Raw genomic sequence first — 72,089 nt, forward strand, 5'->3', positions numbered from 1 at the left:
CTGCTAGTAATCTCTATTAATCTCCAGTATTATTACATTGTTTTATTTGATATTATGTATATGTGTAAAATGTAATGTATTTTTTTATTTTTTATGTTGGTTTTATTATTACCATATGTTACTTGTATTTATATTGTTTAAAGATTTAAGTTAATATTGTGTCCAGTTTGGCCCTGTAAATAAAAGGGTATTATTTTTTGATAAAGTGTGTGTGGTTTCGTTTTCTTAAGTACCGTTTCAAGAACCGTTTAGGCACCGGAACCGTTTAAAAAATACAGAGTAGGTACTGGTATCGGATAAAACCCAACCGATACCCAACCCTACTTGGAGTACACATAGTCCCTTTGCTACTTGGTTTTCTGTCACACATACATTTTGTTCCAGAAAGCTTATCTTAACTGATGCATTTCTAACAGCTTGGTTATATCTTTAATAATGTCCTTTAGCTTATATGAACATCTTCCTTTAAATGCTTATGAGTACATAAATCTTTAACGTTAATAAAAGTTGCACACATCTAAAAGATAAAAGAACACATCTAAAAGTAGAAAACACATCTAAATGTAAAATTTCCATTACAGAGCCGATACCGATACTGAGTATCGGATCAGTGCATCCCTAGTTGAAACTGAACTCAGCAAGAATAAGACTCTCCAGGACCAGGAATAAGGAAACCTGCTTTACAGACTTGCTGATAAACCTGTTTTTTGCACACTTCACTCAAACACAGAACCAGGAAACAGGAATCACATGAGTTCAGGGAAAGAGAAACTGAAGTGCAGTTGAGCTGTCTGTTGTGTGTGTGTGTGTGTGTGTGTGTTTGTTTCATGCAGTAAAATGGCAGAAGCCAGAATTTCAGTGGATCAGAATGAGTTCATCTGTCCAGTGTGTCTGGATCTCCTGAATAATCCAGTGACCACTTCCTGTGGACACAGTTACTGTAAGATCTGTATTACATGCCACTGGGATCAGGAGGATGAGAAGAGAGTCTACAGCTGCCCCCAGTGCAGACAGACCTTCAGGCCAAGACCTGCTTTAGCTAAAAACACCATTCTGGCTGAAATGGTGGAGAAACTGAAGAAGACTAAACTTGCTGCTGACTGTTACGCTGGAGATGGAGATGTGCAGTGTGACGCCTGTACTGGAAGAAAACACAAAGCCGTCAAGTCCTGTCTGGTGTGTCTGAACTCTTACTGTCAGAATCACCTTGAACAACATGAGAGTTTCTTTAAAGAAAAGAGACACAATCTGACTGACGCCACTGGACGACTGCAGGAGATGATCTGCCAGAAACACGACAAACTCCTTGAGGTTTTCTGCCGCACTGATCAGAAGTTTATATGTGTGCTGTGTACGATGGATGAACATAAAAACCATGACACTGTATCAGCTGCAGCGCAGAGGACAGAGAAACAGGTATTAACTATAAACTAGACACTGATGAAATAATGTTGACACAAAATATATTGCCACCCATATGGATGGCTGCCAACTTTTGAGTTTGGGGGGGGGGGGGGGGGGTAGTAGTAGCAACTAGTAGGCTAGTAAAGAGAGATGATCGGTTAACATGCCGCTTGGACTGAGGGGCAACAGCGATCTGTCACATTTAAAACCTTAAAATTTAAAGTTGACAGAATCTGAGAGCTGAGAATTTGTTTCATTTCAAAAGTAACCTGCTCTTTGTCTGTCGGTGTCCTCTTTGGTTTGCAATTTTTATCTGCGTGAGAAAATGGACGTGTGGTGTGAGAGCGTGTGAAAAGGGCCAATTGCGTGAGAGTTGGCAGCTCTGCATATGATCAGGTAACATCATTCACACTGCAGACGTCAGCAGAAGTTAACAAGCTGCAAGTGGACTTTCACTGCTGAGTTAGCTTTGCACTGAACTTGGTGAATGCACCGTAAACATATTGATCAACACAAACTTTCATAAAACAGGATTTGATGAAGCAACAAAATAATGGAAAATATTCACCCATTTTTTAAAGAATATAACTCAAGAATAGCAAGTTAAATACAGCAACAGATGCAAACACTTTCTGTTCAGTAAATCTGACTAGTCCATATGAACTCAGTCGTTTAGAGCTTCACTTCAGGCTTTGACTCCTGTTCTGTGTAGACTAATCAGTTTTTAATGGAAATGCGATGCCTGTCTTTATGTAAATTAGAAATTCCGATTCTCAATATAGTTATCCGGTAATACATTTTTTTTTGTCATATAACTTTGTTACGCAGCAAAAACACTGTCAGTGTGAAGCTCTACATCTGTGTCAGTTTCACTTTTATGATACTTGTGCTTGCAGTGTGAAAGAGGCCTTATGCGTCATGTACATTTATACAGAAGATAAAACATAATCATCATGCTGTCCAGTCCATCCAATCATAGTTCTAAAGGATCAACCCCTACCATTTATGTCATATTAAGAAATATAATATCAACTAAGAGAGGTCTGATGTTAAAATGTATGTGTATTAAGTTCCCGTTTGCATGCGAGTGTATAAGTGTGTCCAAGTCCTAATTCCTGTTTTGTCCAGATGTGTCTATAATGTGCTTATAACATAACGGAAAGAAGTTTCACAAGGCAATCTTTCAAAAGTGAAGCCTAAGAAATAAGAAAATATTTAACAGGTGGGAACTGATCAAACAAACCTTCGGGAGTTTGAACCTAAAGCCATTGGTTATTCGTTTCACTTTTACTAGATTCAACTTTTCACATGATGATTTAGAGACAGCAGTATAATGTGTCATCTCTGTTACTGATTTGTGTTCCAGAAGCAGCTGAAGGAGACGCAGAGGTCGTTCCAGCAGAGGATCCAGCTGAGAGAGAAAGATCTTCAGCAGCTGAGAGAGGCTGTGGCGTCTCATAAGGTGAGTCTGCAGAAGAGAGGTTTGAGACGTCTCAGTCAGGACTCACTAAAGCCACTGTGTGATTGTGATGTGTGTCCTAACAGCGCTCTGCACAGACAGCAGTGGAGGACAGTGAGAAGATCTTCACTGCACTCATCCGCTCCATTAAGAGAAGCCGCTCTGAGGCGACACAGCAGATCAGAGATCAGGAAAAGACTGAAGTGAGTCGAGCTGAAGGACGACTGGAGCGACTGGAGCAGGAGATCAATGATCTGAGGAGGAGAGACGCTGAGCTGGAGCAGCTTTCACACACACAGGATCACATCCACTTCCTGCAGGTAACAGAGTTCTAGAAGAACATTTTGGGTTACTTGACTGTAACCCTGTTCCCTGAAAACGTGGGAACGAGATGCTGTACTTGATTTAAGCGCTATGGGAAGACATCTTTGTCTGACCGGTTGTGAAGCACGTGTGGCAAACACGCCAAGAATTTGGCTTATATAACCTCATCATCGGAATGCGCACGTGATAGGCGTTGAGCTTTGGATTTCGACTCAAGGACATGTAAGCGCGGAGTAAAATGAACATTCAAGCTATAAAATCAGCCTGCCACATCACATACTTGCTGCAAGGGGCGCCTCATGCCAAGGCCTAAGAGGATGCAAGGTAGAATGATCCCTAACACGTAGAGGTGAAGCTTGACCACACGCCTTGTAGGCTAGAGCGATGGCATCCCTCCGGTTGCAGCTCCCATTGCAGATGAAAAGTTGCTCTGATTTACGCCACTGGCTAATACGGTTGACGTAAGACTGAAGAGTACGAACTGGGCACAGTAAGTGAAGTTGCTTGGACAGAAGGCTTCCAGCATGATGGTGCAACCGAGAGCCTACAAATCCCCAATTCTCTTTAGTGACGAAATAGCAATGAGAAAAAACATCTTTAGAGACCGAAGCTTGACAGGCGCTGACTCTAGTGGCTCAAGATGGGGAAGCAGGGGTTGTGGGGGGTGACCTGCCCCTCAAGGACCAGGGCTAAGTCCCACAAGGGAACTTTCACTCTGACAGGAGGCCTCAGTCTCTTAGCTCCATTAATGAAGCAGGAGATCAGAGGGTGTTTCCCCATGGAAACCCTGTCAATCAGAGCGTGGCAAGCCGAAATGGCTGCCACAAAAACTGAGAGTAGCAGGACACGTACCTGCTGACAATTTCTCCTGCAGAAACTCCAGCACTGAAACAATCTGGCAGTAAACTGGGTCTGCATGACATGCAATACACCACCTTTCCCACTCGCAACTTAAATGCATAACTTTGTTAGGTGGAGGAAGCCCTGGCACTCGGAATGATCTCTACTACAAGTCAAGTCAAGTCACCTTCATTTATATAGTACAGTTTTAACAATGCAGAATGTTTCAAAGCAGCTTTACAGTGATAATAGGAAATGAATGGAACAGAGATTGTTTTGGCTTAACAGCAGCTCTTGAAATTTTGTTTAATTGTCCAGCTAAACTAAGTTTTTGATTGATTTACTTCCATAGTAAAGATCATTAGGTTAGTTATTAAATTAGGGGCCGCTTACACAACTGGTTTTCAACAGGAAACAGAAAATGTAACGCCTTCTGGCCGTTCATTTGCAATTGTGTTTGGTGGCTCGAGAACGCAAACTTTAAAATAGGTTCCAAGATGCGAGTTTTGAAAACGTTTGAAAACGTTATCATCTCTGTGTAAACTTCAAAAACGTGAATCTGTAAAAAACGCTGATGGTGTGCACATGCATATTACGCGTTTAGTCTATAGGTATGCGCTTTTAAATATATATTTATGTGCGCAGGGGCATAGTCTTTCTTTACAAAGGGACTTCGCCAAATTACTTGACAATGACAATGACGACGAAGACTTAACAGAACATCCATAAGAGGTTTTTGGTTCAATAATTACAATCTCTGTTTTTGCAGAATTAAGTTGTCAGAGTATGTAACGTAAGAAGGCAAATAGAATCCAATTCCGTATAAATGAGCAGTTTATTGACAACAGTAAAAAACAGAGTAGAAATGCTGGTCAGAAACGTCGGGACAAGGCTGGAGAGTCACTGGTAACTCAGGAATGCAATGGGGGATGCAATGGGCAGAAAGGAAATCCGGGCAGATCCAGTCGGTACACAGGAGATCCGGGAAACAAGAAACCACACGAGCAGGAACCAGTGAACCAGAAAAGCACAAAGCTTACAAGTAATCCCATGGAAGCCTCACAACGGCAGGAATAAATCAAAGACAATAAATAGGACGCAACATGAGAAACAGCTGGCGCTGATCAGCTCATCTGCCGCACTAACAAGCCATGCCCACTCACACTAACATACACTACACACAGGCCGAGGGCGAGTCAGTGAACCCATGAACCGTGACAGATTTAGCCGCAGTAAAGGAAAAGGTTGACGGTAACCCCCTTAGTAACGGGGTAATCTAACTAATTACTTTTCCCGTCGTTACAACGCCATTAACGTTACTGGACATTAAATGCGGTGCGTTACCACGGGCGTCAGTTTGGTTTGAAATGTGCTGGGGACAGAGACGCATTCGGAAGTGCATTGTCAGAAGTGCTGGGTACAAACTTATCAAACCGTGCAGCCTCTTTGCTTAACCCGTTAATAAATCCATCGATCCGCAAATGGTCTAGTGGTAGATCTTTTGCCAAGCGTGTCAGAGGTTACGGGTTCTAATCCGCACTAGAATAGTTATTTTTTTCTCTCATCAAAACTGAATATGTTCATCAGTGGTAACAGTCTATATCAAGCAGGGACACGTTTGTGTGCACTTTATTTTGTGATTTCACCGGAATGAATAGAGAGTCTCCACAACAGCGATAGATTGAAGCGCACGTCCGAGTGAAGAGCGCACGTCCGAGTGAAGACTGTGCGCGCCACAAGAGAACACTGTATCCATGACACTGATAGCAGTAGCAACGAGCGCTCAGCTTGATTTCAAAATCACATTTTAGCGCTAGATCTCTTATTTAATAGCGAACTAAATGAATTCTCTGCTAGTTAACTGGAGATGTTTTATTTATTTGTATTAAGAGCCGTGCCTCAATGTTTCAAAAAGTGGTGGGTACTAAATGACTCATGACAAAATATGGTGGGCACACGTACCCACCGAAATCGACGCGTAGGGCCTATGTGCGTTACTATCATAGACAGTAAAGGTTACTATGTATCGATTGAATAAACTGTGTAATCCGAACGCACCCCTGCCTCACACAGCTAGTGAGGAGGTGGGTTAATAACGAGGTAAGCGATTATGATTGGCTAAGGCAGAGTCATGTTTCACACCCACACACACACACACACACTTCGATGAAGCAGCAGAGATGGCGAGTCAGGAGCAATCCGATGAAAATTTGCCATTTTCAAGGTGGAGATATAAGCACTACTTCTGTTCTAGGCTACTCATTTCAACTGACTTGTGAAAACTGCAAAAAAAAAATCCAAATTCTTTGACAGGCCTATAGCTAATTTTTTTTTAACAGTAACGCAAATAGTTACTTTCCCTGGTAACGAGTTACTTTTATTATAGTGTAGGGAAACATTAGCTCAAATAAAGGGAATATAATTTTAATAACGAATCATGAAACATGATCGTGAATCACCTACAAATAATAAAATTACCCATAAGGGAATAAATTGCCAATGTTCTGCATGGACAACTGAACACAACGAATTATGATCAGTTCTCCATCCAGGTAGGCAAAAATAGATCAATTGTATTATCAATAATCAATCACAACGAATTATAATTAAATATTAATATGTCAATTGTCTAAAATAGATCGATTCTAAGGATAACCTCTAATGGGATCAATTTATCATCGACTGATCTGTTTTGTCCAGCAAAACTGATCATCCGATCTTTATCAAACCTCATCAAATTTATCCTTCTTTATAGACCAATTTCGAGCCGACGTCACAGTTACATCACAGCGCAAGCTGGAGGCAAAACAAACGGACAACTGGAGGCGGCCAATACAAACCAGCACAGATTCGGCTACATAATAAGGAGCTTAAATTATTATTATTATTATTAAATGTCATCTTGTTGTGTTATTGGGTGCAAGAATCAATGAAAAATTAATATGCTGTATCTAGGATTTTTATTTCTAGAAAATGTTCACATCATTAAAATTGCACCGTAATGTCACTCTTTACATTGTCGTCTTCTTGGCGCTGGCTAGGCAGAACTGCGGATCGTACCACACAAGTCTTGTACATGACCATTCAGCACATAGTTATAGGCATCTAAAGATATATATGCCCTCAGTTTCTTTTTCCGCTCTGTTCCTCTATCAGGTAACGTTAGCTGTAGAAGTCAGGCCACTCAACCGGAGGTAGCGTTAACGTTAATCCTGTCAGATCGACCATCCATTGACAGCGTGTACAGTACGGGTCAGCCAATCTGGTTCCGTCCGTTAAAATTAACTTTTGCAAATAACAATCACGGTCCTGGACAGTGAGTGACCTTGCACATTAAAATAAAATCGAATTTTCTCCAGTCATTGTAAAAAAACAAGCTGACAAAACTTGCAAACTAACGTTAGGGAAGCGGCCAGAGTGATCGTTCTGCCACCACCTAAGCCCCGCCCACAAAAAAACGTCACCATGTTTACCATCTGAAAATTGGTCTATAGACTTTCAAGAGAAGCTCCTCTGGCCACGAGGATCACTTTACTGTTCTATAAAAATCACTATTTAAGTATCAACAAATTATAAAGCTTGTAGCTTCGATCGAAACATTAAAGGGACTTTGAAATATGCGCACGAGACAGTCAATCAAATGAATATAATGTATTTAATAAATGACAGAACGTATAGAGGTGAACTAAAGTTACACGGAATAGATGCATATACAAACAATAAAACAACGAACAATGAAAGAGAATGAAAGTGAAAGGAAAAGGGAGAGAGTGAGAGAGAGATCACAAAAGATCCCAGATTTGGCAAACTACAGACAGAACCTTGAGAGAGAAACAACAAGGAATCAATCACCCCAAGTGGGCAAACAACCATAACAGCTTTCAGATCTCGATATGTGACCGATCACGGAAACTAGGGACACAAGTCGGTTCTGAGGCATTTTGAGTTATTCATAGATTCTGAAAGTGTAGTCTCCAAGCTTTCCAACGATGTGTAACACGTGGAAATATGATAATATTTGGAGAAGTTGTGGCCATTTGAAGGTAGGCACTTAAAAAAGCTAAAAGGTTAGATAACGGCCTCTAAAGATTGTGCAGTTCTCACCTCTCTCTGCCGCTAGGAGTGACAATAGGGCTCATTTACATCTCATTTAGATAAGCCATACCCCCTGTAAAGCTCCCCCTGTGCTTTACAGCTTTTTTTCTTTCCTGAGCTAGCTAATAACAATAGGTAGGTATGGGAAGGTCTAAACAGACTAAACATGAGATAACGTGTACGTGTTCTTAGAATTAAAACAAAACGACAAACTTTGATGTTTATGGAAACTCACCCCCAGGACCAGCGAATGCACTTCTGCCGCTCTAGGCGAAAAACAATTGTGCTGCCCCTCTATTTGCAACGTATACCAGCAACAACACACAAAGACCAATATGCCATACATATAACGCAAAACCAGCAACAACACACAAAGACCAATATGCCATATAGGCCTACACATAACGCAAAACCAGCAACAACACACAAAGACCAATATGCCATATACATATAACGCAAAACCAGCAACAGCACACAAAGACCAATAAGCCATAGGCCTACATATAACGCAAATAGTGCGCAACGCACGTGTGCCCAAAATGTCAACAATATTAAAGTTTATGCAGGAGGCAAATGCCTGCTGGCATTTTTCTTTAAGCAGTCATGACAGGAATTTTCCAAATAATCATATTTCACCTCCTCAGATTACTGTTGCAAATCTCTTTACACCACTTGTGCGTATACACACACAAATGAAATGTCCGCAAGCACATTATATCATCAGCAGGTTCAGCATCTTACATAACGACTAAAGAGCAAATGAAGCTTAACTTACGTTTCAGAAACGCGGACGGCAGGCTTTCATCGCAGCAAAGGTCTTAACTGCATCCTCTATTTCGATTCTCTGTGCCAGTTCATGTTCTATGGAGATTGTTGCCAGTCCATTAAGTCTGTTCCCTGTTCACAAAACGTTCCTCATTCAAAGCAATCGGGACGTCACATATGAAACAGCCAGCCACCGCTGTCAGCAAGCCGAGCCGCCGTATTCAAGCACCGAGGGCGCGTGCGCCGCGCCCATACCTCCGGTTCAGTTTCCCGAGCCCACAAAGTGCGGCGAAAACATTTTCGGTGTAACTGCCACGGTTCAGCTCGTCTGCGACAATCTTTGCGGCATCGATCTTCATTGAATTTTGATATCAGATAGAGCCGGCCAGAGCGCTGCATAATAAGTAGCCACGCTGTTGGGGGGCGGGGGCAAAAGCACCGGCTTATTCAGTATGGAAATACACACAGACAATGACACGCCCCTACTGCATGCTAGAATCTCCGAAAAACAAGCCGATTTCAACCTAAAAATGTACGCTTTTAAATATACCAATACTGTTATCTCAAACATGGAGAGGTTTCTTCATGATCTCAACTAACAGATTCTGCAAAAAAGCCGAAATCACCAATTTTGAAAAAACCCCGCTTCTTTCTCATTTTGCTCGCAAGTTGTGCTGCCGACTTGTGTCACTGGTTTCCGTGACGGGTCACATATTAAATACGATACTTGCACTTATAGCTCTTGTGTGTGGTTGCTTCAAGAATGTGTGTGTTCCGGGGAGGCATCACGTGGTCTGCCGATGTGTCCGTAGCGCGCGCTTCAAAAAAAGGCTTGAAGGTCCGTTTGACGTAAAGTTACCAAATAAATAATTCAGGCTCAGTTCATTTCACTCGCAAGTAGAAATGAACAAAGTAGAATACGAAACGAAAAAACAAAACTTAACAAAAGAAAACAAAAGACGAACACTGAAGAGAAAAGGAAAGCTGGAACTAGCACGAAGCTGAAGAGGCAAACTAGAACTAGAACCAAGATGAATCCCGGTCACCTTGTTTTAAGAAAGCTCAGCTCGCGCCTCTCCTGGGTGAACTGACCAATCAGCTTGGAGTTCTGTGAGCGGGAAAAATCTTTCCTTGTCCTGTCTGAGGACTCATTTGCATAGTTTATGACATTGTTAAAAAGAGTTTGTTTCTAACCAGAAAGCTTTTGTGCATAGAACAATACAGTTTACTGTAATTTACTGTATCTGGCTAACTCAGTGAGGCTAAGAGGATTACAACGGTACCAAATAAAACATGACAACGGGGTGCCCCCCCTCTCTAGAGCCTTGCCCCCCCAGCTGCCCCCCTAACTTTGATGATCCAAAAACTGTACTTGTAAAAACAACCTGCCACTATGTCCACAAGCTTCTCAAAACAGTGAACTAAACAATACATTTACCAAAAGTGAACAATTTAATTTTTAATTTTAAATATGTTATTAGCCCTTCCCCCCTGCGTCCCTGATTCAAACGTGCAGAGCGGCGTTAGCGGCGTTGGCGGCTCACACACACACACACAGCGAGTCTGCTGCGGTGAGGTGGCCCTGCAACCCGACTGGAGAGAGTGAGCTTCCCCAGAGCCTCTGAAGGTGAAGTGAGTTTCCCCAGGTGTAGTTTAAACACACACGTTTAACTTAAAGTTACATTTGTAATGAATGTATTGTATACTAAAGACGATTCAGCATCAGCAAAAACAGCGCGTCTATTACGTTAGCCAAAATCAGCGGTCAATTCGCTCCCTCGTGATTTGTAAGAGCACTCTTCCCTTTGATTAGCCTAATTTTGATTTTAGTAAAGACAAGAACAGCTTAAGGCGAGACACAAAAACATCGGGGTTTTTTTCACTGGTTAATTTTAAGATTTTGGGCTATTTGTCTTCAATAACATGTCTTCTTTCAAACTTGTGGTGAAATTTTTTTTCCAAAAAAACACATTTAGGACTTTATTTTACTACACTTTGTCTATTTGCGTCAGTATTCTCCTAAATTCAACAGAAGTTGTCGTTCTAAATCAACATGTTGCTCCGCGATCGCTGCATGTCAATGTCATCACATACATCTCTGTTGGAAAGCTCTCTCTCCTGTACATTGTTGTCGTATCCAAATATGGTCATTTCCTTTTAATCAGCAACCAATCGTGAAAGTACAATGGGCATTTAACTCTAACACCGAAATCTCATTGGCTGATGTCAATTTCTGACAACGTGATTCGTTCAGATGCATCACGTGACGTGCTCTGACATTTAGATATGCGTTTTTGACTGTTTTTCTGTTCAGTTGAAGGCCATAAATGCTGTGATTTAGGTGGTTTGTATTGTTGTTGCTAATGATTTGGTAAGATATTGTGTCTGTAAATAGTTGTTTCCACTAAAAAAAGTATGAATTTTTACATTACAAATCTTTAAATGCTGTTTTCTCAAAATTAGTTTTTTGTCATTCTCCAGTACAAACATCTCAGCCGGTGTAGCACCTATGTACACCAAACTTTCCAGTTATACACTTAGCAGTATTCTGAAGATATTTTCAGAGGGATTTGTTAATAAATCATTCCTAAAAACCTTTGTAGTGTGTAAGGGCATGATTAAACAATAACGTTAATCATTTAATAATGATTAAAAGTGTTTTTGTGTTTGTTTTGTTAAAGCAATTCACATATAGGGATTCCCATGTACCGTCTACCCCTGCCACCCTGCCAAGACCTCTTGCCACCCCTTTGCCCCCCCATATAAAATTTTCTAGATCCGCCACTGCATCCCAGACATTTTTGGTGCTGAGCTAGTGAATAACTGGACAAAAATCAAGGGTTAAAAGCATTTTCACATGGTTATGGTTATGGTTATGGTTATTTTATTTATAAAGCACTTTACAACTGCACCTGCAGACCAAAGTGCTGTACAATCAACCACATAAAACAAACAACACATAAAAACAACATGCAACTTACAAAAATAAATACTAGCCCAACCTCTCAAAGGCTAAAGACATGAAATAATTTTTAACACTGGTTTTAAATACATTTAAAGAAGTGATCTCTCTTAACTCAAGAGGCAGACTATTCCAAAGCCTCGGACCCGCAACAGCAAAGGCCTGATCTCCTTTTGACTTTAAATGAGATCGACGGACTGAGAGCAATGATTTATTATTTGATCTTAAAGACCTAGGTGCTTGTTGAAGAGCAATAAGCTCAGATATATAGGTAGGAGCTATGTATAATTGAGTGAGTTGTAAGGAACTTAGCTTTGGGAAATATTACTAATCAATAATAACTTGTTATGATTAATTATGAATATTTGGGTCAGTTAATTGGGTTAACTTGACATAGCTAAATTAATATTACAATCAATTAATCAGTTCGTCCAACAAACTCTTTTGATTATTCATTTATTCTAAGAAAAGGGTATCTTCGATGGCCACAGAAGAATAATTATTTCTTAGCATGTACAGCGCTTTGAGCATGTAGCAAGACCAAGATCGTAAAAGAGACTGTGTTTGCAAGCAGTGAATCAGAACCAAATACATAAAGTGCACAAGTTTTATTAACTAAATCATAAACATGAATAAACTAAACAAACATACATAAATACATGGGTAGAAAAAAGGAGTGAGAGATGGAATGATGTAACGATGGAGAAGATCCATCTAACTATGAGAAGAACCAACAGCATTTCATTTTCACATTTCATTGAATTGAATACTTGCATGTGTCGTGGGAACAATTCTTGAAGTTGTGGAAAATTGAAGTTGTTAAGGGTTCCGGCAGTGGCAAGTGGCAGTTGTTTGAAAGTTATCTTTCTCCATGAGCACATTTGGTCAAGGCCTGGGGCCCTGGGCCCTGTTGAGGCCACGCCGAGCACCCCGGAGAAGTGAGGAAGTCGGAAGAGTGGGTGATTGAAGTCGTTGTTGATTGGAGTCGTGGTTCCAAAACTCCTGAGATTGTCCTTGGTTCTTTGTGAGAGAGTCTTCTCTCTCCTGCATGTCTGCATATCTGGTTGGATCAGGGCCTGCTGAGCCCTGGGCCCCCATGGTGGGGGAGGGGGTTCCCCAGTATCACTAGAAACAGTGTTGTGGCTGGATGAAAAACTAAGAGAGGGAGGTCACATGTGGACTGTCCATAATAAAGCCTGAGAAAAGATCCAACCCCTAAGGGTTGACTGGACCAATAAGCAAGGTGAAATGTCCGAGTGAGAAGGTTACTCTAGTTAATTTACGAGTCTTTGTCCCAAGCATGGTTACCTTCATTAATGCTCAGATAGATATAACACATCCACACTGCATTCTAGAAGAAGGTGATGTACATCAAAGTGTGAGTCATTAAATGAGGATTAATTAGGTAGGAGGCATGATACATGTGAGGTTACATTGACCGTTAGTTGGTTGTATACCAGGGTACATACCATAATATATACATAATAGTACACAAGACAGTAAATCATTTACACAATGCTATGAAGCATGTTCATTAATAGATCAATTAGTCTATGATTAATGCAGCAAAGTCTGTTTTAAAGAGGGTTTCTCTCTCTTGTGCACGTGGCCACATTCCTTGGGGGTCGTAAAATCTTCTTATCAGCCCTGTAACATGACACTGTTTCTGCCCCTGTGTTCGTTTCATTTGGGATGTTAGTTTTGGAGTTTCATAAACCTTTGTATATAATGAATAATTAGTGTGTGTTAGGGGTTGAACAACTTCAGATTTTTTTAAGTCGACTGTTTTGACATCAAAGTCGAGTCGACGTCGACTAGTCGATGACGTCATTCATAAAAACACAAGAGATGGGACTGCTTTGCAACATGCCACAATTTGCAAGTAATTAACAGAAAATTATACAGATGCTGACAGACAGCTCATAATGGGGCCGTTTACTGGTCACTTCATGTTTTTTTACTGATCTGATTTATCAAAACGATTCCATTTAGCCTACACCTGGTCACATACATAAATATGTTTTCGCAAAACAGATATAAATCCGATCTTCAAACAACCGCGCTATGCAGATTTAACGGAGTTCACGTCACCGAAAGCAACAATAATGAGCTGCATTTTATTGATCATCAGCTAATTTCAAAATCAAAGACCGCAATAAGAGAGACAGCACTGGTAAGATCATTTTGTTTCTTTACTTTTAATGAAGATGATTGTGTGTTAAGCGTCTGCGACTTACTTTCACTTTGATTTGCGATAGTTTGCACGGCTTGATGAATAGATGCTCGAGCTGCTCATTTGCGGCGATGCGTGTTGCCATAGCTTCATCGCTATAATACGCTCTCACACGTTTATTTTTAGCATTGTTGGGAGAAGTCCAATTTACATATGTGGTTTCAACAACCAGATGCATTTACACTTGTCCAGTTCCGTCTGTTAAGCGGCCCAGATCTCCTCCTGAAGCGGTTTGAGCGATCGGATTTAAATCCGTCTCGAGTGCGTTTCGGAGGGCATTTACACCTGGTCTTTTCACGATCGGATAGCTATCAGATCACAGAAACACATGAAGTGGCCTGGTGTAAACAGCCCGCAGTTACATCATCATTTAGGATGAAAAGAAAAGGAAAAAAAGCTATAAATTCACATCTGCGCCTTAGTGATGCGCAGATCCAAGTAATACAAAATAATATTCCAATTAATTGCGGGTGAATTAGCTACATCATTAAAATGTTTTAATAAATAAATGAAAAAAAAAAATGTTTTAATGATTTTAATAAAGATACTGAACTCTCATCCCCGGTAAAACAGTGAGCGTGCGTCATGCTTTTACTTTCGTTTTCAACAATATCTAGTGTTAGGTTAGTAAAGTATTTACACACACTTGATGTACCAATGCTGCTTTCTTGCTGCAATGACCCTCTGGGCTCTTCATCTGTTGTCGTCTGCAACATGTTAGTATCAAAATTAGCGCAATCATAGTGTCACATGATCAACGCGACTAGTCGACGTCAAGCTTAAAGCGTCGCGGTATTTCATTAAGGTCGACTCGGTTCAACCCCTAGTGTGTGTCTGATGGGTCCAGACCTTACAGAGTCATCCTGACGCAGTCCAGATACCCTACAATAGAGTAATTCAATTACTAACTCAGTTACTTTTTGGAACAAGTAGTGAGTAACTATAACTAATTACTTTTTTTAAAGCTGCAGTCCGTAGCTTTTCCTCTTTGTCGCCATCTCTCTGTTCGAAATCTGTAACTGCAGTGATTCGCGGAATTATCATCTTTACGTGGGTTGTAAATCGGCATGAAACAGCGCGGATGAACACAGTGCTTTGAGGCGAGTGCTGCTGTCAGTCACCGCGCTGTGTGGATACTGTCATACAGAATCACAGATTTACTTTTTGAAAGTTCGACCAACATAAGAATTTTCATAAGAAAATGTCTTCTGAACAAGTAAGTAACATCCATTTTTGTTCCGACCAACTAGGGGAAAAAGCATTCGACATGATAAGCTTCGTTAGATTTAATCAACGCGATTTACAGCAACCGTGCAAATTATAGCCTACTTTGTTCTCAAATTGTTCATGTTAACAACATCACATCAGCATTGCGTGACTAATGTTAAATTTAATGTGTTTTATGGTTACCTGTGTAGTTCAGATTTCATATTCTCCATAATAGCAAAACGAGAAAGGCACAACAAAGGAAACTCCATAACTGTGTGAATTAAGAAAACGTACTGTTACACGATTGAACTATTGAAATGTCTTACTTGTTCAGCAGAAAAAAGCCGTCTCTTCTTCCGTTTTGAACCCCTTCAAAACACGGAGTTCACGCACTTTTCAAAAGCCCCGCCGATGTTTAAATCCTTGTGTTCGCATGAGACGGTTTCTTTCTCTTTCTCTAGCCACCTTAAATCCGAAGTACGAAGTCTTTTGGGTTTTATAACTGCTGAATCTCTAGTTGACACTGATGATTGTTGTTTGGACCTTTCTGGATGCCATAAGTTTAATCATGTAAAGTGCTGCGAGAAAAGCCTATACATCTAAACATCTCGTCACGCGCAGTATAGCCGGCTAGCCGAAACTCCTTCTTTATGTGTACGGGTGTGACGTAATGACGCAAAGACATGCTCGAATTTCCCGCGGAAACCCACCAGTACCACTGGAATTAAAATCATTATTACAAGCTAACTGTTTTGAATCTAGCTATGGCAAGCAGATAGTTTTGACCACTGGCAGAATAAGTTTTTTTTAATATAATTATTTTGGATTATTTTTAACTTAAAAAAGCTACGGACTGCAGCTTTAAAGTAACGTTCCCAACACTGGTTAAGTGGAACAAGGTCTGAGTTAAATGCATTTTGATATACAACATAACAATAGTCAATAATTATAAGTTGTAGAAGTATAAGTTGAGAGACAAGTTTTATACGAACACTGCGTGTAAAGCAATTCCGAGCACGATATAAAATGTTGATTCCAAAGTTCACTTTACGTAACACTTGCTCAATGTGTAATTTGAATGAGAGTTCAATCAGTATCAAGCCACATACCAAGATATTTAATCTTATCAACTTTATGCAGAAAAGAGCCATCATTACAGTTTATTACACAGGAACCAGATTTTGATTTGAGTTTTTGTCTAGTGTCAAAGATAATATAATAAGACTTTGTTTTGTTAGGGCGTAATTTATTATGTAAAAGCCAATCTTGAAAGATAATGAAGTCAGACTGAAAAGAAGCTTGAAGTTGTGGTAAATTATGTTTAGATATATATATGACAGTGTCATCGGCATAAAGTTGAACAGAACAGTTATAAAAAATTAATGGTAAATCATTTATATAAATAGAAAAAAGAAGTGGTCCCAATGTTGAGCCCTGAGGCTATCCTCTATCTTAAGTAAAAAAAATCTGATTTACTTCCCTGTAGGACTACACATTGTTTTCTATTATGTAAGTATGAATTAAACCACAAAACTGCATTATCAGAGAGGCCGATATCATTAAACTTATCTAAAAGGAGATAACGATCAACAAAATCAAAAGCTTTAGTTAAATCCATAAAGATGGCACCTGTGAGTTCACCATAATCTGCAGCACAAAACACATCATTGGTGAATTTAAGTAGGGCAGTAGTTGTGGAGTGATTAGACCTGAAGCCGGATTGAAATTGTGATAGGATATTATTGGTAGTGAGATAGTGCGAAAGTTGATTATAAATGAATTTTTCAAAGACTTTAGCAATAGAACATAAAATGGATATAGGTCTATAACTGTTTGGGTCAAGTACATTTCCAATTTTATGGAGTGTTGTGATATGTGCACATTTCCAGATAGCTGGTAACTCACATGTAGACAAAGACATGTTGAATAAATCAGCTAGTGGATACATAAGAAAATGGGAAGCTAGTTTGATAAACCTGTTTGTTATTCCATCAAGTCCAGCACCACTGTTAAAGGTGCCCTAGAATGTGTTGAAATAATATTTTAATTTTGTCTCTGATATCTACATAGAGGGTATTGGCTTATTTAAGGGCATTTAAAATGTCCAGAAATGTTTTTTACAGGTCCATTTTCAACTCTAGAAATTGACCCTAGAATGAAATGGTCTGTTTTTACCTTATTTGGAAGGATCATGAATACTAATTGTCATGAATCGGGCTCCTTCCTCTGTTTCTTTTCTTTCTCTCTTACTCCCTCTCCTGGTCTTTTTTCACCTTTCACCCTTTCCCATTTTCTCTCCTCTCGCTCAGCTGTTCCATATCTCATTATCTCGTTAACGCTCACACCTGTTCTCTCTTCCTTCTGATTTCTCGCCCTATTTCTTCTCTCTCTTTTCTTTTGTTCCCCGCCAGAGTATTATCTGATGTGTGTTACGTACCTGATGTTTCTCTATCGTTTTCCAGTCCTGTGTGGTATGTGCTGTCTCCTGATTATTATCATTGAACATCATCTGCTTGCGCTGTCTCTGGCTGTCGGGTCCGACTGTTGTCTGAAGCCGTTCATCTGCTACCCGGACGCTTCTAAGCATCCTCCGGTAGTGATGTCCAAATGAAGCGTTTCGAAGCATTATTGCTTTCCGATACAATTGTGTCGAAAATGGTTCATTACTCGAAGCTTCATTCAGATAGAAATTGCAGCACCATCTCCTGGTGAAGTAAATGTAATGCAACAAAGCTGACAACCATAAAATGCCAGTAGGCTTATGAACGCCCCGTTTATGACGTGTTTACCGAGGCGATCAAAGCTGAAACAGTGTAGTGCTGTGAAACTCATTTATGTAGGTGAAGTTTACAGACACTGATGAATTTCATGTGTTCACCTTGATAATAAAACATTAAGCATGATGTGTGTGTGTGTGTGTGTGTAATTATTTCTTTGCCACTCTCCTCAACAATAAACTCAATCCACTCTCCTCAACAATAAACTCTCCTCAACAATAAACAATCCACTCTCCTCAACAATAACACCAATCCAAACACCGACTACTACAACCCACGGTGTTGCCATGGTTTGGCTTCACTTTTATAAGAAATACAGCCGCCAGGTTTCAAACCTGTCAACACTGGATTGGGCTGTCAAAGCAGTCAGGTGGTTCACTACAGGAGTGAAGCAGTGTGTTTGCTTCAGACGTCATTTTCACGTGACTAATGACGTAATGATACAAGCTCCGAAGCAGTGGTTCATTGCAAGGACCGTTCGAGTTTGAAGCAAGCTTCGGAGCGTCGGTGTCAGACGTAACATCACTATCCTCCGGGATATTCCTGAGCCATACGTGCCGACACTCTTCAGTTGTGATTTTTCTAAGAAACTTTCTGTTTGTACTGTTTTGCCAGTCGGCACCTGTTGCCTGATTTTTTGCCAAGCGGCCCTTCTGAGTTATTAAAGAGACATTTAATCTGCCTTTGCGTTTGGGTTCTCTCTCTCCTCATTCGTCATGACAACTAATGAGGAGTTCTGCTCTGATTGGCTGTTTCACTGCGAAATACCTTACTGTCTACGTGCAAAATAATCATACGTCAGTTTTCAAAAATTAAAACATTTTAACAAATGGACTAACGTTAGACGCCTTGTCAAATAAATATAGCTTCAACTTATGTGGTGGAGAATGTGATGTTAGTTAGAAGGATCGAGTGAGCTAACATTATCTGTGAGCAACTAAATTAACGTAGTTAGCCCCTGACGTGTTGTTGAGGAAATAGACGAAAGTAAAATTATTTGACAAAAGGGAATTTACAAATGTATCTACAGTATTATTTTGTAGATTTATATGACAACACAGGCAAGAAATATTAACCTCAGCGTAAATACTTTTGTCATACTATTTAGTTATGTATGCTCTTGGAGTTTGCTATTTGATACTGTACTAGGATCCTGCGCTGGATCTAGATAACACAGTGTAAATTATCGTTAATAATTATCGGTTGCGGGAATATAGTTGGAATTGCCCCCTTCTTCATTATGAGACGCTGAGAGAAGCTTGATATTGTGCCAGGTTAGAAAATAAGTCTGTGGTGAAATGGGCAGAGCAAACTAACAACTTCGAATTAAACTGTTGCGGTATCCGATTATAGATAAACATCAACCACGCCTGTTGACATTTCTTTTTTGTGGAAAGGGTATGAAAAGTCCTCACATCCCCTGCACAGCCTGGAACATAACATTTATTTACATGATCTGCTATTTTCCCTACGATTCTCGCTTGTTTCGATGATTCGGCTGCGCAATTCCGCCTGTCATTGAACATGGGCTGGCATATGCAAATTTTTGGAGGCGTACATATTAATGATCCCGACTGTTGCGTCACAGTCGGTGTTATGTTGAGATTCGCCTATTTTTCAGGGGTGTTTTTCAAAAACGAGATTTAAATAAGGAGGAGAAAACAATGGTGTTTGAGACTTACTGTATGTCATGTCCATGTACTGAACTCTTCTTATTTAACTATGCCAAGATAAATTCAATTTCAAATTCTAGGGCACCTTTAACATTTAAATCATTAATGGCATTCTGAACAATTGGTTAAAATTTTCCTAAAAGAAAAATAACTGCAGCGGGGTGATGTAATACCCAAGGAACTTTGTAGTCAAATGAGAGTTAGGTAATAAGTTAGAACAGACAGAGGAGAAATGCTAATTGAATCCTTGGGCAATAGATGAAGATTCATGAAGTATTGTATCAGCCACTCTTATTCGATTAATACAGTGTTTATCAGATCTATTAATAATGTTTTTGATTTTCTTCCAAAATTGCTTGGGATTCTTAAAATCACTAGTGAGGGATTCTCTATAGTAGTTTGATTTAGCATTACGAGTTATTGTCTTGCACAAATTTCTCAACTGCCTATATATTTTCCAATCAGCACCATCCCTTGTCTGAAGGAATATTGACCACGCTTTGTCCCTCTGCCTAAAAAATGATTTCCATTACACGAGAGTAGATGTTAAAACTTCATGCTGATTTGTACTCGGCTTTCGCCAAGATAAGCAAAACTAAGACGTAGCTTTACAGTAAACTATGCTTCTCCATCCATTTACGCTTCTTTCCATAAGGTGGTGTGACTCCCCTTCTGTCCGGCGTTAACGGCAGCAGTGTACTTGGCGCGTCAGCGCACGCGACGGCTGCAACTACAGTGTGGTCTCCCTAGTGGACCAGCACGACAACCGTCTGGATTGAGCCGAGTAGGGGACATCTCTAGGGTCTTCAAGTGGGCCCCTTCCGTCCTCAGTGTTTCGTCGACTAGCCCACGACACCTCAAGAGGGCTCGACAGTGACTCTGGCGTCCCAGAGTCACCCCCCTCCGTCCCCCACTCAACTCAGACTAATTAGTTCACATACTATTGTGGTTGTCAAAATATTTAGTAGCCTAACTACACATAATTTTTTTACGTTTAGTGACAGCATGGTGCAATAATTGGTATAGGCGTACTGCTTTTATTATTGCTTGATACAAATGTTACAATTTCAACTGTATTTATTGTTTGAATTTTGTAATAAAATTAACAGAATCTGAGAGCTGAGAATTTGCTCCATATCAAAAGTAACCTTCTCTGTCTAGTCGGTCGGTGTCAGTGTCCTCTTTGCTTTGCAATTTTTGTTTTCCAGCTACGCTCCATTTTGTGCCCGAATGTGCTCATTGTACCACAGCAGTAGACTATTTTCTTTAATCTTCTTTAAGCGCAAAAGGATCAAGTACTAAAGTATTGGGAAAAGAGAGTCAATCACTTCTGTTGCAACATTGAGTTCTTCTAAACTATCTGGGATTCTGACGTGATGAAAATAATCAGGAAGATTAACTATAAAGCAATATTTAGTGGCAGAGGTGATAGTTCTACCATATTTGTAACACAGAGTCGGCTTTGCAACCTTGGTTAAGTATATACGAGACTAGATGGTGATCTGAGATGTCATCACTCTGCTGCAGAATTTCAATGGCATCAATTATTTGATTCCATGTGACAATATTAGATCTAAAGTATGATTACGACAATGAGTGGGTCCTGACATGTGTTGTCTAACTCTAAGAGTTTAGAATGTCTGTAAATGCTAACCCCAAAGTGTCTTTTTCATTATCTACATGGATATTAAAATCTTTATTAGGACTATTAGGATATTAGGACTTTATCTGCAGCCAGTACTAACTCTGACAGAAAATCAGCAAACTCTTTGATAAAGTCTGTATAGTGCCCTGGTGGCCTGTATACAGTAGCCAGCACTAATGTCAAACGGGATTTTTCACTTACGCTAGGTAATGTTACAGAAATCACTTCAAAATAATTATATTTGAAACTAGACTTCTGAGCAGTGTTGTGCTAGTTACAGGGTTCCCGCGGGGTCTTAAAAAGCCTTAAAAGCATTGAATTTATGAATTTGGAAATAATACCTTAAAAAGTCTTTAAAAAGTCAAAAATTTTGATGTCTGGGTCTTAAAAATTGTGCTGTATGTCAGTGCATTTCATTGACGAATATAATGACGAAAACTTTTCTTCAACGACATTCTTCACTGAAGAAAACGAGACGCTACCTAAATAAAACCTAGTTTTGAATGACAAAAACTATGACGAACATCATTGACATTTTCAATTGTTGACATTTTCGTCAACGAATAAAAACTAGATGAAAATGTTAGATAGTGTCGATCTGGGAAGCGATCCAGTCAGAACTGATGTCCTGCGTGTGTGCTATATGCACACATTTGTACTGTAACGTGCTGATCTACCCCGCGGTCTCATAAAATGTTAAAAATGTAAACCAACCACGCACCAACCCGAAGCGTGGGGCCGTGCAGACACCATACAGCGCGCGAGTACTGAACTGATGAGCTCTCTTTCGTGTCTGAATGGACAAATACACACAACAACATTATGTCTAAATGTCCGGTTTGGACAGTATTCATGTAAACTATGTCGGTTATGTTAAATAGTTGTATCGGGTGTGCATCAGTGCAATCGTATCCGCATGTCATTGGACATGTCTTAAAGTCCAAAGTCCCATTGGCCGATGTCTTAAAGTGACAGTGGCAATAAACATAATGCGGTCTGTGTCATTAATTTTGGTCAAGCAACAAAATAAAAAGAGAAAAGCATTCACTGTTTGTTAATAGCTTTAATAAGGATTGATTATATTTAATTCATACAAATAATTGTCTACTTGAAAGAATAAATGATGTATGTAAGTTGTTATAAAGAATGCATATATCATTAATTGAAAAGAAGACTGTGTTTTATTTTAGGAAAAGTGGTTTTATTCAAACTTAAAAATCATTCATATTAATAGGTTAATAATATATGTTTTCTCCGGGAGTGTATGGGTTTGGAAATTTTAGAGAAATTCTAAATTAACTCATTACAATTTACCTAAAACCATTATATTTTAGTCGACTAAATCTACTGTAGATTTAGTTTACAATAGATTTAGAAAATCTAAAAAAACTAAAATCAAAAATCACTAAAATCTCATTGTATTTCGTCAACTAAAACTAGACTAAAACTAAACAATTCAGATGACTAAAATATGACTAAAATTAGTTTTAGTCATATTTTTAGTCAAAAGACTGAGACTAAAACTAAATCAAAATTTGCTGTCAAAATTAACACTGCTGTATGTAACTTCTCCGTATTGTATTTTTCCTCAAAAGTTTCATTTGTCAACCACGATTATTATGATTTTCGATGTTTATTGTTCAGGGGTCTCTCAGTTCCCCATATTCCCAGCATGGAATAAGTAGCTAGCTAATGTTAAAACACAACTTAACATTGTTCGGCAAACTTTCTTGTGGCCTACTGAAATGTTTTTATTTTTCACACCTGCTTGGCTTATCATCTTTTACCCATTCCACATTTATAAATAAATGAACACAAGTTGAAGGAATTTGTTTTTCTTTGCTGGTAGGGACGTGAAATAGGTATTAATTTTTTATATAAATGGTCTTAAAAAGGTCTTAAAAAGACTTGAATTTAACTTGAAGAAACCTGTAGGAACCCTGTAGTTACTAAGAAATAGTAACTAGTTACAGTTACTAGTTACTTCATTCAAAAAGTAACTCAATTACTTTGTTGATTACTTACACCAAAAAGTAATGCGTTTCTGTTAAAAGTAACTTTTTAGTTACTTTTTTAAAGAAAGTTCTTAAATGTTCCCATTAATGCCCTTTTATGCATTATGGTCTATACAAACACAAAACTGACTTAAACAGAAAGTAATTTTTAAACACTATTTTATTTAAGTCAGACCAGCACAAACTGAATATATCAAGGATTTCTGAAATAAATAACAAAACAAGCATTTTTAAAGCTAGTGACTTGTTTGCTTTCTCAACATTGATATGTTCATGCAGCTGACAGTATATACGTTTTTACCGGTTTTTACTGCAGGAATTAATATTTGAGCAATACAATTGTACCTTGATCATTCTTGTTAGTTCATAGTAGGCCTACATTAACTAAGGAGATACAAATACATCTAACAATGAATGATACTTCTACAACATTTATTAACCATATTTAATGCTAAAATTGAAATCTTATTGTAAAGTACTACCATTTATATGATTCAAGCTTAAAGAAGATGGCCATATCTGCAAAGGCCAGAGCATTAAAATTACATAAATGTAGACCTATATCACATGTACAGTCTTTCACTTTATTTGCTTAAAGGGCATATTGCAGGTTAGAGGACCCAACGAGTCAATGTATAGAAAAATAATGTAGGAACTAGATTTTCTTTAAAATATACTTATAAATACGCTACAGAAGCTTCTGGAGTCGTTTTTGTGAGAAAATTTTACTTCCGCGTCTGAAAATGGGCGTGGCGGGCGTGACATAACGGGCGGGAGAGCGGTCGATTCAAACAACAGGAAAACAATGGATCGCAATGACATTTCGGACGCTGAGGAAGTACTTACTCGTATGACGGACCACAGCCATACAATTATGAGCCTGCTATGCTGCCGAGAGAGCAGGGACAGGCCAGGACTAATGTCAGACAGAACGGTCAGAGACACCGTGAGTTGTGGTGTGAGAAGAACCAGTGGAGAACAGGACAGGTGTCTTGGTGAGAGACGTGCTTATAGATATACACGTTCGCTAACGATATACACTGTGCTTACAATTTTGTTTTTCAATTACAAGTTGCCTCTATTTAGGGCATGACTACCTATATCACACTATTTCATGCCATTGGTACAGTATTAGACGATCAATATTTTTGCTTCGGCATCCCATTTTGAACTCCATCATATCGCCGGGATGATAATCCTCCGATCTGAAGTGAACGCTACACACGACCGCGTTTCTCGAAGCCGATGCGGAAGAGAAATCCCGTCTCTTCACCTGCACAAACCGCACCAGGCACGAAAGATATACAACAACACCGTCCCTTTTCTTGTTATGGAAACCTGTCGACTCGATGTCCTGACAGGCCGGAGTTTTTGCAACCTCCACAAACAATAATTTACCATGACGATGATAAATTAAAATACAAAAACTACCGAAAACACACTGACTCACGGCCGCTCTCACTGAATGCCAGCCTACTCTGCACTGAGCCGAGGCTGAGGCTCCCTAGCGTGACGTAAAATGACGCGATTTTGAAAAAAAAGCCGTTTTTACGAGCAGTCCAAGAAACGCTCACTTTATCTACTAAATTAGTGCCCTTATGTCGTTTTAAAACATTTTAAATCCTGCATTAACTTTTCATATGGTATTTTCATACAAGGTTATATATTAATTTAGATTTTTTTTTAACCTGCAATATGCTCTTTAAATTTTAGAACACTTGATTAGACTTGATGTCGGCTGCATGAACATATCAATGTAAGCAATCAATCACGTCACTAGTTTTACAACTTCGCCGGCTAATGAATGCATAAAAGTGACCAGCTGGATATAAACTAATGCAAATAGATGGTAACAATTGCGACATAAAACATGTGGGTCAGGTCTGCGTGTGTTTTTGTCACATTGCTTTAATCGCTTAAGGTAAGTTAGCCGTTACTATGTTATTCCTCTCAGACTCGACGGCAAGCTTCTGTTCTTTCTCTGCTGATGCAGCATCTAGTCAAAAAATTAATTACTTTATAATGATATGGCAATGTGTACTTAAGTGTTCTGTATCCATACCGTTTCGCTGTCTATGTTTTAAATGCGTATCAAGTGCTCAGCGCTCTCCGTGCAGCTTGTAATCTCCGTGCTCGCGCTGCCTCACGTGTACGTAAACAACTCAGCCAGTGAGTTTGTTATGTGTCCTCAGGTGTCCTCTCGCTCTGTATAATGCTAGCAGTCTCTTCAGTGCTCTCGTACTGTGTAATGACAGCGCACACTTCTCAGCCGCTCCAGCAACTAATTAATTTAAAAAAGTAACGGACAACGCGCCATATGGTAACGGTAACGGAGATAATTTATTTAAAAAGTAATGCGTTACAGTATTAGTTACTGTCAAAAGTAACTGCGTTACAGTAACGCGTTACTGCCCAACACTGCTTCTGAGTAACACTGAAGATATTGCTATAAATTACAGCAACAAATTTACTACAAAGTAAATTTACTACGCATGCGCAAGGGTTCACGACACCAACATCCAAGGTCTCTCGCTCTGTCCTATGCTCCCTCTCTTCCGTGCGTGCGCTACACGATTTGAAGCACACACTCGCTCTAGATTCCGGGAGATTTGAACTAATTTGCGGGCATCAGGGAGCCGCTATCAATATGCAGGGACTCCCAGGAACTTCTGGGAGACTTGGGATGTCTTATATTTACAGAACGCACACACACACTGCATATCAAATCTGCCGCCTTTTCTAACAGTAATGTATTCTCCGCTATCGCAAACCTCAACTGTGCGCATGCGTCAGTGGAACCAGACGAAAGGCTTAAATGTTTCCCGGCTTGACTGTTAAAAGCAGACGATTGGCTTTCCAGCGGGAGGGGCGGGACATGTGCATACAACCGCCATCTTTGGCGTTACGGGTTTTCCCTATATAGTTCTATTGTGGAAGTGGCATGTCTCTTATATAAATGGTCTCTGCCGCACCCCAGCCTGTCCAGGAAGTATGTGTCGTGAAAATATTGTGACGACAACACGCAACTAGAGTAGGACGCAAGGTGAGAAAGCTCTGAGCCACATAGCCACAGCCCTTATTTGCCTTTGGGGATTGGCCCTTGGGTGAAATCCCCTGGCTTTATGCCACAACTGAAGCAGTCTCATGTGCAAAAGGCCATGCAGGTCTAGAATCAGACGCAACCACTTATTTTTTGGGGGAACTAGAAAATACCAGCTTCACCAATTCATACACCGACAGCGGTGTCAGCTGTCATACAAGGCGCCATCCAGCTCGTCGGGAGTAGCTGGGGTTAGGTGTCTTGCCCATACAAGGCGCCATCCAGCTCGTCGGGAGTAGCTGGGATTAGGTGTCTTGCCCATGGACACCTTGACACTTGGTCAGGTGGAACCGGGGATTGAACCACCAACCTTTCGTTTTGTAAACAACCTACATGAGCCACTGCCGCCCGCCGTACCAGCAAATGCGCCTGCTCCGGTTTCACAGTATTGCAGACCATGCTGCTGAAACGCGGAGGGCGGCGCAAATAGGGATGGGCATCGTTAAGAAATTATCGATATCGATGCCATTGTCGAGTCTGCTTATCGATGCGATTCCTTATCGATTCCCATATCGATTCCTGTACCATTTGCTGAAAACTTACAGGGTGGCTTTGAGAGTTGTTGGCTTTGAATGTCTAATTTAAAGTGGTTTTAGAGAATGAAAACCAAGTGTGCAATATCTAGGGCCCTATGAAATCAGTTTTATTTTTTCCCAAATTCCGTTTTATTTTTTCCCAAATTCCGTTTTTTCCGTTTTAATTTTTGGGAATTAATTTTTTTACCCTTTACTGTTATTTTAGTCATAAAAAGAGTGTGCTTTTAAAGTTAATGATTAAAATGTATACAAATAAAATAGGAATGACCTTAAATTACAGACATTTACTGTATTTTCCGCACTATACGGCGCACCGGATTATAAGGCGCACCTTCAATGAATGACCTATTTTAAAACATTTTTCATATATAGGGCGCACCGGATTATAAGGCGCATAAGATACTGCAGTCAAACATTTGACTGGGTTTGCGTTATGCATCCACTAGATGTCAACAAATGTCAACAAAACAGTCAGATAAAGTCAAACTTTATTAAGCGTTCTGACAACTCCGTTCACTCCCATGGTAACGTTGTTCAAACGTCAAAGGAAAACTCCGGTCAATTTTAACATTGAGCTCATTTTTTGTACATTTGGAGTGCTGTCAGTACAGATAACAACGACAAAAAACGGTGTTGCCTACACCGTGTTATCCTCTTTTTAAAATTTGCACCCTGTTGACTTAAACGGGAAAAGTTTTAAACCTGCTTTTAGCCTCTTAACAACCTTAATGTGTCATTACAAGTGCACAGCCATGTGAGTGAACCTTTTTTACAGTCTATGGAGTGAACACGGTGAATCTGACTCCAGTAAGATTCGCGCGCGAACTCGACAATCAACTACCGTGGACTTCGGCCGAAAACAGAAAGTAAATACGGGTATGTGAGCTGGCTGAATAAAGAGATTATTCCTGCCTTCGTGAAAGCTCGCATCACAGTTGAGACTGATATATCAGCCCAGGCATCCACGATCCATTGGCAGTGGCGTAAGTCGCCCGGCGCTGTCTCCCCGTCTTGGTGAATGTGTGTTCACCATCCATATATAAGGCGCTCCGCATTATAAGGCGCACTGTCGTTTTTTGAGAAAATTAAAGGCTTTTAAGTGCGTTTTATAGTGCGGAAAATACTGTACTGAGTAGCCTTTTCAGGACAAATACTGTATGATGCCACATGACACTGCACTCTTCAAGTAACAACAAAATATGGTTATGAGCTTTAAACTGTCCAGTAAAATAAATTATATTAGTTTATATAAGTTTAAATAAAAGTCACACTCTGTCTCTCTCTCGCCCAGTGTCGCTCGCGGAGTTCGCTTCGCTTTTGTCCAGTCCGGCGCCTCATAGACAGACGCGGTGTGTGTGTGTGCGTGTATGTGAGAGAGACGCGTGAGTGATAGAGAGACGGAGGGAGAGCGGGGAAAGGAAATACAACGGAAAGAATACGCTGCGTGTTTTAAATAGCATAAAAAAAATGAACGAAACGCAATATGTGGCGGCCGGAGTTGATTTTGTGGCCGCGAATGAGTCTATGTGTGGGAAACACTGCATAAAAGTCACGTGCGAACTGCTCGGCTCGGTACCGAGGGCTTATAGCGTCGAGTTTCGTAACTTTTTCGCCGACGAAAGCAGAGCCGTGGAGAGCCGCTTCGCCATGCTTTCATTGTTTTGATGCCGTCATTGGAGCTGAAATGACGGGAGGGGTTGTGTCGCCCAGATTTGCTTCCCCCGGTCTGCATTTAAAATGAAGCCACACTCTCGATCGTTTACGTCTCGTAGCCATCGCGCTTTTGGGGGATTTAAAAATCCACTCGCATACTGTAACGTCATGCCGCGACGTGGGAATGGATGGAACGGAACATTCGGAATCGTTAGTGGAATTGTTAACGTGTGGACGTGTACGATTCCGATGGATCGGAACGTTTGGAACCGGTTCCAAACCGGAACCTGGAACCGATTCCCAAGCCTAGCCGCAAACTGTATTCTGTAGTCCCTTTCTATGGTTCTCAAAAGCCCAAGGAGATATGTTTGGCAGTAGTTTAGTTTTCACGCTGCCAACTTCTCTAATTCGGGTACTAATTTTGATGTGTGGTCTTGAGTGGTCCACACACCAGAGGCGGTGTGGATGAAATTGTGCTGTCCTGAAGGTTTCGGAAAGGAGCACGTTTTTGATAGTTGTTTTACTTATATAACCGTTAGAGGTTATATAAGCCAAATTTTGCCGTGTTTGCCACACGTGCTTCACAACTGGTCAGACAAAGATGTCTTACAATAGTGTTTAAATCAAATGCAGCATTGAGAGTAGCTTTTGATAGGGAACAAGATCATAGTGGACTTGAGCAAGAGACTGTTTGGGTGCTTGTCTTTTTGGGAAATCACTTTTCAGAGATCTTTGATGCCAGAAATATTAGACTTTATTTTACAACAAAGCCGAGCATCCCCTGCGGGAGATCACATCCTCCAGCATGAGATCACATCCTCGTGCAGGAGATCACATCGTCCAGCATGAGATCAAATCCTCCTGCAGGCGATCACTCCCGATTTTTGCTTGGTTCATACTTATATACATACATCCTTTTCCACAGATGGTCATACACACTTAGTTTTAATAGCGTGAAGGTCTTGTACCATGTGACTTCTCAGAATAGAATTTTCAGCTGTCTCAACATTCAAGGTCTTTTACAGGCTTCCAGTCACACACAGAGGACATCCAAAGTCACACACAGAGGAAATAATTGTGTATTCTTATATAGCTAAATTACTTATTTTCTAAATAATAAAATCTTCAACAAGACTCACAGGGAAACATTTCATGAGAGCAGAATGAGCAGTTGACCGTTGTTTTGTGAGTTCAGTTATATAATCATCAGTCATAATCATCTGATGCACATCTGATGATCTGTGAGATCATCTTATCTCACTTAAAAATGCATTTCAGCTCTGGAAATATCTTAGGAAACAATTTTCGGATCTCTCTCTTCTGGAGCTGTCAGACTCTGGATCTGGATACATTGAGCTGACAAACTCCACTAGAGCCACCAATAGATAAAAACTTCCATAATATTTAAACCTTTTTTAACCAAAAAAAATAATTTTGATTTCTTACATCATGGTGAAATTGATGGTACCAATTTTGATTAATGTTTACTAAAGTTGCTTCAGGTGATCTTCAAACCTGATGAAATGGATTTGCATTTTCATTATTGTTTGACGTTTCCCTTGAGGATCACACCCTTGAGTATCTCTATCTAGATCACATTGTTTACTACCCAGATGACTTCTTCAAGGGACATTCTGTGAGTATGTGGAGTCGGAACTCTCCTGTTGTGGTTCCCCCTTCACAGTGGGTGTAGAGGAGGAGGATCCCATATTTGGTGGTCCCGGAGCTCAGATGCCACTGGGCTCCCTCGTCCCTCTGGTTCTACCTTGGTCAGGCATTACTCTGGTTTCCGGACCTCCTGCTGCGCCTCTGTCCTCCACCCCTTTGCCTCCACAGTGCTCCCACTTCCCTCCAGTTCCTCCTTCATCCTTGTTTCCACCGGATCTGCCTCAGTCTTTTAAGCCTACAGTTCCACCTCAGTTCCATGAGCCTGTGCCTCCGCCTTGAATCCAGATCAGTGGTGTTGCCCTGGGTCTTCGCTCTTCAACTCCTGGGTCTGAACCTCTCCCATCTCCGTCTCGGTCGCCCCCCCCCCCCCCTGGTTCTGCCTGGACCCAGCGCCTAGGCTCCACCCTGGCACCTCCCTCCATCTTGGACTCTTTTCCAACGGCTCCTTCATAATTAGCTCCTCCACCGCAGATGGCGCTGTAAACCCGAGGGTTCTGGCCCCTTTCCCACCAGTTTGGTGTATTTTTTTTTTACGACACCTTCAGGTGGCTAGGAACCAAAGAAGCATGGAGCCAAGATGCCGCCCCCTCCAGATAAAAAACAGCCCAGAATGTCAACACCATTGATGTGCTTGTTCTGTAACTTTTATGTTATTGGCAGATGCTTATCCTCCAAATTATTCCCTAGAAAGTTCACATATAGAGTAAAAGGCAAATGCTAGAATTTGTAGTTCTATAATGTCTTTTAATGAATTTGAGAAGAATGCTGGATTGAGGTGAGTTGCTAAAGATCAACAAGAGCTGCACAAAAGTGCAGGTTATTGCCTGAAGGGTGGAGGTGATGAGCTTTGATTTCTGTTTTCTTTAGAGTTTCCAGTCTCTCTCTGCTCCTCCTGAATCTACAGATGCAAATGACAATCCCTTCAGTTCTCTCTCCTTTTTTGATGGCGTGAGAGAATCTGTCTGTCAGCTGAGAGACAAACTGGAGGATTTCTTCAAAGAGGAGCTCAAGAAGATCTCAGACAGAGGTAAAGTCCAGGGCCCTTATGTATTAAGCTTTGTGTAGATTTCATCTTAAAAGTGTGAATACGCACAAAAGGCAGATTATGAATAGACACAAAAATTTTCTGATTTGTAAAACCATACATGCGCCTGAATCTGCGCAAAATCCCATTTATAAATTGCAGTCAGTGGAAGATTGAACATCTTACAATACCAAATACATCGAGTTACAATACCAAACAGAAACAAGTAGGTTATTTTGGCAACTAACTTATTTATTTTCAACTTTCTTAATTATACATTTATACTATAATAATAATAATAATAATAATAACATTTATTATAGTATGTATGTACACTCACCGCCCACTTTATTAGGTACCCCATGCTAGTAACGGGTTGGACCCCCTTTTGCCTTCAGAACTGCCTCAATTCTTCGTGGCATAGATTCAACAAGGTGCTGGAAGCATTCCTCAGGGAGTTTGGTCCATATTGACATGATGGCATCACACAGTTGCCGCAGATTTGTCGGCTGCACATCCATGATGCGAATCTCCCGTTCCACCACATCCCAAAGATGCTCTATTGGGTTGAGATCTGGTGACTGTGGAGGCCATTTTAGTACAGTGAACTCATTGTCATGTTCAAGAAACCAATTTGAAATGATTAGAGCTTAGTGACATGGTGGAAGTAGCCATCAGAGGATGGGTACATGGTGGCCATAAAGGGATGGACATGGTCAGAAACAATGCTCAGGTAGGCCGTGGCATTTAAACGATGCCCAATTGGCACTAAGGGGCCTAAAGTGTGCCAGGAAAACATCCCCCACACCATTACACCACCAGCACCAGCCTGCACAGTGGTAACAAGGCATGATGGTTCCATGTTCTCATTCTGTTTACGCCAAATTCTGACTCTAACATCTGAATGTCTCAACAGAAATCGAGACTCATCAGACCAGGCAACATTTTTCCAGTCTTCAACTGTTCACTTTTGGTGAGCTCTTGCAAATTGTAGCCTCTTTTTCCTATTTGTAGTGGAGATGAGTGGTACCCGGTGGGGTCTTCTGCTGTTGTAGCCCATCCGCCTCAAGGTTGTGCGTGTTGTGGCTTCACAAATGCTTTGCTGCATACCTCGGTTGTAACGAGTGGTTATTTCAGTCACTGTTGCCCTTCTATCAGCTCGAACCAGTCTGGCCATTCTCCTCTGACCTCTGGCATCAACAAGGCATTTCCGCCCACAGAACTGCCGCTCACTGGATGTTTTTTCTTTTTCGGACCATTCTCTGTAAACCCTAGAGATGGTTGTGCGTGAAAATCCCAGTAGATTAGCAGTTTCTGAAATACTCAGACCAGCCCTTCTGGCACCAACAATCATGCCACGTTCAAAGTCACTCAAATCAACTTTCTTCCCCATACTGATGCTCGGTTTGAACTGCAGGAGATTGTCTTGACCATGTCTACATGCCTAAATGCACTGAGTTGCCGCCATGTGATTGGCTGCTTAGAAATTAAGTGTTAACGAGCAGTTGGACAGGTGTACCTAATAAAGTGGGCGGTGAGTGTATGTATGTACAATTGTTACAATTTTGAATCATTATTATAATAACAATTATTAGAAAAATGTTGAAGGTAAATTCACAAGTGTGATGCATTAATTATATTAACCCATTAAAGGTCCCATATTGTACACCTTTCTGAAATTTTATTTTAGGTTTTGATGTCCTTAAGAATATATATTTGCGGTATAAGTACCAAAAACCATCTCAATATATTTTTACCGGAGCTCTGCTAAGAACAGATCGATTTTGGCCCGCCTAATTAATATTCATGAGTAGGGTTGGGTATCGGTTGGGTTTTATCCGATACCAGTACCTACTCTGTATTTTTTAAACGGTTCCGGTGCCTAAACGGTTCTTGAAACGGTACTTAAGTAAACGAAACCGCACACACTTTATAAAAAAATAATACCCTTTTATTTACAGGGCCAAACTGGACACAACATTAACTTAAATCTTTAAACAATATAAATTCAAATAATAATCAAACCAATATAAAATAAAAATTCACATTTACATAATATCAAATAAAACAATATTGTATCAAACAATGTAATAATACTGGAGATTAATAGAGATTACTAGCAGGCAGAGCTGCCAACTCTCACGCATTGACCGTGAGACTCACGCAATTGACCCTTTTCACACGCTCTCACACATCCATTTTCTCACGCAGAGAAAAATCGGTGGACAAAGAGGACACTGACACCGACAGACAAGGTTACTTTTGATATGGAACAAATCCACAGCTGTCAGATTCTGTCAATATTTTTACGAGATTCACACAATAAATAACGTTTTGGCTCTTTGAAATGTGACAGATCGCTGTAGCGCGTCAGTTCAAAAGGCACGTGATACAGCAGCCTACAAATACAAATCCACTCCTTCTTAGCTACGCAGCGTTGAGTGAACCTATGAAAGAGAACATCTCTGGTTACTGGTGTAACCTATGTTCTCTCAATAGGGAACGAGACGCTGCCAAGCTCCTTGCGCTGCCGACCAGCTTCCTTTTTCGGCAAATAAATCTAAGGAGCAGATGGCGCGCGCGCGCCAACATAATATGACGACGTAAGTGCGTCGAGGCGGCGCCCGCGCCATCAGCCAATGAATTGGCTTGATTCTATATGGATTCAGACTATCGGCACACCCAGAGGGCGTTCTGACGCGTAATTTTACACGTGAAATGCAGCCAAACCTTGCGAGCAAGAGCGCGCATGCGAGACAGAAGAGACTGTGCGTGTGTGTGTGTGTGTGTGTGCGCGCGTGTGTGCCTAATTAAGTCAGGCACCGAAATCAGGCACCGAAATTGTCGTTCTTATTCGGTCTGGTTACTACCGTTTACGTCGGAACCGGTTTCCTATTGGCACCGAGTTTCGGTACCCAACCCTATTCATGAGCCTCTCTTCTGATTGGCCTGTTGTTTTCTGAGTGACGCACGCCCAGGCCAACCACAGGTAACTAAAGTAATGTATGCTGTAGCCTGATATGGCTTTGTGATGCTCATAAGTAAGGTAAATAAACACCTGTAATGATGAACATTACTGAGGAAAATGTTATCCAGCCATATATGTTCGAGCCGGACTCAGACCCTGAATCGGTAACGACAGGAGACAACCAACCACCTCCTCAAATGCGCTTTCAGAATGTTAAGAGTATTGCGTCATTGTAAGAGTATTATAATTACCATTACATCAATGCTGTACGCAGATTCAACGTTAACGCTAATTGAAACAGTCTGTAAACAAACTTAAATTCGATGTAAACCTCCAAAATATGTACGTTGATAGCTAGTTATACACTGATTTTGAAACACTTAACTGCTTTATAATATGTAACGAAAGCAGACACTGAAAGCAGTAAGCTACGTAACTGTCGTAACGTGCTTTCCTACTGATACAGTAAATTGACGTGTGTAGCGGGACCTTAAGAGGAGAAAACTACCTCTAGATATGCACGACTACCCCACCCTGTTTGACCAGGGAAATATTAATACTGGTGAATTTAACCACCTACAAGGGACACACAGGAGCGTGGTTTTTTTTAAAGGAGGGCCGGAGGCGTGGATACAAACAAATAAAAAAGCTTTATTTTAGTAGTCAACAACAATCTTAAAAGACAACATTAAAATACTAGGTCAACTTTCATCCTTCAACATTCATGACTTTTAAAGGAACCAAAAAGGAGGCAGAGGCTTAACAATGGCAGGTACTCTATTTTAGTGAGCACAAGGCTCCTATAATCACTCTTATCACCCTGTGCACAGATATCAACACACGCACTCCAATAAGGTTAACCATGGACGCACAGCACTCAGTGACAAATCCTCCACCACCGCACGTGAGGGCCTACTAGCGGCCTGCCCTGAAGCCACGGATCCTATAACGAAAGCAAATTTACCACACTGATACATTTTTTCTATGTACATTTTTGAAATGCACTTTCTATAATTGAATTCTATAATTGAATTGAATTGATCTCAGCATTCATCAAGGACACTTAATAATTACAAAAAAACAATAAACATTTACATTAATAAACCAAATAAATCATGAAACAATACTACAATAATGGGGTTCACAATTGGTACCAAAGCTGGGTGTATGTTCACCTCACTGTCCCTCTAACAACACCCGTAAAGCAAAACAAAGATATAGCAACAAAAAAAAAACACTACAAGAAACTTCATAAAACAAGTCAAATGACATATCAATTCTCTAATTGCACCGCGAGGATCGAGGAGTGATGAGCTTCCAGAGGAGTTATGAGCAAGGATACACAGGTGTATCCTTTACGGAAGTGTTTTATCGACTAAACGTGACGCACATATCACATACCCTTCACATCTGTCACAATAATTTTAATTTATACTTTACCTTTGCAGTTTATATAAACCACACATCTCAAATATTTCAACAGGGTATCTTGCTTTATTATTGTTTATTATGAATTTCTTAAATAACCAAACTAATACAACATAAGGGCAGATCCTTTGAGCGCAGCTGATAACACTATGAAGTGACGCTCCAGTGATCAAGTATTCCAATGTATAAAAAAAATGCTTTCATTCGATTCCTCCGTCCTCATTTTCTTTCCTTGCAGCCTTCCCTCGCATCCGACAGCGGGTGGAGCTGAAACATTAGGAAAGTAAGTGAGGAAAGGAAACGAGGATGCACAAATAAGAATTGAGAAGCACCCATGGTCACACTTCCTGGTTCTGGTAAGAACTCGAGCTGCTGCATTTTGGACCAGCTGTAGTTTATTGATTAAGCGTGCAGGGCAACCACCCATAATAGCATTACAATAATCTAGTCTTGATGTCATGAACGCATTAACTAATTGTTTCCGCATTTGTCATTGAGAGCATATGACGTAATTTAGATATATTTTTAAGATGGAAAAATGGGGTTTTACAGATACTATTCACGTGACTTTCAAATGAAAGATTGCTATCAAAGAGCACACCCAGGTTCCTAACTGACGACGAAGACTTAACAGAGCAGCCATCAAGTGTTAGACAGTATTCTAGGTTATTACGCGAGGACGTTTTTTGTCCAATAATTAGAATCTCTGTTTTTTCAGAATTTAGTAGTAGGAAATTATCCAGTTACTTTACTTGAAGGGGTGTGCATAAGACTAACATGACACCTTCATAATCATGACATTACATATGTCATGAATATGAAGTAGGTTTTATGCATGTTTATGACAACTGTTATTAAGTGTCTTTCGCTCAATAATGACATTTTGAATGCAAATATGACATTGTTTAAGATATCTTTGTTATGACATCTTGACAAAAACCATAACATCATAACTTGTCAATGTCTTTGTCCCTTCATTTGCTTTATAATAAATTTTTTGTTGTTTGTTTTTAAATCGAGATCGAGCATTTTCAGTCGTGGGCCCAAGGCTGTGGAATGATTTGCCTGTGCATGTCAAATTGGCCCCCAGCCTTCACATTTTTAAATTACGACTTAAAACTCTTTTTTTTATTCATTGGCTTTTAAACCTGCTTGAGAGTTGTATTCTGCATTTTTATTTTCTTGTCTGTCAAAAAAAAGCATAACAAAAAAAAAGTTTTGCGTTCACATCGAACTCGAATTTAGCATCTGGAGCGACTGATTTCCATGTTAAGTCAATGTAAAGACGCGTTGATGCGCGTCTGGAGGTCCTGCGGCGCGATAGACGCGATTTCGCCTCGTTCATGCGAAATAGGCAAATTGAGCGTCTTGCGCGAGTGATTTTATTTGGTGCTTTTTGTGCAATAATGCATTGAAAGCGAATTCGCGTCTGATGCCCGAGTTGAAAAATCTGAACTTTGGCGTCTGTTCACGCCGGATTAACCAATCAGGAGCCTGCTTGCTGCTGTCACTTGGTGAAGTGACGTGATAAACGGGGCAGGCACACCCGGAGTCACTCATTCAATAATAACTCTAACTTATTTTATATGTTTGGCCTCAATACATTATTTCGTAATATTACTAATGCCTGGTGTGGTTCTACTGCACAACAAAGCAAATATTTTATCACATAAAAACTTGATTTCAATATATATGAGACTTAATATATACTATTTATTCCATTTCTAAATCTAGATTATATGAAACATTATCATTCTAATGTAAAGACAACCAATATTCTTTAGTGTATAAGAACATAGTTCGTGTATGGACAGTGTTGTGTGAGAAAAAAAAAATCACAGGACAAGTTTATTTACTTTTGGAGGCTGGGTCCATTTATCATCAAAACAAAAATAAATTACAGATTATTTTGCAGTAATTACCAGAAGAAAGAAATGGCACAGACCTACAGTATAGAATTATTCAGGACATCAAAGAAGGAATGAAATTGTTCAGCTATGTTTAACTATAAATGTGACACGGAAAAATTGCAGTCATACATTTCTGAATGAGATGAAGAAAAACTCCAAATATGGGATTGTTTACCATGTTATATTAATAATAGGACTACTAATAATGTATTATTTTATCATTTTACCTTATATACTAACGTGGAAAACCTGCCATTTGAAAAAGTTAGTGACTCAGGGTCTAAACTTAATAAATGTGCATGTTGTGGTGGACCTGGCCTTGAATGTGGGTCTATTTCGCTTCAAATACTCGCTTTATACACCCGTCCAAAATTTTAGATTCAAAATTTTAAAGCGTCCAACTAGACGCGATAGAAGCGACTTGTGACGCTCAGTTCGCGTTCGGTGTGAACGCAGCATAACTCATGTGTTTATAATCTGTCCGAAATCATGTCAATGTCCAGCACTTTGGTCAACCTTGGTTGTTTTAAATGTGCTTTACAAATAAAGATGGATTGGATTGGATATCCTGTTGAAGATCATATTAGAAATGTCTTAGGAACAGATGCAGAGATCATTTTCTCTTGACATGATAATCACACTCTTCATGTCTGTTGATTTCCACAGTCACTTTCACCAACATTGTTCCCAGGACCAGGAACGACTTCCTACAATGTAAGTAACTAAGAAAAACAGCTCAAACTAAGTGTAAAGACTGAGTGTGTTGATGTTCTTCCTGTAGAAGGAGAAAGAAAACATGATATAAGAGTTTTATAGTTGATCATGTAAATGATTTTCCCTTTCGAAACGTTTACGCATATTGCGTCTTTGCAAGATGCTATGGGGAAAAACTCCTTTTTTTCCAATTTAATGAAGCCTTTTATTCAATAACGCAGTGCTACTGCATAGCCATAACAGTGCAGAGCTCTGGTGAACCTATGGTGAAGCAGCGCATCTGCGTGAGCCAATCGGGCCGCATCTCCCTGCAGCTAGGGGATTCCCTATCAGGTGAGACTCAGAGCATATTCTCATGTCGCTTGCCATGCCCGCCCTCACAAGCCGTGTGCATTGAAGACTAACGCTCTCATTACGAGAGCGTGAGTCTCGCCTCTCTAAAGAAAGCGACTCCCCTCGTTCTCCAAGGTCCCCTTTTCTCAATCATAAGATGAAGAAACAATGGAACCGCATTCGTTGAATGAATGGGACTAAGTGAGCTCACACCAGTTTATTTCCTGCACGTCTCACTCTCTCTGCAGTGAGGGGATTCCCCAGTGCGAGCACAGCGCTGACTTCTCTCAGCCAAAACAGCGCCAACAATGACACTCTCCCCTGTGACTATCAGGTGAGACTCATAGAGCATATTCTCATGTCACTTGCCAGGCCCACCCCCGCAAGACAATCTCACTATGAGAGCGCGAGTCTCACCTAGCTGCGGTCACAGATCGCTTTCTCTAAAGAAAGTGACTCCACCCCTTGTTCTCTCAATCATGAGAAGAATGGATTCCCACAGCGCTAATTATGACATTCTCCCCTGAGACTCATACAGCATGTCTCCCTATAAGACCTGCTTTTCGCCTGCATTTGTTCTAAAAACTCAGCGAGTGTGTTGCTTGCCGGGGCCACGCCAACACAAGCCACGTTCATCAAAGATTAACACACTCGCCTGGAGTGCGTGAGCCTTGCCTCACTGCATTCGCAGACCGCTTGCCCTAAGGAAGCGGCTCTTCCCCTGGTTCTCTACTGTTCTCTCCCTCTCAGAAGCTTAAGATGCAGAAACAATGTAGTCACAGGGCTGAGGGAACGGGGCAAAGTGAGCCCACACCTGCCTATGTCCTTTGCGTGTTACTCTCCCCTCAACACGAGGCGCAGCCTGTAACACTTCAAACAAGATGGAAGCTCCCACTGTGAGAGCGTAAGTCCTCTCGCTGCAGTCCAGCAGCTACCTAGGCACTGTAGCAGAGCCGTTCAGCCAAGCGCAACTCATTTATCTTTATTCTGTAACAGGTGCTGTTCTCCCGCCTCAACGCAAAACGCAGCCTGTAACACTTAAGCTATTGACACTCAACTTGGGCAATGCAGGCCATCCCTGGAGTGTTGAGCTGGATTTTGGGGACAATCAATTGAGCTCCCTCACCATCCCTTTCATAAAGAAAATGGATGCAGCTCTCTCCCCCTGAGACAGAAGGGAATGCGCATCCTGAATTATTCCGATGACTTGCTCATCCTGGCCCAGTCAGAGGCAAAATGGACTTTTCACAGAAATGCCTAGAACTCAGAATCAACCTAGCCAATATCTCACTGTCTCCCAGCCAGAGAATCTCTTTCCTGGGGGCCGTCCTTGACTCAGCCCAAATGCAGGCCTGGCTAACACCCAAGCGTGCTCAGAATATCCAGCAGCTCGTAATGTTGTTCAGACTAGGGGCCTTTTCCCCTCTCAGAACCTTTCAGAAGATGCTAGGCCTGATGGCCTCCGCATCATCAGTACTTCCGCTGGGCTTGCTGCACATGCAACCCCTGCAGTATTCATTGTTCTCCTCTTATAGGCACAACGCAATCTGCACTCTCTGAGAGTGGTGCACCTGCCGGGCAGACTGAACCAGGGAGCTGACATGCTGTCCCAGGTCAACATGGACCTTGCATCCCCAGACAGTTCAAACAATTCCGAGTACCTTCACCAAAGCAGGTCGACCTCTTACCTCCAAAGACAACTTTCACTGCCCAATGTTCTTTACGAAGAGCAGGGATGTGCTGGCCCACGAATGGCCAAGCCTCCCCCTTACACTTTTCCCCGTTCACACCTCTCCCTCGGGTTATCAAACGGACCAGGGAAGACAGATGCATAGTCCTTCTCATGGCCCCTCTCTGCCGGACCCAAACTTGGTTCCCAGAGTTGATTATGCTGCAAACAGCAGCCCCATGGCCAATTCCACTGAAGAAAGACCTCCTTTCCCAGGCGAACAGGACAATCTGGCATCCCCAGCCCAAGCTTTGGGCCCTCCGTGTGTGGCCCCTCAGCGGGACCTTATGGACCTACCAATGAGAGTCCTAAACTATATCTGAGGCTAGAGCCCCTTCCACGAGATGCCCGATTGGTGCTCAGCCCGGAGCCAAGATACTACTTCATATAAAGTACGGCTGGTGAATTCCTTTCTACAAGAGCTACTGGACACGGGTCGCACCCCCTCCACGCTAAAAGTCTATGTAGCGGCCTTAGCAGCATTCCACGCTACTGTGGATGGCCAATCGTTGGGTAGAACCAACCTGACTGTTCACTTCCTAAAAGGAGCAAGGAAGCTCAACCCGCCTCGTCCTCTTACCATACATCTTGGGACCTATCAACAGTCCTTAGGGCACTCGCTTGAGCCATTACAGTCGGTAAAACTAAGGCCACTTTCACTCAAGACCGCACTCCTGCAAGCATTAGCATCGGTCAAGCGAGTGGGTGATTTACAAGCTCTCCGTCAGCGCTTCCTGCCTTGAGTTTGGGCCTAGGGACTCCAAAGTCATCCTCAAGCCAAGGCACGGCTACATCCTGCTGGATAGTGGCTGCCATCGCTTTGATGAGCCTTCAATGCCCCATCAGCATCAGAGCACACTCCACAGTTGGCATGGTCTCTACCTTGGATTTACCCCAATTGGCTCACGCAGATGCGCTGCTTCACTATAGGTTTGTGCAGTTCCCACTGCTCAGCCAAAATGCCCGTGCAGAGCTCTGCACTGTTATGGCTGTGCAGTAGCACTGCGTTATTGAATTAAAGGCTTAAAGAAAATCGTAGATAAAGGAGTTTTCCCCATAGCGTCTAGCAAAGACGGAATATTTGTTCCCGTTATCTCAGGGAACCGATGTTACGTCAGTAAACAAGACGATTTGCACAGGATATCTGGTAATCTGTACTGATACAATGCAGATATACTGAACATGAAGAGTGCAGATACTCTGAAATTTTTTTTATTTAACATGAAAAGTTTGAGGTAATACTTTGAGGTGATAATTTATACAAAGTAGTTTTGACTTGAATCATCATAAATCATCATAAATTCCTTGCCAAGGAAAATCATTTTTACAAAATTAATTTTCTTAAAGAATTTTTCAAATTAAAGAGACAAAATATTTATGAGATGTTAAAATTTTTAATTATTCTGTACATTCAAAAAACAGTTAGTTCAATCACAAATAACTCAATGAAAAACAGAACAATTCAATTCAATATAAAGGGAAACATCCCCACCTAGTTTTGAACATGCACAATTCTACATGAATAAAACAATTAATCCATAAAACAAATAACACATTTTACAAACATACCTCCATAATGAGGAAACAAAACGTGGAAATAAGGGATCCAATGCATAGAGAGTAAATCAGTTCTACATAAAACACAAGATAATGCACAAATTAATTAAAATTGTGCCATGTAATACAAAGTCAAAACAAATAACAAATTTGACGCCAAACACATATGAACAGTTCCCTTAGTAGTTCATCGCAGGAAAAATCCAGAACAAATCAAGTATTTATGTGTTTTATACACTTTTAACTGATAATCCTCCGACTGCTCAAAACGTGCAACTTACCCACAATTGTCGTTAGTTCTACAGTAGGCGGTCCCCATTCCACATGTTAAAGGGGACATATCATGCTTTTAAATCGTTCCTTTTTACATATAAATCATACATTTGTGGTCTACATAAAGCGGAACTGCAATGCTTGGGTCTGAATTCTTCATTATTATAGCTCCACAGGCCCCTTTTCTACCCCTTTTCTGATGTGCGTCTGAGAGCAACTCGTTTTGGTGTGGTCTCTTTAAATGCAAATGAGACACTTCATACCCCGCCCCCTCTCCAGGCTGCAGAGGTGACACTCTGTTCAACTCCACCCCGTTTGGCCATTTTTGTAGTTTGATAGCAGAGATACGATTATCTAGCGGCACAGAAACTTTTTATTCACGCGTTATTAACAAAATGTCAACAACGGAAGACTTGTCCATCAAGCCTTACATGTTCGAGCCAGAGTAGGACCCGGAGCGAGATGAAAATGAAGACGACGAACCTGCAGAACAACGTCTTCATCAGTGTTGGGCAGTAACCCGTTACTGTAACGCAGTTACTTTTGACAGTAACTCATACTGTAACGCATTACATTTTAAATAAATTAACTCCGTTACCGTTACCATATGGTGCGTTGTCCGTTACTTTTTTAAATTAATTAATTTTGGCTGAAGTGTAGCCAACAGCCTAACCTAACCTGTTTACAGCAGCGACGCATTGTAGGATTGGTGGTAGGGTTGCCACCCGTCCCTTAAAATACGGAATTGTCCCGTATTTACAAGTAAAATGATGCGTCCCGTATCAAATCAATAAGATTTGTCCCGTATTTTACATAAGGCCCACACATAGCCTAGTTGGATAAAAACATAAGGATTTACTATACTAATAGCAAATAGCCTATAAAGAAATCAATTTCACAATAATGTTACATTATGATTAGAATCAAATGAATTTTGTCCATTTTCCAAACTTAGAAAATGCACATTTATACGGGATGAATTTTATAGGCCTAAAATATTGTTTTGTAATTCTGTGAATTACACTGCACAAACCAAAGTAATACTACCCACCGGATGAAGAAGGGTTGGCTCTCAGTCTCCACAGAACAAAATATTCATTTTATTTTATTTATTTTATTTTTAGTGTTCGCATTTATGAGGAAAAACAATGTTACGGACGTGACAGTTCTCCGTTACGGACGTGAGCGCTCTGAAAGCAGCACTAAAATATGCTTTAAAACTTTCACAGAGACATCAAACAGAAAGCACAAAACCTTTCTTTCAAATGAAGTTAGTTTTGCATTAATTGTATCTTAATTTTAATCAATGTTTCATCAACCAATTGCCTGGATTTAATAAATAAGTAATATAGCAGATGATAGATAATCACGAAACGGAGGCGCCAGCGGGTGAACTGGAGCTTGTCTCATAAATGAACCGAAACTCAGCGTATAAGGTAGCCTACTTGCCTCACAGACATGTCTACTTTTAAACAGAACAATTCAAAATGAAAGACAACAGACTACAGACTGCTCTCTGCTTATGTAATCCGTATGAAATGTGCATTTCTCTCTGGCGCGTCTACTGCGAAGATCGTGAGTCAGCATAGCAAGTCACCTCAGAAATCCTTGTGATATATTCAGTTTGTGCTGGTCTGACTTAAATAAAATAGAGTTTAAAAATTACTTTATGTTTAAGTCAGTTTTGCGTTCGTAAAGACCATAACGCATAAAAGGGCATTAATGGGACCATTAAAGAATGTCTTTTTTTAAAAGTAACTAAAAAGTTACTTTTAACAGTAATGCATTACTTTTTGGTGTAAGTAATCAACAAAGTAATTGAGTTACTTTTTGAACGAAGTAACTAGTAACTGTAACTTTTCCGTGAAAAATAAAACTCAACCAGGCACTTCGAAGAGGTTATGATGCTGGGAGACGGTGTAATGAAGCGTGTGGGTTACTACTAGAGCCCGTCCGATATATCGGCGGGCCGATATTATCGGCCGATATTAGGCATTTTCCTAACTATCGGTATCGGCATTTATAATGGCCGATAAATGAATATTTTAAAAAATGCGGGTGTGGTGATTCATGTAAGGGTGGCGCTGCCAATAAAGCACCTAAAAGCTGTCACAAAAAACTGGCAAAAGTAATGATTATGAATACAACAAATATAGCAAGGAGACATTTTAATTGTTTATTAATAAACAAGTGTTTTGAGTCAGTGTCAGCCAAAGATGAAGTTGACGATGCTGACTCGCGATCTTCAGTGAACGCGCGCCAGAGAGAAATGCACATTTCATACGATTACATAAGTCTGTCTGTCTTTCGTTTTGAATTGTTCTTTTTAAAAGTAGACATTTCAATATAGATATATTTCGATTCTCAGGTCTATACGCTGAGTTTCGGTTCATGAGACGAGCTCCAGTTCACCCGCAGGCGCCTCCGTGTCGAGATTATCTTTAATCTGCTATATTTACTTCTTAAATCCAGGCAATTGGTTGATGAAACATTGATTAAAATTAAGATACAATTAATACAAAACGAAATTCACTTTGAAACGAAAGGTTTTGTGCTTTCTGTTTGATGTCTATGTGAAAGTTTCAAAGCATATTTTAGTGCCGCTTTCAGAGCCCTCACGTCCGTAGTAGTGCTGAACTGTCGCGTCTGTAGGCTAACACTGTTTTTTCCTCATAAATGCGAACACGAAAAATAAAATAAAATAAAATGAATATTTTATGTAGCCTACTTGTGATTTGCGCAGTGTAATTCACAGAATTGATTTCTCTGTATACCAGCCTCTGTCACGTATTGTGTGAGCTTGTGACTATTGCAAGCGCGCAGCTGAGAAGTCCTGATTATATTGTCTGCTATATTTACTTCTTATGTATTAATAAATCCAGGCAATTGGTTGATGAAACATTGATTAAAATGCGTGGCGCGAGCGACAAATCTCCGACAGTAAACTGATTCTGCTTTGTCTCGGGTAAACAGCTGTTGTGACGCGAGCAATAACGGCCGCGTCCGGTGTAGACACAGTGTTAAAGCTCATTCTGCCTATAACGCTACGTTACAACATCAAGCAATATTCCAATAATTTATATAATTATAACACTTTATATAGGGCCATTTTGCATTAAGAGTAGCCTAGTTTCACGTTTAGTACATTTTGCTTACTAATTATTTAAAATAGTATAAAAGTACTGTACATATGTAATTAAAAACGTTTTCATTATGATATTATTAATTTTACTTTAGTAAAAAGATCTGAGTTCTTCCTCCACTGGTAGAGATTAGAGGAATTAAGACTAAAAATAGAAGATAATAAGGTTTTGTCAGTGACACTTTTTATATATTTATTGATACAAGTTATGACTAAATTAAAAGACAAAGTCGTTAGTGAAGATTATGCAAAAGTATTTAGAATATAATATAATTTAATATAATATAACATGCAATGCAAACTAGTTTGGTTACAGCTCAACTGTATAATTCTCATTCTATCATTCCCCCTGCCTCCATTACATATCTGTGTCACACAAGTGTTTGATTACCACATTTGAGTGATCATTGCAAAACGTGTTTATAAAATATATTTATTCTGTTTATAAATACTGTGTAAAGTACCCATCAAAAGTTTGTACACACCAATAGGAAAGTGTCCAAACTTTTGACTGGTATACTGTACTATAATACACATAAATAATATTGCTACTGTATTATAATATACACATAAATAATATCGTCCGATATATCGGTATCGGGCTTTTTTTACTCCCTAATATCGGTATCGGCATCGGCCCCCAAAAATCCATATCGGTCGGGCTCTAGTTACTACATCCAACAACCGAACATTAGACGTGCCCTCTCGTAACTTCTGCATCCTTGAGCTTGGACTACAAAATCGCAGCGAGAAATAAAAATGGCGGATTGCTCGAAGTGTTGGGCCGGGAGTCAATGTCCTTATTTGGCAGTTCCGCTGCAAATACTGTGACGTAATTGTAAAAAAAAAACGTCATAGAGAATCAAAAAATTTAACAGGTTGCAAAATATGACCAAAAAAGAATATAAAGATATCAACAAAGCACCTGAAGAGACTAATTTCCACTTTTCTGTACTTATAAAAACTCCAAATATACAACAAAATGCATTTACGGGCTAAAAAAGTGGATTTAGCATTATATGTCCCCTTTAAATGTCATCACGTATGCCCACAGATGGCGCTGTTCATATTTATGTATTATTTAACACTTTTACACTCTGTTACATATGCTAAATTTAGTTCAGAAAAGGTTCCTAAAGTCATGACCTTCTTACAATGTACACTTACAAAGTATCTTACAATGTGTAACATGGGATGAGCAAGTATGAAGAGACTGGTCTCAGGGTATGTTTACACAACAACGATGTACTTAAATGGAAAAGTTTTTCCTTTTGTGTTTTTCTCTGTACAGAAGACACCATTGTCAAAATGATCCCCGTTCACACTAGGGGTGTCGCAATATACCGGTATTGACGATAATCGTGATATTCAAAGCTTGAAATATCGACATCGTGTTAATTTAGAGTGTGGCAATATACCGGTACTGGCGATAACCACGATGTTTAAAATGAATAGGACTTTTATGATAACATGACACGTATACTCCAGCGCCAGTTGAGGTGGCAGTAGTATTGCACCCGCTGACATCTATCAAATGAGAAGAAGACGCAGCGCGCGCCCGCGCAGCCACTCTGGTATGGGAGTTCTTCGGCTTCAAAGAAAACAGCACTTTAAAGGGGGTCGCACACCGGACGAGAAGCGCAGAGAATTCTTTAAAATTCGAACACATTATTTTCTAGGAGTTTACACACACCACCGGCACCATTCGGCGTCTGTCCGCGACGCCCAGCAATGGCTCGGATTTTCAGGTGAGATTCTCGAATCATTCAGTTAACGGATGCGCTCTGACTGAGGTAAAGTGTTCAGACTGCAGACTTAGCAACGATTGTATTTAATTGTACAGTACAATCATAACACAGACATGATCTTAATTTCATAATGTCCTTAAACATAACAATATTGCTGGCCATGAACTGAGAAAGTGCGCGTCAGGTGTGCTACATGCGACGCGGCGCGGAGCTGCACTTCTCGTCCGGTGTGCGACCCCCTTAAGCCCAATCTGCAGAATGTGTAGCCACCAACCTTTTTACCCATCTCCGTGTCCATCACCCTGCGGATTACGCTATTTTACAGAGAGTAGCCTAAATTGCGATTATTTTAATAGTCATGGAATGGGAAATGTGACATTAACCTGTTAACAGCGGGTTTTTGTTTTCATATGTTCAAATAAAGGGTGATTATTAAGTGCCCCGTTTTCTTTACTCGTCTTTGTGTATTTTTGTATTTGCACTTGATTTGTTTTGTTCAAATCTGCATGACTTGCACCGGCGCAACAATAGGTTTAAGAGCTTTTCAGTTCTTCAGGAAACATTCAGACAGTGTTTCGCTCCAGTTTGAAACCAGATATACTTCACATGCTTGTCTTACTTCACAAAAATGTGCATTCAAATATAAGAACGCAAGAAGTAAAAATGCAAAAAAAGAAAAATTAAATAAACAAAGTAAAAATTAATTTGACTGACTTGACATTTTTTCCCCCCAAGGTTTCTATAGATATCGCGATATATCGATATCGTGAATTATTTTGGCCACAATAACCGTGGTGTGAAAAATCTAACATCGTGACAGCCCTAGTTCACACAGATCTGCGAAAACTATTAAAAACGCTGTATTCTGCTGCCAGGCCAGTAGTTGGCGATGTCATTTTGTATAAAATAAACACTAATAGACACTGTAATAAACACTTCGCGCCATTAGACTGAAAATGTAATACGTACTTTTTACATCGTTCTCTTACGAGAGGTTCTCTCGTATTGCGTAAGTTTAGCTTACGCTACGGGAAAGATTCATCTTCTCGAGATATTGAAGCCAAAAAATTATCCTTAATTTTGTATTCATTGTCAACGCAGTGCAGCAGCTAGCAGACCAAGAGCAGGCCATATCGCGTGCTCATTGACTGCCCTGCGGGCAACTGCTGCAGCCTACCAGTGAGCCCGGCGTGACGTGACGCCCAATGAAGGGCGCCCGCGCCTTCATAGCGTCACAGCCCGCCAGAATGGGCGTGGCTTTGCGTATAAAAATAGGGGCTGTAGGCTGACATCCCTGATTTTCGTCTCTTCAGCGAGCTCTTCGCATCGCTGGATCTGAGAGAAGCCACCGCCGCCGTCGAACAAGCGAAACAGCCAGCTTAGGACAGCGCTGAGGAAGGCGGCCGTCTTTGCCACCTTCAGCCATCCGTGAGAGCTACGCTATCCAGCGACATATCCTTTTTATCTCTGTATTCTGTGTTCTACACTTCCTAAAAGAGCAGCGAGACGTCTTTTTCAAGATGTCTCGCACTTCCTATGGCTCGTGCAGAGCCGCTCAGCGTTGGAGACCGCCCATCTGCGCTCTCTGCCTGGGCCAGGAACACGCAGCCTCGCCCTCTCGATGGAGGATGCGAGCACTGCGAGGAACTTCCGATGTCGACCCTGCGGGCTCGAATCAAAGTCTTTAACCACAGCGCCGCGCGGCTAGCTCCCTTTACGTTACAAGAGTTTCCCCGCCCTCGCGCCCCCGTTTCACGCGTCATGCAGAGCCCTCTCGAGCTCTCTGCATGACCGGGAAGGACATCAACATACGCGACGTACTGGATGCGTGGTAAGAGCAGAGATTTTTATACAGTTCTGCTCGACCAACGAGCACGCGGCTAGCTCTCTTTAAGTTACAAGAGAGCTACCCCGCCCTCGCATCATGCAGAGCCCTCTCGAGCCCTCTGCATGACCCGGACGGGCATCATCTGTGTCACATGTAGGTCCCGTGCCCACTACTTGTGCGCGCGCCCTCATACAAACACTGTTCCCAGTTCTGCTCGACCAACGAGCACGCGACTAGCTCTCTTTACGTTACAAGAGAGCTACCCCGCCCTCGCGTCATACAGAGCCCTCTCGAGCTCTCTGCATGACCCGGACGGGCATCAACATACGTGACGTACTGGATGCGTGGTAAGAGCAGACATTTTTATACAGTTCTGCTCGACCAACGAGCACGCGGCTACCTCTCTTTACGTTACAAGAGAGCTACCCCGCCCTCGCGTCATGCAGAGCCCTCTGGAGCTCTCTGCATGACCTGGACGGGCTTGCGCGCCGCCGTCGAAATGTCTCGCCCTGTCAGTCCCCTTAGATAAGCCTACTGCAGCGGTGTATTTGGCAGCCAACGAGCCGGTAATGCAACCCGCTCGCCTGCACACATCCGCCGTTCTCGTGGCAACCCAGAGAAATCTCAAGTGAGTATAATGTCAGGTTATCCGGCTCACGCCGTTGGTGTCTTGAGTGTAGAAAAGGTGCCCACATCTCGGTGTTCACCCTTACACACAAGCACGATACCCCCCGTGTCTCCCACAGAGCCCCCTCTCATAAAGCTGGCAAATGCCGCTCGAGTGCTAGATGTAGGAAACGTGCCCACAACTGTGCTCACGCCTATTTTCTGCCCGCTCTGTCACACGGCCAGAACAGCCTCATACATGTCAGGTTAAAGGAGAACTCCGGCGCAAAATGAACCTTTGGTCTAATTACACATTGTTACCTAGTCAACCGTTATCTGAGATTTGTTTTCATGATTATCGAATGTAAATAGTTTTATCTCTACAAACAGTTTAGCCTATAAAGCTAGTATAACGCTAGTATATTGGGCATAGATCAATGACAAATAAAAATCACTTGTTAATACCACTAACAAGGCTCAAAATAGCCCCACACTAACACGGTAGCATAATGAGGGTCCCTACCTTCAAACCGAAGCATTGAGAACTTTGTCAGTGTCCAGACAGTTTAATAAGAAGATATTTTAAACATACAGTCAACTTCGCGTATACAGGCAGAAGCCATCTTTGAAATACAGCCTTTACCAGTCGATCTACGAACGCCGATCCAAGTGCGCTGGTGAGAATGCGAACGAGCTATAAGTTGTGATAAGGTGAGCGCGAACAGCAGGCTTGGATCGCCGTTCGTAGATCGACTGGTAAAGGCTGTATTTCAAAGATGGCTTCTGCCTGTATACGCAAAGTTGACTGTATGTTTAAAATATCTTCTTATTAAACTGTCTGGACACTGACAAAGTTCTCAATGCTTCGGTTTGAAGGTAGGGACCCTCATTATGCTACCGTGTTAGTGTGGGGCTATTTTGAGCCTTGTTAGTGGTATTAACAAGCGATTTTTATTTGTCATTGATCTATGCCCAATATACTAGCGTTATACTAGCTTTATAGGCTAAACTGTTTGTAGAGATAAAACTATTTACATTCGATAATCATGAAAACAAATCTCAGATAACGGTTGACTAGGTAACAATGTGTAATTAGACCAAAGGTTCATTTTGCGCCGGAGTTCTCCTTTAAGAATGTAAGTTACGTGCCCAGTTACGTGCCCGCTCACGAGCGCTCAAGCTTACTGACAGACACATCGCCTCCGGCGCTGCTCGCACATTACAAGTTTTCATAAACCTGGGACGTCACATGTAAAACAGCCAGCTGTCACTGTCAGCGAGCCGCCATATTTGAGTGCTCATAACTGGTCGGGCTGTGAATGTAAGTCACGTGCCCGCTCACGAGCGCGCACGCTTACTGGCAACGCTCACACGGCCATTAAAGACTCATATCAGTCAGGTTATGAATGTAAGTCCCGTGCCGCCCATGAGCGTTCACGCTTTCTAACACATACCTCTCCCCGAGCGCCGCCCGCACATCTAAGAGTCACTATAAAACACTGCGTCCCCCGCGTTTTTGAGCGCAGACCGCGACGACAGTGAATGCAGAAGTGGCACATCTACTCCGCGCAGAAATAGCGAAGCTACTGTGCAAAGGTGCTATAGAGCTGGTACCGCCTTCTCTGAGCGAGTCAGGCTATTACAGCCAATATTTTTCTCGTGCCCAAGAAGGACGGAGCCCTCAGGCCCATCTTAGATCTGAGACATTTGAACAAAGTGCTTTTGAAAAGGCCGTTCAAAAATGCTTACGACCAGGAAAATCCTCGCGCACGTTCGCCCGAGGGACTGGTTTATCTCTCTCGATCTGAAAGATGCCTATTTTCAGATTCAGATAATACCCCGTCACAGGCCATTCTTGAGATTCGCCTTCGACGGTCAGGTTTATCAATACACCGTCCTGCCGTTCGGCCTGTCTCTAGCACCCCGTACATTTATGAAGTGCATGGACGCGGTGCTCGCCCCCCTGAGGAGTCAGGGGCTGCAAATAATGAACTATCTGGACGATTGGCTGATATTGGCACAGTCAGAGACAGAACTGCTTTCTCACATAACAGTGCTTCTCAGTCACCTGGAACGCTTGGGTCTCACGGTCAACTGGACCAAGAGCTCATTACTGCCCAGCCAGTCAATTTCCTTTTTAGGAATAGAACTGGATTCTGTGGCCATGACGGCTCGTTTATCGACACAGCGCGCGCGCGTGCGCCGTGTTCGCAACCTAGCCGCATCTTTCCAGAAGGGCAGCTTTCTCCCTTTGAAAACGTTTCAAAGGATGCTAGGCTGTATGGTATCAGCTGCAGCGGTGCTTCAGCTGGGCCTACTGCGCATGCGCCCGCTCCAACGCTGGTTGAATGCTCGCGCGTCTCGCTGAGCTTGGGTTTCTGGCGGCCAGAAAATCAGAGCGACTCAGACCTGCATAGCGGCTCTGCAGCCTTGGTTAGTAGCCGGCTAGTACCAGAAGGGAGTAATGATGGGAACCATCTCTTATCGGAAAGTCATTTCGACAGAAATGACTTGGCCAGTGGTCGGACCAAGAGAAGTGTTTTCACATAAACTGTCTGGAAATGATAGCGGTCGAGAACGCCCTGAAGTGCTTCCTCCCGTTCATACAGGGCCAACATGTTCTTGTCCGCTCGGACAACATGTCTGTGGTATCCTATGTAAACCGTCAGGGCGGTGTCAGATCCAGAAATCTCTGCAGTCTGACGGAACGCCTCCTTATTTGGTCCCAGATGCACCTGCGCTTGCTGAGGGCGGCGCATGTGCCTGGCCATCTAAACGACGGCCCAGACAAACTATCCAGGGACAACGTTCCCCCAGGGGAATGGTCCCTGCACCCCCAAACGTTCCAGAAACTGTGGCGCCTATTCGGCAGAGCGGAAGTCGACCTATTTGCATCAAGTGACAACGCTCAATATCCGATGTTCTTTTCAAAGGACGAGGAAGCGCTGGCCCAGGTTTGGCCCAGCCTCCCACTATATGCTTTCCCTCCGGTCTCTCTGTTACCACAGGTGATCAAGAGAATCAGGGAAACGCGCCACTCTGTGCTCCTCATAGCCCCGCGTTGGGAGAATCAGATTTGGTTCCCGGAACAGCACGGCTGTCACATACAGCTCCGTGGCCGATTCCGGTGAGGGCAGATCTCCTCTCTCAGGCTCGCGGTGCGATCTGGCATCCCCATCCAGAGCGCTGGTCTCTGCACGCATGGTTGATCAATGGGTACTCGTTACCCTGCCAGAAGGAGTGATGAACACGATCAAGCAGTCTAGAGCTCCTTCCACGAGAAGGCTCTACGCGTCTAAATGGTCTGTGTTCTCCAGATGGTGCACCGACAGAGGACATGCAGGGTGGCGCATCTGCTCACTTTCCTACAAGAGTTTTTGGATAAGGGGAGGTCCCCATCCACGCTCAAAGTATATGTGGCGGCCGTGGCAGCGTTCGGAGAATCGACGCACGGCCAGTCACTTGGAAGACATGAGTTGGTCATCCGCTTCCTTAGAGGAGCTAGAAGGATGAACCCGCCGTGCCCCCCGTCGGTTCCTTTGTGGGATCTTACATTGGTCCTCGAGGCCCTGAAAGCTTTTCCATTTGAGTCACTAGACTCCGTGGGGTTGAAATATCTATCACTAAAAACCGTCTTTCTGACTGCACTGTCGTCAGTAAAACGTGTGGGGGACCTGCACGCGCTGTCTGTCAGCGCGTCGTGTCTTGAGTTCGGGCCGAATGACTCTAAAGTCATCCTCAGACCTAGACATGGCTATGTTCCTAAAGTGATGGGCACTCCATTCAGAGTGCAAGTTATTTCACTGTCAGCTCTGCCAGCATCTGACTGCGAAAGTGATGTGAATCCCCTCTACCCTGTCAGGGCGCTGAGGTGTTACATTACGCGCTCTGCCTCCTTCAGGCGTTCAGAACAGCTTTTTGTTTCGTTTGGTGGGCGCACCAAGGGTCTTGCCACCTCGAAACAAAGCCTGTCCAGATGGATAGTGGACGCTATAGCAACTGCATATGTGTCAACAGGTCTGCAATGCCCTCTGGGCATCAGGGCTCATTCCACAAGGGGCGTTGCCTCATCGTGGGCGTGGTCCAGTGGGATTTCTATCCATGACATATGTGTAGCGGCGGGCTGGAGCTCCCCGTCTACCTTTGTCAGGTTTTATAACCTAGAAGTTCCTGCCTTGCAGGCTAAACTTTTGTCAGTTTAAAGGAGATGTGTATTCTGCCCAGATCTTCCTGCTGAGATCGCTCTCACGTGACTCAGCTCTCCTGGTTGAGCTGCACCAGTAGGGTATGTGCCATGTGCCTATACAGACCAGCGCGCTGCTCTGTATTCCCTATGAGTGCTTAGGTACAAGTGATGGCCACCTTATTTCTTCCATTTATTGGGTTCCCCTGAAAGTTCAGGGACTCATGGTGGATGGTTGGCGCGCACGGCGTTGACAAAGTGTTCCCGTAGCGTAAGCTAAACTAACGCAATACGAGAGAACCTCTCGTAAGAGAACGATACTCGGTTACTTAACGTAACCTCGGTTCTCTCTAGAGATGGAACGAGTATTGCGTAACCGGCCGTGCTCGCGCCACGAGCGACTTCGCTTCAGTCGACGAAAAACCAGGGATGTCAGCCTACAGCTCCTATTTTTATACGCTAAGCCATGCCCATTCTGGCGGGCTGTGACGCTATGAAGGCGCGAGCGCCCTTCATTGGGCGTGACGTCACGCGGGGCGCTCACTGGTAGGCTGCAGCAGTTGCCCGCAGGGCAGCCAATGAGCACGCGATATGGCCTGCTCTAGGTCTGCTAGCTGCTGCACTGCGTTGACAATGAACACAAAATTAAGGATAATTTTTTGGCTTCAATATCTCGAGAAGATTAATCTTTCCCGTAGCGTAAGCTAAACTTTTTTTTTTTTTTTTTTTTTTTTTTTTTTTTTTATTGCAAATTAACAAAGGAATAATACATACAAGGTAGTGAGACACATATACAATACATAAGAGAGAAAAAGCACAAAAACAAAACAAAAACAACAAAATACAAAACAGCCCAGTACAGTCATCGATAAAGTGGTGTATGTAGGGACATGAGATCCTTTCTGTGATGCAAGTATGGATAGGGACAGTCCGGTGGTATCAGTATAGTTTTAGTGAAGTATTAATTATCCCAACAATCACAACAACAACAGCAATATATTAATATTAGTGGTGATAGTATCAATGATAATATTTATAATGATAATTCATGACAATAATAGGAGCATTAACTCTAGAAATCTATAATAATAGTAACAATAGTACTAATAACAATACATTTAGGTCAGTCAAAAAGATGTCACCGTACCTGCTCTAAACTCTAGGTCAGGGGGCTGATCCACAGCTGCCAGTGAGCACAACCAACAGACATCCCCACCCCCCTACCCACACAAACACCGACACCTCTCCTCTATTCAATAATCCGATTCCCCCTCACCGCCGCCAGCGACACCCAACCCCCGTAGTTATGTTTTAAGGCTCCATTGAGGTTTCCTCTAAAAAGTGCGCCGGGGCACCATAACAGGCACCTCCAAACCAAGCTCCCTTAGTTTGTTTGTGACCTGACATAACCAAATGTTATGGGTGGTTGGCCCTCTTGCCCCCTTTTTTTTCTTTTTCTTTTTTTTTTTCATGGCTTTGAGCAAGGTGTGCACTGGTTAGCTCCCCAGCCAGAGACACCACATCCAACCCAGGTATCAAATCAATATTATTCTTTAACATGAGGGAGGGATCTGGCCAGAGGCAGTGAAAGGGAGGGGCCAGTCAGTCCAATCACTAAGTCTGTAATGATTATGCCAACAGGATATGCCAGTTGTACCCACCACCAGCACCTAGAACAGACGCCCGACCCAGACCATTTATGTTTTGAACACAATTTTATACATATTTATACGTAATATTTTCTGAATTGTCATTTATATAGAACGAGGGAGGAAGGGAAGACTAATCATTCTATAATAATAATAATAATAATGTCAATATCATCATCCCTACTACCACCATCTTTAATAAAAATAAAAATAGCAATAGTATGCAGAAATAAAATAAAAGTACAACTTATCGAACATATACAGGTATACATACATACACACACACATACATATACACACGCATGCATACATCTACACATATATACAAATATACATACACATACATACATACAAATAGATACATGTACCTACATATATATATTATATATATATATATATAAAGGACATCTATACTGAATAATTATAGTACTTGTACAGTAATACTCAGAGATTATTCATTATTTGTCTATAAACGTGTAGTTTGGAGAATGCGTTGGTCCGGTTCCAGGTTATTGATTTATATGAAGATAAGTTAGGAATGGTTTCCAGATATCAAGAAATGTAGATATAATATTCTTGTTAGTGTATGTTATTTTTTCTAATGTGATGTACTCTATTAGAAGATTTGTCCAGTGATTGATATGTATACAGTTCTTGGACTTCCAGTTTTGCAAAATTACTTTCTTGGCGATAGTTAGAGAGATGAGGAGGGGGTTTTTGTATTTGATTGGGAGATTAACAACTTCCATGCAGTTATTAAGTAAACAGAGTGACGGGGATGGAGGGATTCCACAACCCATGATAACGGAGAGTTTTGTGGTCACTGATATCCAAAATGAATGAACTGATTGACAGGTCCATAGGGCATGAAAATAGTCATCTGTGCTCCCCAGTGTGCATTGTGAACAAATGTCTGTGTCCCTCAGGCCCATTACAAACATCTTTCTTTCGGTGATGTGAATCCTGTGAATGATCTTGAACTGTATGAGCTGGAGGTTAGTGTTATTAGTCATTGAAAATGTGTTGCTACAGATTTCCTTCCAGAGGTCGGTGTTGGGGGAGAAGGCTAAATCTTTTTCCCATTTATTCATGGGTATTATAATTGCAGTATCATTATTTAATATAAGTTTATGTAGTTTGGATATTAGTTTGTTGGTATTAGTGATTTTCATTATATCTTCCATTAACTGAGAGGGATGAAGTGGGTTATTAATTATGTTGATCTTGGTTTTAACTATGGATTTAATTTGTTGATATTGTAGAAACTGTTCTCCCCCAAGACCGTACCTCTGGACTAGTATTTTAAATGATACGAATTGGTTGTTTTCAAATAAGTGATGGAGATGAGTGATTCCTTTTTGTTTCCAAGATGGAAAATTGATCGGTTTATTGCATAATTGAAAATCAGGGTTGAACCAAATGGGGGTGTATCTACATGATGTTAATGGTGAATTATTCATTTTGTTTACTTGCCACCAGGCTGTCAGTGTTGATGCAATTGTAATATTATTAAAATAGAGCATTTTCTTAATTGATTTTGGTAGAAAGGCAAGGTCTGAAATTGAAGTATCTTTGCAATGGTTTTGTTCTAATTCCATCCATGAATTATTATGATTATTTTTATGAATCCATTTATATAAATATTGTAGCTGGTTTGCTAAAAAGTAATATTGAAAATTTGGAGATTCTAGGCCGCCGTGTGATTTTGTCTTTTGTAATTTTTCCAGTGATATTTTAGGTGTTTTATTTTTCCAATAGAAGTGAGAGGTTAATGAATCCAGTGATTTGAACCATTTATTAGTGGGTGTTGTTGGAAGCATTGAGAACAGATAGTTGACTTGTGGTAAAGTTTTCATTTTAACTGTAGCAATGCGACCGATAAGTGATAGTGGTAGGTTAGTCCAGCGTTTTAAGTCATCTCCAATTTTTTTTAAAAGTGGGGTATAGTTAAGATTAAACAACTCTGACAGTCTGGAGGAAATGTTAATACCCAAGTATGTAATGTTGCCAATGTGGAGTGGAAGAGAAGAATCATGAGCTGTGGAATCCCAGGCGCCCTCAGAAAGGGGTAATATTGTTGATTTATTCCAGTTTATTGTATAATCAGAAAGTTTTGAAAAAATATTAATAATTTTAAAGGTTTCTTTCAATGACTTATAAGGGTTTTGTAAACATAACAATAGATCATCTGCATAAAGACAGATCTTATGTTGTGTATTGACGTTTTGTATTCCTTTGATATTATCATTTTGTCGTATTGCTGCTGCAAGTGGTTCTATAAACAGGGCAAATAAAGAAGGAGAAAGTGGGCATCCTTGTCTGGTCCCTCTGTGAAGTGTGAAATTTTGTGATGTGATCCCATTTGTTGTTATTGTGGCCCTAGGTGAAGTATATAGTATTTTAATCCAGTGGATGAATGACTCTCCAAAGCCGAATCTATGTAGAGTGTTAAAAAGAAATGTCCAGTTAACTTTGTCAAATGCTTTTTCGGCATCAAGTGATACAATTATAGTTTTAGTGTGATTTTGTTGTGCAAGGTTAATTAGGTTGAATAATCTACGCATATACGCATACGCGCATAAGCTAAACTTACGCAATACTCGTTCCCTCTCTAGAGAGAACCGAGGCTACGTTAAGTAACCGAGTATCGTTTTCAAAAGCTTGCATTTCTGGGTTCAAAAATGCTGTTGTTGTGTAAATGATCTTCCAAAACGCATAAAAAAGTTTTCTGTTTCTATTTTAAAACGGCCCCTTAGTATTGTCATGAGTCCAGTTTTTGCTCATTGAGTGAAGCAACTCACTTGATGTTTGTGATGTTGCCTTCCATAGCCTGAACACAAACACTCTTCTGAACAAAAACTAACATAACAGAAACTCTTTTACATGTCAAACACAACAGAACATTAAACACTAACTGGCCTTTTCCTAAAAAAACACTTAAAATTACACTTAATTTCAACATTTACTCTCCTGATCCAGATCTTTACCAAGGATACGTTTAAGTTAGTGCAACACAAATTATTCAGGTAGTCCCAAAACAAATGGATTACGTAAACTTTAGTTTTACATATTTAAGTGGATTTCACACAATACAATTAAGACAATTTTTCAGTAATTGTGTGGTTTAACTCATTTTAATTAAGTAAATTTAACAAGCAGCAAAAATCTATTTTACTGTGTACATTAATAGACCATACAGATTCATAATTCCTGATTCTGATGTTTTATCTCCATCAGATTCTCATCAGTTCACTCTGGATCTGAACACAGTGAATAAACGCCTCCGTCTGTCTGAGAATAACAGAGAGATTGAACTCACTGACACAGATCAGCCGTATCCTGATCATCCAGACAGATTTGATCAGTGGTCTCAGGTGTTGTGTCAAGAGAGTGTGTGTGGACGCTGTTACTGGGAGATTGAGTGGAGGGATACTGTGTGTATATCAGTGTCATATAAGAGCATCAGCAGGAAGGGTAAAGAGTGTGTGTTTGGAAATAATGATCAGTCCTGGGGTTTGTACTGCTCTCAATTTAGTTGCTCATTCAGACACAATAACATAAAGACTGAACTCACTGTAGAGCCCATCAGTCGTAGATTAGGAGTGTATTTGGATCACAGTGCAGGAACTCTGTCCTTCTACAGCGTCTCTTACACAATGATCCTCATACACACAGTCCAGACCACATTCACTCAGCCGCTCTATCCGGGGTTTAGGATTGGTTCGAAACCGTTTTTTTTTTATTATGGATCATCAGTGAAACTGTGTTGAGGAATCAGAATAGATTCTAGAGAGACCCAGAGCCGAAACCTACATTGATTGGGGGCCACAGGCAAAATGAATCAATGAGGCCCTTTTAAAAGATTTTTTTTTGTTAATATATCTTCATTACCTAGATATATTATTATATAACATACAAACAGTAGTCAAAACACATCTAATAGAACATAAATTGTTTATTTTTTACAACATTAAAGTGCTTATGTTTTATTTAAAGAAATGTCCATCTTCAAGATATAATAAAATCTTCATATTTATAACGGATTGACGCTCCACACTCAACACAAACACCTGGATATGCACCTAATAGCGAACATTTATCTAGGTTAACATTAGAGCGAGCGGCTAGGCCAGATGGATAAATGCTCTTCATGTTTAGATGGATAAATGCTCTTCAACTAATCAAATCATGCATTTTATACCTATACCGTGAGTCAGCGCTTTGTCGGTTTTGAAAAAGGCTGCTGAGGCGAGACGGTAAAAGCATAGCTAGCGTAACGAGAGAGGCGGACCCACTAAGGGGATGCAGAGATGTTGCTACGTCTTTATATTAACATTTCTGATTGTTTAAGTGATCAGCCCTTGGGTCCCCTCTCAAAATACAGGGCCCCCGGCAATTACCTGCATTGCCTGCCCTATTGCGACGGCTCTAATTCTACCCATAATACTTTTGAGCTGCATGACAAATCAGTGACTTACAGAAGATGTGTTGTTACTTTTCTGTTCATGTGTTTTAAAAATGTCATTTGTGACCTTTTGCTTAATTCCGTTTTTTTTATATCATTTTATTTTCTTATGTTGTTTGGTTTCTTCTCAATGTTTCATGTTTTGTTATATGATTTAAAGTTCAAAGAAAGCACACCAAACTCTTTTACAAACGTTAATGTGGTGCTTACAAAAAAGAAAAAAAGAAAAGAAAAATAATAATTTGTGTCATCAGAATATATTGTTGTTGTTATTGAAAAAGAAATTGAATGTTGTTAATGCATGCTTTCTGTATGATTTTAGATGATGGCGATTGATATTCCTTCCCTATGGACGATCGATTATTTGATTACTTTTGCCTTGGGACTTGTTCATCTGCTGGGGGAGGGGGGCGCGCTGTGCAGACAATACAGAGACTTAGAAAGTGAAGCTGTCCTGTGTCTTTATTGACTTTAATACTTCCCCTCACCATGTATGAAATGAATAAATTGTCATGGAAATACATTTTGTGTAAGTCAAGGTTGTAAAAAATGGCAAATGTCATTCTTTGAAGTATATAAATAGTTTGTATATACAGTAAATGTCTAAGAGTTTGGTTCAAGTTAACATGTGTTTATCACGTGTGAAACTTGTAAATGCTAAACTGATGGCAGAGACCAAGCGGTTACAGAAATGTGAAAACAGAGTAAATTTACGTGTATGATTTGTGCTTTTGATAACTAATGTAACAGTTAACAGTTAATGTAACAGTTAAGGTGTTTAAAAAAGGAACGTATTGATTCACAAGAATAAGTGTAATGAAGGTGTTCATGCTGATTGTGTGTAAAACCATTTAATTATTTTTGCAAACACATGCAATAATTCCAGAGCTTTTTTTAAGTAGTTCAAGAGAGTTCAAGACATGGGAAACGGTACATATGTTTCAAGTTGTTAGGTAGAGTAACATTAGCCTGGCTCCGCCCTCCTACGCACTTCCGCTCAATTTCATTTTCCTTCAGTACTACGTCTGGGACTGCTGTGTATTCTTAGGTTTCCAGAAATACATTTTTTGTAGGACCAATCAGCGAATAGAGGGAGTGGCTGAGAACGATGACGTTGATGTAGCGCGTCAGTTTGAGTTGGAGTTCAGTAACGGCAGCGGAGAAAGACGTGAGAAAATCTATTCGGTCAGTTGTTGCAAAACTTCCGAATATACAGAAGTTAAAGCCGGAGCAAGATCAATGTTTGCTAAGTGTTGTTGGTGGCCATGATGTTGTGGCCCTCCTCCCCACGGGGTTCGGGAAAAGTTTAATTTTCCAGCTCACTCCGCTAGTGGTGAATGAGTTAGCTAAGGCGAACGATAGGGATGCAAAGCCTATAGTTGTTGTCATCTCTTCTTGTTGCACTAATGGAGGACCAAGTGAGGGAGGCAGAAAGGTTAGGAGTTGGTGCTGGGCAGCTCGGTGTGCACGATGATCACTGTACAGAATTTGCAGCAGATCCAAAACGACCGCAGCGGCGTATTGTTAATGATTACACCCAGCTTCTACAGTTGACTGAATACATCACTGTTTACACCTGGCCACTTCATGCGTTTTCCGTGATCGGATAGCTATCCGATCGTGAAAAGACCAGGTGTAAATGCCCTCTGAAACGCATTCGAGACGGATTTAAATCCGATCACTCAAACCACTTCAGGAGGTGGTCTGGGCCGCATTCCAGATGAAACTGGACAAGTGTAAATGCATCTGGTTGTTGAAACCACATATGTAAATTTCACTCCTCACAAAAATGCTAAAAAATAAACGTGTGAGAGCGTGTTATATAGGCTATATGTCATGTTATAGTCAGATATGACGTCGCTACTGCAACACGCATTACCGCAGATGAGCAGCTGAGCATCTATTCATCAAGCCAACGTGCAAACTATCGCAAATCAAAGTGAAAGTAAGTCGCAGACGCTTAACACACTAATCATCTTCATTAAAAGTAAAGAAACGAAATGATCTTACCAGGGCTGTTGCCGCTCCCTCTTATTGCGGTCTTTGATTTTGAAATTAGCTGATGATCAATAAAATGCAGCTCATATCTGTTGCTTTCGGTGACGTGCACTCCATTAAATCTGCATATAGCGCGGGAATTGAAGATCGGATTTATATCCGTTTTGCAAAAACACATTTATGTGACCAGGTGTAAATGGAATCGTTTTGATAAATCAGATAGCTATCCGATCTGAGAAAACGCATGAAGTGGCCAGGTGTAAACAGCCCCTTAGTGTCAAATATACATTTAGAATTTAGAATTGTTCCTTGAACTCTTAAATTCGATGAACAAAATATGCAGCTCTCGTTGACAGACATCTTATTCTAAACATAATCCTCTGATCATTCGGACTTGTTTTTTTTTTATTGCTTAAAACAATACACAAGTAATAACAGAAAACATTATACAAAAAAAAAAAAAAAAAAAAAAAAAAAAAAAAAAAACAATAGGGGGATAATATAAAATAAACATTAACAAGTTAAGAGAATTACATGACACTGAAAAAAGGAAAATAATTACAAACAGATAATGTTTTTAAGGCTTTTTTTGTTCTCAGACAACTTAATTGAAAAGAGGTATTTTTAAAATTCTTTCACAAATATAAGAAAGAGAGGTTTAGCATTTAGATATTTAGATTTATGAATATGGAATTCGGACTTGTTTCCAGCCGGTTTCGGCGCATGATATACGTCACGACCACACGTTAGCGATTGGCTATGGCAGATCCTGAGTGACTCTGGGCAGATCCAATAGTTTTGAACTTTAACAGAGAACCCGCCTACAAGGAAGTAAACGTTTCTCAATGGAGCGAGGCCAGACTCTCTGTACAAATGAAATGTACGAGAGTCTGGTAGAACCAGGCTAGAGTAACATACCGTAATTCCTCAAATAAAAACCGGGGCCTTTATTTACCTGAACTGCAGAAGGTAACAGGCTTTTATTTGAAGCAGGCTTTTGTTAGAGGCAGGCCTTTATTTCAAATTCCATATTTTTAATAAATAATAGGATTGGGCCGATAGACGATGCAATCATCTATCGCGATGGCTGACAGACATCACTATGTTGAGACGGCATCGTGTTCAAGTTGCGGTCTAGCATAACACCCTGGTCTTTTACTGTAGTGGATAAAGTAACAGGACATCCATCTAAATTAAAGTTGTATTGTAAGCGGTTTTGTGGGTAGTTTTTTGGACCAATAAGTAATACCTCCGTTTTATCTGAATTTAATAGCAGGAAATTACACGTCATCCAGCATTTTATATCTTTAAGACACTCTGTCAAATTAGATGAGTTAGTGTTTTCATCTGGTTGTGATGAAATATATAATTGAGTGTTATCAGCATAACAGTGGAAATTAATTCCATGTTTTCTTATAATATTACCAAGTGGCAGCATATATATATTGAGAATAGCAGAGGGCCTAACACCGATCCTTGCGGCACTCCATAGACTACTGACGTTATCTCGATTTTCCCCCATTTAAACAGACAAAATGATAACGGTCTGATAAGTACGATCTAAACCAGCTTAATGCCTGTCCCTGAACACCAGTATAGTTTTGTAGTCGATCCAAGAGCATTTTATGATTTATAGCATCGAACGCAGCACTAAGATCGAGTAGAACTAGTATTGAGATACAGCCTTGGTCAGAAGCTAAAAGTAAATCATTTGTAATTTTAACTAGCGCAGTTTCTGTGCTATGATGCGGTCTGAATCCTGACTGAAATTTTTAATAGATATAATTTTCTTGCCAGAAAGAGCACAATTGAGCGGACACAACTTTTTCTAGTATTTTAGACATAAATGGAAGATTTGAAATGGGTCTGTAATTTGCTAGGATATTTGGATCTAATTGCGGTTTCTTAATGAGAGGTTTTATAACTGCCAGCTTGAACGTTCTTGGAACATGACCTAAAGATAAAGATGAGTTAACAATATTGAGAAGAGGCTCTTCCACTACAGGTAACACTTCTTTCAATAGTTTAGTGGGTATTGGATCTAATAAACATGTTGTTGGTTTAGATGCAATGATAAGTTTATTTAGCTCTTCCTGTCCTACAGTTGTAAAGCGGTGTAGTTGTTCTTGAGGGGCGATAATTGAGGCTGAATTATAAGACACCATAAAAGATTGTACATTTACAATTGTGTTTCTGATGCTTTCTATTTTCTCATTGAAGTAGTTCATAAAATCATTACTACTAAACTGTAACGGAATATTTTGCTCTGGTGATGTCTGTTTATTTGTTAGTCTAGCCACGGTGTTAAATAAAAACCTTGGATTATTTTGGTTATTTTCTATTAGTTTGCAGAGATGCTCTGCCCTGGCTGCTTTTAGAGCCTTTTTATAACGTGACATACCGTCTTTCCACGCGATTCTAAAGACCTCTAAATTAGTTTGTTTCCATTTACGCTCTAAGTTACGAGTTTCTCTCTTGATAACATGCGTAGCACTGTTGTACCATGGTGCTTTACTTTTCTCTCTAACCTTTTTTAATCTAATTGGTGCAACAATATCTAATGTACTAAAGAAAATGGTGCTCAAACTGCTAGTCATTTCCTCTAGTTCATCTGTTTGTTTGGGTTCTCTGAGCAGCTGAGATAGATCAGGTAAAGCCTAGTTCCCTTTCGAGGGAACTCGCGATGCGTCATCGACGCTTTGGGAACGCCTCCAGCGTGAATGCGTCTGAGCATCAATGTCAACTAGTCCAATGGAAAGAATGAGCGTCACGGGCGGGTGATGTCATGACCAGGAAGGGATAAAAGCACATCCGGTGCAAACCGGCATTAGCTTCTGTGTCTCAGCAAACGATCTGTGTTACTCTGTCTCTGTCTATTTATTGTTGTCTGTTCGATATTATTGGGAAGAGTTATGGCGAAACAACTTTACAAACTCTGTGCTTCTCCCTGCCCGCATTATTTAACGGGTGGGGACACACACAAGCTTTGTGTAGTTTGTTTGGGAGTGGAGCATGCGGTGTCAGCCTTCGAGGGAGGGCTGATTGCCAGCATTGCGAGATGCTTCCGCTCCGCATGCTCCGCTCTCGCCTGACGCTTTTCGAGGAAAGTGGCCAGGCTCGCGATCCTCAGGGTGCAGGACCCGCGTCTGCCGAGGCAGCGCGGAGAATGCATTCCTGTGGATCGCGAATAGGATCTCTTTACGGGGTTGGAGACGGGTCCGCGGATCTTATCTCCTCCCTTTCCACGAGGGATCCAGTGCTCTCTCGCCGGTCTCGGAAGCCCGCGCTGCGGTCTCTTCCGCCCGGGGAGAGAAATCAATGCTTCAGTGCTCTACCTCCGAGGAGGTAGATGTGCTGGGCATTGAAAGTGACACAATCATGGGGGAAGTGGATTTGCCATCTCTTCCCCAGCGTATGAGAAATATAGCCTATATATATATATATATGATAGTTTATATATTATATATAAAATAAAGTGAATATATAAAAAGAATGTATATATAAAAAATAATAATAAGCTGGTGGAGGTGTTTACTAAGGCTGTAGATAAATTAAATATTTAATGGCCAGCAGAAATAAGGGGGCACTCGTCCTTAAAATAAATTGAACGAGTTTCCTTCCCTCTATTTTTCCACCTCCATCACGGGGTCTTCCATTTTTCCCGATCTGCACAGCGAGCTTTCTAGATCATGGAAAAAGCCTTACTCATCTTTTAGCCCCACATTCATGTATATTCAGATATTTGGGGGTTAAGAGAGTATGCCTATGGGGCAATACCCTGGGTAGAACAGACACTTGCGAGCTATCTGTCTCCCGGTTCAGTATCGTCCCTGAAGGCGTCGGCTTCTCTCACTAAACCATTAAAGAAAACTATTTTTAATCTAGTGGGAAAAGCATATATGGCAGTGGGTCTAACATGAGCCTGCTTGCACACTATAGCAGTGCTGCAAGCATATCAGGCTGACCTGCTGTGGTATTTGGACAGAAGTGAGGGAGTTTGGCCCGATGGGGTTTGAGAACTCCGTCGGGCCTCAGATTTATCTCTCAGGGATGGCAGCCATTGTGGTCACTGAGAGACACCTCTGGCTCAATTTGATGGGAATCATGGAGAAAGATACAAGATAATCTCTCCCTCGCTATGTCCAACCCCCTGGGGCTGCTGGGCGTGAGCAGCTCCAGCCGGCTAGTTTCTCACACACAACACAGCAGCCAAAGCCTTCAAAGCAGAAGCCGGATCCGAGGACCGTTCTTCATGCTGAGAAGGCTGCGGCTCAAAAGAAAAGGTCTGGCGCCACCGGCGTCAGACCGGTGAGGGCAGCCCCAACCGGGGTGGAATGGTGTACACCTCATTATACGGTGCCCTTTCCATCTCGGTGCCCTCAGGGGACCGTTCTGCCAACCCCGCCACCCTTGGTGCTTCGGGGCGCAGCGTTCTCCAGCGAGCTTCTGGCGCAGCGTCAACTCGACATTGCGTCGGACTCGCGCCCTCTGAGGGGGGTTCGAAAACAGTCAGTTCGGGTGGTTCCTGCCAGTATGTTTCAGGTCCCCGAACTGGCTGTCTTTATTACACCAGAGGCCAGCCTCGAGGGGCTGGTTCCCCTGGTAGATTTTCTGGCAACGCGGAAGCTACTGCCAAATATATCTCTATGGGTAATGGTAATCTCTCTGGTAATGGAGCAAGAGGTAAAGGCCCTGTTAATAAAGAAAGCTATAGAGCAGGTGTACTCACCCGACATTGTGTCGGGTCTTTACAGTCGTTATCTCATTGTTCCAAAAAAGGATGGAGAGCTGTGTCACATACTAGATCTTCGTCTGTTGGAGTGTTTGGTGCTGGAACTCAAGTCCAAGATGCTGACACTCAAACAGATCGTGACTCAAATCAGATCCGAGGACTGGTTTGTCACGATAGATCTAAAAGACACATACTTCCATATCTCCATCCTCCCTCAGCACAGGAGGTTCCTGAGGTTTTCTTTGGGGCAAAGAACACCAGTATCAGGCACTTCCTTTCGGTCTAGCTCTATCACCCCGCACATTCACGAAGTGTGTAGACGCAGCTCTGGCCCTGCCAGGCTGCAGTGTATACGCATTCTGAATTGCATAGATGACTGGCTGTTTCTAGCGGAATCAGAACAGTTAGCGGTTCGGCACCGAGGTGTCGTTCTCGCTCATATGCAGATGTTGGGGTTGAGGCTCAATGCCAAGAAGAGTGTGCTTTCTCCAGTACAGAGAACCACTTTCCTTGGTGTGGTATGGGATTCAGTGACGATGCGGGCCACTCTGTCGCCCGTTCGTGTAGCTGCTATCCTAACAGCCACAAAAGAGCTGAGGCTAGGCCAGTCACGCACTGTAAAACAGTTCGAGAGACTGTTGGGTCTTGTGGCAGCAGCGTCCAACGGGATACCTTTTGGCCTGCTGTACATGAGACCTTTACAGTGGTGGCTCAGGACCAGAGGGTTCTCCCCGAGGGGAAACCCACTTCGTATGATCAAGATCACGCGGCGGTGTCTCCTCTCCGCGCCTTGGTTATATGGAGGAAACACTGGTTCTTAGCCCAGGGTCTGGTGTTGGGAGCTCTTTGCCATCGAGTTGTGATCTCGACAGATGCTTCCCTCACCGGCTGGGGAGCGGTATTGGAAGGCCGCTCAGCTCAGGGCTTGGGAGGAGCCATCATCTCGCTTGGCACATGAATTGCCTAGAGATGATGGTCGTCTTCAATGCGTTGAGACATCTCCTCCCAGACCTGAGGGGCCATTATGTGTTGTTCTGAAACAGTGACTGTTAGGCCTCAGGGCAGCAGCGTTCAATCTGATACCCTTTGACCTGCTGTACGTGAGACCTTTACAGTGGTGGCTCAGGACCAGAGGGTTCTCCCTGAGGGGAAACCCACTCCGTACGATCAAGATCACGCGGCAGTATCCCCGCGCCTTGGTTATATGGAGGAAACTCTGGTTCTTGACCCACAGACAACACGTTGGTGGCCTATTATTTTGGTCCCTCAGGAAATTACGCTGTCTGAGGGCAGTGTATATTCCAGGGGGGCCAGAATATTGAAGCAGACACCCTGTCGAGGCAGGGGCTGAGGCCAGGGGACTCCACCCCGAGGCGGTGGAGCAAATATGGGAGTTTATGGCCAGGCAGAAGTGGATTTGTTCTCGTCTCAGCATACGATGCACTGTCCACTCTGGTTATCCCTCACTCAACCAGTCCCCTCGGGGCTGGTTGCTATGGTGCAGACGTGGCCGAGGCTACGTCTGTACGCATTTCCCCCTGTTGCTCTGCTCCCAGGAGTTCTGGAGTGATTCCGCCAGGATAGAATAAGCCTATTTAGTAGCACCACCCTGGCCGAGCTGAATTTGGTTTGCGGACCTAATTTTTCTCCTCGACGGACCTCCCTTGGAGGTCCCGATCAGGAGAGACCTTCTGTCTCAGGCAGGGGATGCAATATTGCACCCCCGGCAGGGGATTTGGAAACTGTGGGTTTGGCCTCTGAGGGGGCCCAACTCATAGAGAGTGGTCTCTCAACCGAGGTTGTTGAGACCATTCTAAGCTCCAGAGCTCCCGCTACGAGGAAACTATATTCACTATTTCGAGAGTTTTTCACTTCTTGGTGTTACCAGCGTCAGTGGGATCCGGTTAACTGTTCAGTAAACACAGTATTCGAGTTTCTGCAAGAACGCTTTGTATCAGGTCTATGTCCTTCCACACTTAACCCTCTGGGGTCGGCGGTCTCGCCGGCGATACCAGCTCACTTTTTTCCTTATCAGTGCAAAAGAGACTCAAGTGTTGTACATCATTCGATCCTGTTAAGTTTGTATTTTTTTTGTGGAACCTCATAATAAAAACAAGGTGTTGTGCTTTTCGCCTAATAAAGAAAAATAAACATGATGTGCGTTCTGCGTTCTCTCTGTCAGTGAAGTCCATTCTGAAACGCGTCCGAAAAATGAACTGTAACTCTGCAAATACTCAGTCAAACAGTTATACAGGCACACAGGCATGAAGCCTGAATTATCTTCATTTAAATGAAGTAATTTATATAAAAAAACAAATTTTCTCATTTTATGTAATCTGTACGAAAAGAGAGAGAGGATAGTCGTTCTCGTCTCAGCTCATTAAAGTTAATTTGACCACGCCCACGGAGCGCGCGCTCTATTCAAACACAAATGCTCTCAGGCGATCCACGCCCACACATCAGCTGGATAACCCACCGAAAGAGACTCAGATTTACGACGCTGTGAGGAACAATAGTACTGTCATGATCCTGGTTCTTTCTCTCTTCTTTTCTTACTCTGTCTCCATCTGCTGGTCACACACACACATTACACATGCACACCCGTTATTACTCACTCATCTCTTTCAGCTGTTCCTCGTTCTCTCATCCCCTCACCTGCTCTCTATCTCTTGTCATTAGTCTCCCTATTTCTAGCTTTGTCTCTCACCTCTTCTCTGTCGGATTATTGTTACCCGTCACGTATGTTGCTAAATGCTTGTGTTTCATCTACAGATGATTAGTCCCGTCATGTCTTGTCCTGTCCGGTGCTGGTAATTATTTTGTGCAGTACGTTACCTGAATTGTGCTTTGTCCAGTGTCGTGCCGTGGAGAGTTGCAGAGGGCTCGACGCCTCACCGGCAATCCTGTTCTATTCTCACACGAGCCTTCCGGATCTGCCGCTTGAGCATCATTCTGCCTACCAAGAATATTTTGTGAACTATCCTTTGTTAAACGGCCTTGGCGGCTTTGCCTTATTTCCATTAAAAGACTGTATTACCTGCTTTAAGCCTTTTGGAATCTCTTCTCCACCGTTCGTGACAAGTACTATCTTAATAATAATTAAGTACAGGTAGTTTCATTTGGAGGAGCAACGGATCCAGCCGAGGAATAGGTACATTCTTTATTTTCAAGTGCTTTGTGCTAATCGCGATATGGAATAGTGTCTGTAAACAAAAAGACTGTTTGAATCGCGTTTTTGTGTGTGAATGAATGAACAGCTTTTACCTAACTATATTCCAATATTGAGATGAGTAAAAATCGACTGAAATATGTTGAAATAAAATATTTTTGTATAAGCAACATATTAAACTGCAAATTAACATTTATATGTCCTAATCATAAAAACGATGTTACATATGAAAGACAAGATGTCGTTTTTACTGTAAAATACTGCCACATCAAATAAGCTTGTTTGCTAAGATGTTATTATAGTGTTTGTTCGATTGTAAGCTATATTCAAACTAATTAATCCGCAACTGTGAAATATGTATGATAAAATGTATACTTTAGGATATACAAAGAAAGATTACATTTGAAATATAGTTAAAATTTTAATTGTTGTTGTAATTGTAACCTTTTTATTAAAATAGCAAAAATATATGTAGGCTACATATAAATAAATCTTAGGTAAATCTTAAAAGCTCAATATAAGCCTCCTCTTTAATTATTTGTTTGTGTTTTAGTGACACATTTGGGATTGGGTGTTGGGGGGTGGGTGGGTTTGTGGGGGGTGATAATTTAACTGCCAATTACTAGAAATTTTTAATTTGTTATTGTGGGGGGGGGGGGGGGGGGGTGGTTTTGGGTGTAAAAGTGGTTTGTTGAGGTGTTTATATAGGCATATATATATATATATTAGGGGTGTAACGATACACGTATTCGTATTGAACCGTTCGGTACGAGGCTTTCGGTTCGGTTTTCGGTACGCATTTTTGAACCGAACGGTTCGTTGGACCATTTTTCCTGCCGACCAAAATTTCGTTATTTCAAATGAAGGCGCGTCACGCGTGGCAAGCGCGCTCATAATGTGCGTGACCACAACATTGCCCAACATCAAATGGCAAATGTAATGTAAGCGGAACGAAACCACTCGTTATTGTGTGGTTGAAGGACCGTTTATCAGTTTGGACAAATACAGCGCGAGCCGATCTTAATCATCAGCACTGTTACTACACAGCCAAATCCAGTAAAGAAAGCATTTGAATTCGCCACTGAAGTAATAACATCGCTGCAAGATCTAGTGAGAAACATTCGCATTTCTCCGTTATTAACGGATCAAACAGCGCTGACGTGGAAACCAGGAAGAAACATTGTGCCATGAATGAACTATCCAGTGTCCACAGATCAGCAACATTCACCATGGATTTACTGTAGTAACACTACTAACTGTAACCATGGAAGTTTGGCAGGAATAGTAGGCTATAATGCTTTCAAGTAACATCACGTCGGTTTTATTTTGACATTATGAATACAATTGCTGCCCTCAAATGTTAATCTGAACTAAAATAAACCTTTGTTTATAACTACTACAATATTACATTTAATTTTGTCCAAGGAGCTGTTTTGTTTTATAAGCTCCTAAGAAAAGTCAAGTATAGCTCCATCATTGCTCAAAGTTAAAAAATATCATACTTTATGATGTTAGTTTTAATAAAAATATAATTAAAAAGATTAAATCAAGGAAATTTCTCTGGCATTTCTTTCTTTTTGCTGTATCGGAAACGTACCGAATCGTACCGAACCGAACCGTGACACAAGTGTATCGTATCGAACCGAACCGTGAATTTTGTGAACCGTTACACCCCTAATATATATATATATATATATATTTTGTCATTCTTCTGGCTCAGTGACACACCTGAATGAAAGGGTCATTAGTATGCTGCCCCATTATGCGCTCATTATGCAGGCCCATTGTCTTCTCAGGTGTGAATCACAGCAGGTCACACCCCTGCGCATATTGCCTTTCCAAACAAAGTGTCATTTTTAAATTTAAACCAATCTATTGTTTTATGTGAATGATAAGGCAGGATGATTTTCAGATCATTTTGAAGAAAAAACTCTAGGCGACAACATCCATCAGTCAAATGTCTTGTGGACACATATTTAGTATGTGTTTTGTGGCCTTATTTCAGAAACTTTAAGTTTTAGTTTTTTCAATAACCTCGCATAAACAATATTCTCTCAAAAATACAAAAATATACATACATGTTGATAACACATTATGGTAGCCCTGTTTGTGCTAAATAGAGTGTAATTACACCTTTGCCAGTAATATGTTTATAAGCAACTGAAAAAAGCACAAATGTCAGAGTATGTCAAAACATCTCAAGGACCCCAAAAACACCTTGGACCCCAGAGGGTTAAGGTATACGTGGCGGCCATTGCGGCTTTCCACGCCCTGG

The 72,089-nt window shown here is 41.3% G+C and overlaps 1 protein-coding gene across 1 annotated transcript; it reads left to right on the forward strand.

Annotated features, from left to right (window-relative positions):
- The first annotated feature begins 837 nt into the window (after positions 1-837).
- Positions 838-58,808, forward strand: LOC130079376 (E3 ubiquitin/ISG15 ligase TRIM25-like). Its single transcript, XM_056244621.1, has 5 exons — positions 838-1,416; positions 2,771-2,866; positions 2,950-3,183; positions 38,355-38,402; positions 58,688-58,808. Exons 1-5 carry the CDS (start codon positions 838-840, stop codon positions 58,712-58,714), a joined length of 984 nt encoding a protein of 327 aa, XP_056100596.1. The 3' UTR covers positions 58,715-58,808.
- Positions 58,809-72,089: the final 13,281 nt, after the last annotated feature.

Source organism: Rhinichthys klamathensis, unplaced genomic scaffold (genome assembly GCF_029890125.1).
Source record: "Rhinichthys klamathensis goyatoka isolate OS25496 unplaced genomic scaffold, OSU_Roscu_1.1 h1tg001022l_1, whole genome shotgun sequence".
Lineage (NCBI taxonomy): Eukaryota > Metazoa > Chordata > Actinopteri > Cypriniformes > Leuciscidae > Rhinichthys > Rhinichthys klamathensis.

What these genes read in the sequence shown, in the direction of transcription:
- LOC130079376 (XM_056244621.1), top strand. Translation starts at nt 838, where the DNA reads ATGGCAGAAGCCAGAATTTCAGTGGATCAGAATGAGTTCATCTGTCCA. An exon ending in ATCACATCCACTTCCTGCAG is followed by an intron (nt 3,184 to 38,354) that starts GTAACAGAGTTC and finishes TGATTTCCACAG; the next exon opens with TCACTTTCACCAACATTGTT. An exon ending in CAGGAACGACTTCCTACAAT is followed by an intron (nt 38,403 to 58,687) that starts GTAAGTAACTAA and finishes TATCTCCATCAG; the next exon opens with ATTCTCATCAGTTCACTCTG.